Source organism: Solanum lycopersicum, chromosome 9, assembly GCF_036512215.1.
Source record: "Solanum lycopersicum chromosome 9, SLM_r2.1".
NCBI classification, from domain to species: Eukaryota; Viridiplantae; Streptophyta; class Magnoliopsida; order Solanales; family Solanaceae; genus Solanum; species Solanum lycopersicum.
In genome coordinates this window covers 9,766,617-9,838,705 of record NC_090808.1, presented here as the reverse complement: position 1 = coordinate 9,838,705, position 72,089 = coordinate 9,766,617, and the positions used below count along the sequence as shown (strand labels likewise).

Sequence of the window (72,089 nt, the reverse complement as noted above, 5' to 3'; positions counted from 1 at the left end):
TTGAGCGTGGATAGTGTTATGGGACACTATCTAAACATTGTACAGGTGTTATTAGAGGGTACTTGGAAAAGTCAAGAAGTGCAATAAAAAAAGGTTCACTTTAAAGAAAAAAGAAAATAGCTCACTCTAAATAGAAACTATTTCACTGTAAATCGAAAAATAGCTAACTGTAAAATGTGTCAAAAATTCCTTAAATGCATTGTTTGATTTTATATGATTGATGAGCATTGGATATTCCTAAATAAAGTATGTGAATTGTATTAATGCTATTGTATCAAAGTTTTATGAATATTTCTCAAAAAGACATGAAGCATGATTTCAAGTAAAATGTCTCTTTTAAATGCATGTTTTTGCATGGTTGTCATACTTAGTGCATTCTTGTACTAAATCATTTTTTCTGTACCTTTTTACACAAAGTGTAGGTTATGGATTGCTTAAAGGATGTCTTTAAATGGTGAGGTGCTTGATATGTGATTCCCAAGCTTAAGGAAAGGAATCCTTAAGTTTAAGGAGTTCCTGAGTTGTGTCTTTACTATAATGTCTTTTAATATTGTACTTATAAATTTTGGTATAAGGGTGGTGTCTCTAATGTATTCTAATGATGTTGAGTCTAGAATGATAAAAAAGAGACTAGATTTTTTAACTATGTATTATGATATTTTCTATATAATGAAAGTGTTGTTGTAGGATATGATGTGCCAAGAAAGTTTTAAATTCTCCGCTAAATTTACCTATGACAATGCAATGAATGATACATATGGGCTTGTATAAGACGTCCGAGAGGTCAAGTACGCCATGTTACTTCTAGGGAGTGCTCCCCGATTGTGACAGTAGGTACTGCTCCACCAAATCCCTATGGAGGGTTCCGAAAAGATTTCAAAAAAATATCATTCAGAAGCCGTATCACAAAACTAGTTTTGGGCTAACACATGAAAAACTAAAGAAAATCTCCTAATATATGTAAACTGGACCCTTAATATGCAAGATGAACTCCAAAAATAGTGAGATTGCACGCATGCTCTCCCAAATCCCTATGGAGTGTTACATAATGTTTTTACTAAGAAATAATTCAACATCCATATCACAAAAATATTCATTGGGTAACACATAAAAAATATTTAAAAAATCACCTAATTCTTCTAAACTTGCCCTTTAATACCCAAAATGGAATCTATGAATTGTGAGACTATACGTACTGCTCCCAAAACATCATGCGAAGAGTTCCATAATGTTTTTAAAAGTCCATCATTCAGAAGACATATCACCAAAATATTCATGGCTATCACACACAAAAGATTGAGAAAATCACCTAATATCTATGAATTGGTATCTAAAGGCCAAAACGAACTCTAAAACTTGATATACGGTACGTTCTGCTCCCCTAACACCCTAAAAAGGATTTTGTAAAGTTTTCATAAAGAAATAATTTATAAGTCTTATCACCAAAATATTCATTTCCTAACAAATACGAAAAATTGATAAAAAAAATTTATGATTGGACCCCAAATGCCCAAAAGTGGACTCTAAAAACTATACTACTCTACTTATTACTTTTTTAACTCCCTACAGAGGATTCTCTAAAGAATATTTACCTTGAAGTTGATATTCTTACTTCAATTTCTAATAAATTTTCAATATTAGTGTTTCATTAATGTGTAATTTTAAAATATGTACTGGTATTAGGGTGATTATTTGGATATGTGGTGTAAGACTTTGTTTAGTAAGATGCTTCTTTCATTGCTCTAGTAATGATATAGAGGTTCTTTTTTTATGAATGCATAATGAACTTGTTAAACTTGTCAAAATATTCCATTAAGAAGTTCAATCGAAGTCATGTTCCAATTAAACATGCCTAATTTGATTATTTCGGCTTAATGCATAATTAACTTGTTAAGCATGTCAAAATATTCCATTAAGAAGTTCAATCTAAGTCATGTTCCAATTAAACATGCCTAATTTGATTATTTAATTAGAATATTCTGCCTTGTTTAAACTGTTGGTATCAAGCCTTTTATTAACAAAAATTATGTTATGCTAACGCACACCAAAAACTGAGAAAAACGTTTAATTTCCTGTTAATTACCCCGCTAAATGTCAAAAATAGACTCTAAAATTTGTGAGACCATATGTATTGCTCTATCAAAAAAATTATAAAGAGTTGCATAAAGGTTTCACAAAGAAATGACATGTAAGCAATATTACTAAATTATTTATTGTTTAAAATATACGGAAAAAATGAGAAAATACCCCATTTCTTTTTAATTAACCCCTAAATGCCCAAAATAGATTCTAAATTTTGAGGTTGTATGTACTACTTCCCAACACTCTAGAGACGATTATGTTAAGTTATCACAAAGACATCGTCGAGAAGCCATATCTCCAAAACATTTATTGGCTTACACACACGAAATGCTAAAAAATCATTCGATTCCTATGATTGGCCTCCAAAACGAATTTAAAAATATGAGATTGTACTTACTGCTCTCCCAAATCTCCATGGAGAGTTCCATAAAAGTTTTGAAAAGTACTTGTCTAAAAGTCATATCACCAAAGTATTGATGGCCTAACACATGTGAAAAACAAAGCAATTTGCTTAATTCCTCTAAATTGGTCCTTAAATTCCAAAAATTGACTGTAAAAGTTATTACCAACTCTCTAAGGATGGTATCGTACAGAAATCCTCCTGAAGAAATACTACCAAAATATTCATGGGCTAACACAAAAAACTAAGAAAATTGCCAAATTTCTGTAATGTGTTTCCTAAATAATTTAAACAGATTTAAGTATATAGGACTATATGTACTGCTTCGCAACTCCCTACGGAGAGTTTCTTAAATGTTTTGCAAGGAAATTGTCTGGAATCCATATCACAAAAATATTCATGGTCTATCAGAAACAAAAATATTGAGCAAATCGCTTAATTTCTTTAAATTAGCCTTAAATACCAAAAATGGACTCTCAAATTTATGAGACTGTATGTATTGTTGTTATAACTCCCCACAAGGGGTTGCTTAAAGGAATCTTCTAAAAACCATAACATAAAATATTCATGGCTAATACACGAAACCAAAGAAAAATTGCCCAATTCTTGTAAGTATCCTCTAAATGCATAAAATGGACTGTAAAAATTTTGAGACTATATGTACTGCTTCCAAAACTCCCTACAGAGATTTCCATAATGATTTTCTTAAAATTATCGTCTTAAAGTCATATCACCGGAACATTCATTGGCCAACACACACAAAATACTTCAAAAAAAATGCCAATTTCCTATAAATTTTCTTCTAAATTCTATAAATGGTCTGAAAAATTGTGAGACACAATGTACTACTCCCCAACTCCTTAGTGAAGGTTCCATAAAGTTTTCGCAATGCTGCCATATTATTAAAATATTTTGGCCTAAGACATGAAAAACTAAGAAAATCGCTTGATTAATGTAATATTGACTATTAATGCCCAAAATGCTCTTTAAAAACATAAAGCATATGTGTTTCTTCCCCAACTCCCTAAGGAGTGTTCCTTAAAGGTTTGCAAAGAAATTTTCTGAAAGCTATATGAAGAAAAAGCTCATGGGCTAAAAGGGACCCAATTAATGTAAATTTGCACCTGAATGATGAATGCCGAAATTTGACTTTAAATATTAATTATTTGAACCTTATTTCTTGGGTACTATTTTTTTTCTAACCCACCTATTATAAAATCATATCACATATCATATATATTTTCTAATGAAAACCTTAGGTCTGCCTACGTAGCGCTCCCACAAATAAGAATTTCCTTTTAAATTTATTTATTTCCAAAACTAGCCTTCCCCTTTCATGAAAAATTGTGATTTTTATGAAGAGTTGAGATTTTTATGTAATGTTGTGACTTTTATATAGAGTTTTGATTTTTACGAAAATTTATGACTTGTATGAAGAGTTATGACTTTAATGAAGAGTTGCAACTTCCATGAAAAGTTGCGACTTTTATGAAGAGCTGCAACTTTTATGAAAAGTTGTGACTTTTCTGAAAGGTTGGTACCTTTACGAGGGGTTGCAACTTTTCCAAATAGTTGTTACCTTTCTCATAAGGCATAGTAAACATTTGTGCAGGCCACCCTTTGTAGTCTATAAATAGAGGGATTTCCTCTCATGTTAAATAACAAAAATCCTAGACCTTTCTTCTTCTCCTTCACAAATAAATATTTGTGTACTTTGTTCTTGTTGAGTGGCTCACTAACGTCATTGCTTGTGTTATTGATCTTGATATGTATCATATAGTCATTAATTTCTTCTGTCTACATATGTTATTAAGGATAAATGATAAGATAAATTACCTTTATCAACTAAATATTTGTCCACTTGGTTCATGTTGAATGGCTCATTGACACCATTGCTTAGGTTACAAATCTTGGTATGTATTTTTGAAGACAATAATTTATACTTATATATTAAGGGTAAATGATAAGATATGTTACCCTTATCTTAAAAATAGATAAGACGTAATAAGTTTCGTTTTCCTTTACATTATTAATGTTGGCTATTGTGTAATCTTTTATATAAGATAATATAGTATTTTAGTTTTAATGACTGATAGGTTTAAATTAATATTTAATAAATAAATTTTTTGATATAAAACTCTTGCGTAAAGCGTAAGTATATTTTCTAGTATTAATATAAAACAGAATCCTAGGCCTACCTACGTGGCACCACCACAAGAAAGAATTTCCCTTTAAATTTTTTTATTTTCAAAAATACCCTTTTCCTTTCATAAAAAGATGTGACTTTTATAAACAGTTTCGGCTTTTATGGAGAGTTCCACTTTTATAAAAAATATGTGACTTTTATGAAAGGTTGTGACCTTTCTTAAGAGTTATAACTTTTCCGAAGAGTTGTGACATTTCCAATAAGGTACAATAAGTTTTTGTTCACACCTCTTTGTCTATAAATAGAAGAATTTCCTCTCATTTTAAAACAACAAAAATCCAAAATTTCTTTTTCTTCTTTTACACAATTAAATATATGTGTACTTTTCTCCTGTCGACTGACTTATTGACACCACATTTTTGTATCAATACACTTGTGAATAGAATCGTTCCATCTTGTGAGGATCTATTCCTTTAAACCTCATGTACTAGAGGGGAATACTTTCCTTAAGGGTACATTGTGCATTTCGTGGACTCAACTTTTTCCTTTGTGCTTCTTTGTATTATTATAGATCGTAGTATATGTTAACAGTCATCAATTTATGCTTATGATATTAATTGTTGCTTATATTTAGGTAAAGTTAATTGTTACAGGTATTTGGTAGTACAAATAAAGATTATTTATTTATTAGAAAATTAAATATCACATGTTGATGTTCACCGTATATCCCTAATATCAAATAGTAACACTTCCTGGAGGCAAAATCATATTTGGAATTTCCTCTCTTTTAAAATAACGAAAAATTTGAAATTCTTCTTCTTCTAGACAATTTAATATTTGTAAACTTTGCTACTATTAATTGACTAACTGACACAATTTTTATATTTTTTCGTTCTGTTTCATTCTATTGTTACAAATCCTGGTATGTTCATTTACAAGTCATTAATTTAAGCTTATATTATGAATTTGTATTGTTGAGTACATGCTTTAAACATTGTTGTTTGTGCTTCTGCCAAATTATTGTTATAATTGATTGTTAATACAAATTAAATAACGAGCGTTAATTAAATATTCAGGAAAAAATTTTCTACTGGAATTGTTGATGGTACAGAAAAAAATACCCTTACAAATTCCAAATTTCTTCTTTAAAAACATCATTCCTTCACATAAAAGAATGAGATTTTGTGTCCTTCAGAAAATCCTATGAGAATTTATAACTTGGCTTGCTTATTTTTGTTTTTTATGTAGTTGTTATATATTATTACAAAATTTAATTAGTGGATAGTATTGATACATTAAGGATTGAAAGTTGATTTATGTGTTAGTCAATTTTTTGATGTATGTTATTTCAAAACATAGAAACTTTTCTAGTTAGATTGATTTGTTATCATTAGATAGCTCATAATTTATCACCTTTATTTATGTTTTTCTTGTTGTTTTGTGGTTTGCTGAAAATTGCATTGATTATTTTTATTTGGTATGCATATGATCTCACTTGGACAAAGCTTTCGTTCTTTAAATGTTTGCTTTTTTCCTTCTCTCTCAGCTCTTCTAAATGTTTTTAATGTTAAATATGACTATTTTTAACAATCTTAATTTGAAGAATATGAAACAAAATGAGCTATGAATTAAAGTAATATCTTAAGCTACAAAAGATATGTCTTTATACATAGATTTGTTGTCCCTTATTTCCCAAGTCATTGCTTATCGTTTATTTAGTAGCATCCAAAAGGGTCTTCAAAGCAGCATTTTAATAAAGAATGAATTTCTAAAAGGGTCAACAATATTATTTTGTTGTTGTACCAAATTTATTTTTTTCTCCTTCTATAAATTTTATTAGACTAACAAAGTAACAATAACAAAAAGTGATGAATGTTTGACCTCAGACAAGTAGGTTGTCTCTAAAAAAATTATTTTTGCTGTTGTGGTTTAATATTGTTTTAAGAGTCTTGACTTATTAAAAAAAAATATTGATTATAAAAAACTTCACATAATAATTTTTTTACAAGAAATTGTTTTTTCACAAGAATTTGTTTTAACTATAAAATTATCAAATTATATATTTTTCATGTACAAAAAAATAGAAAAAGTGATGATTAATCATTACATAAACGCATCACGCGATTTAAACAAGACAATCATATCATACACCATATATCATGATAAATTATGTAATATATATATATATATATATATATATATATATATATATATATATATATATATATATATATATATATATATATAAAATATTTATTTAATTATTTATTTATTTATAATTCTTGAGATATGCGATGATGTCAAATAACTTTATTTATATTGAAATGTTCTTAATACTAACTAAAATTTACTCTCTTTTTTTTGTTATAAAAATCTATTATTCAAAAGGTTTTTCAAAAGCTTAGAAAGATGATGTATGCCCGCGTGAAGCGCAGATTTAATATCATATTTTAATTAAAAATAAAAAAGACAATCAGCTCCTACATAATAAGTCGTGATATAACCTATGTTCCTAACCAATAGGTACGCCAACGCAATAAGTTAACCAATAAACTTTAAACATGTAAAAGTATATGAAAAGAAAATTATGTACTATGTATTTTAATTAAAAATGCGAAAAAACAGAAATACCAGCACAAGATTTTTTTCGTAAGTCTTAACGTCAAACAAAACATTGTTTGAAAACTAAGAGAAAAAAATTGATGAAAAGATATGATGGTGTGGGTTGTAGAGTATCCAAAAAGCTCACCACAACTTTAAAATGATCCAAACTTGAACTCCTAGCACTGTGCTCCTACTAGCAGCCTATTCAGCACTACAAAAGAATGCATCAAGTATAGTATGATTATGAAACCATCTTTATTAAATATATCTCATACACCGACAATGAAGAAGTAGTGACAAGAATATATAAGAAAATAACCCATTAATTTTACATGTTCAGATTATACTTATCAATCAAGTTTTTTTCAATGTGGATAATCAAATGTCACGTAATGTCCAACATTAATAAACAACATACTCAACAAGAGTGAATGATGTAATAAGATGCAATTCAATGCACCAGTGTGTAATGATATATCACAAATTTCAAGTTTAGTGTTAACCGTATATATATATGATACTCCTCAAAAATAAATCGAGCGTTCATGACTGTTGGACAACTCGCGGGGTTTATATTAATACACTGATAATCTCCAATTATATGTTCAGACAATCTCAATGAACTATCATGAAATGAACAATTCCAGCATGGATGATCTCCAAGTTCCCAACATATAATCTAAAAAAATCTCCAATTACAGTAAGAACGATTTCCACGTGTCCAACTTATACTCAATAGCATGTAAGTGTATGTGAAAATTATAATTTTAATAAAAGAGGATGATACAAATCTTAATCAATCAAAATCACATGTACTATCACAAATATATGAATTCAATAAAGTGACACAATCACATAAAATAAATCACCTAAATAATACATCACCTAATAGCCATATGCTTTGGCATTCTAAGATTACAATATGTCATTATTTAGTAATAAATGATCTTAAGCATATTTATATGCCTAAGTAGTCAATTATTTCCCATGTCTTGATGATGTTAAATAGCGATCTTTCTTTTATTAGCTCAATTTGATGAATTCTTGCGAAATTTATGCATTCACACACATGATTAGTGATTTCAGTAACCCATGGAAAGTCGAGATGGAACGAAGGAAACGAAGGAAAACAAAAGAACGTGAAAAATTGCCAAGTTTGGAAGCAACCAGGCAGGGACTCTACAAAGCACGACGCGCCCGGGCCTTACACGCAGAGCCAATGTTAAGGCGCTTTGCAAGGCACACCGCGCCAAGGCTATACGCTCAAGGGATGTTCTAAGGCGCGTTGGAGGCACGCCGCCGCAAGCGAAATCTTACTTTACAATGTTTTAGACATTAACTAGGAGTTCTAATTCGAATAGAATTGGTTTTTGAATTTATCTAATACTATAAACAGATCCTAGGGTTCCCATTGTAGCGGTTCGACATTTTGTTTAGTGTGCAAGGGCAAGAATCAAATTTGTAGTCATCCATACTATTCTATTTTACGAATTTGTTTATGAAAAATTATATTTTATTGAGAATTATAAGCATGAGTAGCTAAACGCCCTAGTTCTGGGGCTGTAGGTATGAATTTATTGTTGAGTATTTCTAGCTTTATGAATTAATCTTTGGTTGTCTATTCAAATTACTTTTATATTCTAGTTTTACTATTTCTTGACTAGCCATCTAGAGATAAATTTCATATCTAATCTTTAATTGACCTAATAATATATTAGATAGACCAGAGAATATAGAGTTTTCGGTACGCCCATTATATTGAGGATATTTGTGTTCAGGATGACGCCCAGAAGACGATGGTTACAAAATAGGATGAAATATAAATGTTCGCCAGTTAGTCTATTTATCCCGCTTAAAGATGCAGTTAGATAGCTATTTAGGGTAGGCGATAAGAGGTGGTTAACTCGGATCATAATATTAATTCTATAAACGAGTAATTTGATAACTGAAGTTAGTTCTAAGACAATTCTATGATGCATAACATTCATTATATTCTAAATCTCTAGAATTCTTTTAAATCTTGCCTGAAACATTACTTCAATGTTGTTCATCATTGTTTACTTTAAATTTAGTCCATAGTAGTTGTAGTTGACTACAAAATAGTAAACCTGTGAAGTAGTTACTTTTCTCTATAATTGTTTAATTAAGTGTGAATAAGAATTGATCATAATTCCCTTGGGAAGGATAAATCATTTATGAAAGAAACTATATTACTTACGTGACCACGTACACTTGCGTGTATACTGGGGAATAAGAAGTTTTTGGTGCAACTGCCGAGGACTTAGAAATTCCTTTAAATTCAATGTTCTTAAGTCATCATTTAAAATACTCAAGTACTAATTAATTTATTTGATCTTGTTTATTATATGCATTTGAATTTCATATTTGGCTCGAAAAGAAGATCTAGTTGATCCTTACAATGAACCTGAAAGAGTTTCTAAATCACCAAAGAAAAATGAATCGAGGAGAATAAGGGTTAGGACATCATGAAAATCATGGTAATGATCATCAAGACAATCCGAAATATGTGAATAACCCCAAGGATACAAATAATCTCGAGAATGTTGATAACCAACAAATACACCTTAATGTCCCTATTATTCTAGCAAGACCAGTGCGTGTTGTTGAAATCCCACTCACAACTAACTGACCGAGTATTGACCTCCACCAGGGGAGACATCAATTGAAGAGGAATATGGTGCAAATTCTCCATGTTAATGAGTAATTTAGTGGTCTCCCTCATGAAGATCATCAACTTCACATTAGGAACTTCATAGATTTCACTAATACCTACATTCAACTTGATGTCTTATCAAACTATGTGATACTAACATTGATCCCATACTCATTGCTTGGAGTCTCAAGGTGATGTATATTTTAAACCACCAAACTTCATTACTACTTTTGATGGTCTAACAAAGATGTTCTTGAGTCGATTCTACCCATCCAAGAAAATCGCCAAGCTGAGAGGTAAGATAAGTAACTTTTCTCAAAAGCATGGCGAAGACATGTACCAAGCGTGGGCATGACTCAAATAGATGCTAAATGCTTTCCCACATCACATGCAGACTAATGAGTTACTAGCTAATGCTTTTATTGAGGGTTTAGAATACAACGCTCATGCTCTTCTTAATAGTGCAGCAGGTGGCCAAACACTATCCATCACAAGTGAAGCATTCTTTAATTTATTTGATAAAATGTCAGAAGGGAACAAACATTATGAGGGAGACATTCATAGAACCACAACCCAAAAGGCCGCCGGGATATTAGATGTAGACCAAGCTACTGAATTTAATGCCAAAATAGATTCAATACAACATAGCATGACCATACAATTTAAGCGTTTGGCTCTAAATAAAGCACAAGTAAATGTGGTACAACAAGAAGAAAATTGGTATAGGGTATATGGTAGTGGAACACATCATACTGTGCATTGTGAGGAAAACCCGAATTCTATGAAATATGTGGGTAATGTGCAAAGGGGAAAAGGCCAACAAAATTATGGTAATAGTTACAACCCTAGTTGCAGAAACCATCAAAAAATTTCTTGGGGTGGGAACCAAAACCAATATGAGGCACAAGGATCAAATCAATACCGTACCCAAGGGGTTGGGCAACGATACAAAAATCCCAACCAAAGCATAAACCAAAGTATATACAAAGGAGGGATGAACAATGAAAAGCTATTCAAAAAGATCATGTCTAAAATGGGGACCAAATTAAATGCTACAATAGATAAGCAGGTTGAAAACATCAGGATCATCCATATATCACAATTGAGTTTAGAGAAACAAGTTGTACAAGTGGAAAATTCTTTGAACTTACGTCCTCAAGGTGGGTTGCCTGGTGATATTGAGCCCAACCCAAAGCAACTTCATGCGGTAAGCACTAGAAGTGAGCTGCAATGAGAGGAGCTAAATCAAAAGTAGAGAGACACTGAAGAAAGAACCACTGAAAAAGGAAGTGGAAAAGGTGGTAGATAGTAAAAATGTTGAGGTACCCACACCTTAAAAGAAGTTATCACCTCCATTTCCACAAAGTCTAAAGAAGTAGAACGAAAATAACTGATTGTGTTAGTTTCTCTCTCTTCTTACATATGTTCACGTCAACCTTACTTTTGTTGAAATTTTGCAGGGTATCCCAAAGCATGCTAAATATGTGAAAGACATTGTAGAAAGAAAGAGAAAGCTCATAGAGTATAAAATTGTAATACTTATTGAGGAGTGCAACTCAAGGATCCGAAATAGGCTGCCTAAAAGTTAAAGGATCAAGGTAGTTTCACTATGAAAATCACTACTGGGCAATGTTTTTATGCTAGGGGATTATGTGATTTAGTGGCAAGTATAAATCTAATACCCTTCTATTTATATCAAAATCTTGGATTGGGTAGCTTTAAAAGAACAACTAGTATTCTCCAACTCCCGGATAGATCAATTGCTAGGCCGGATGGGGTGGTAGAAGATGTATAGTGCAAGTAAGTTCATTGATTTTAAATGTAGATTTTTTTGTGTTAGACTTTGAACCCGATTTCGAGGTCCCATTCATGTTGGGATGACCTTTAATGGCTAGAGGTAGGGCATTGACGTAGCAAATAACCAACTAACAATGAGAGCACATGATAAGGTGGAAGTATTTGATGTCTATGACGCTTTAATGTTGCCTTTTCTCTATGAAGAGTTGTCGTCTATTATTGTAGTTGATCACATAGTAGAATCAAATGTTCTTATGCATGAAGATCCTTTGGAGAAAGTGTTAGGGGGTCATGAGTTAGAGGGAGATACTAAAGCTTAAGAGATTGAGTCATGCTTAAATCTAGCTTTAGGAACCACACGTAGGATTCAAATTGAGTCATTAGATTGCGACTTAGGCCCTCCAGTTAATTAAAAATTCTGCCGACACACCTAATCTATGCCTATTTGTGTACTAATTAAACTTTGTCTGTCATAATTTCTGCAGAATTGTCTGATTTAGATGTTGAAGCGACATTGAGGATATTGAAGGGAAGAAAGAAAGAAATTGGGTAGAAGATTATTGATATTCATGGGATTATTATGGCGTTGTGTATGCATACAATTTACATGGAAGAGGACCACAAATATAAAGCACAACAACAACATTGCGTAAAGACTGTGATGAAAGAAGTGGTCAAGAAGGAGGTTATAAAGTGGATTGATGTTGAAATCATATACATATACCAAGTGAGTGAGTCCGGTATAATGTGTTCCTAAGAAGGGTTGTATGATTGTTGTAGGGAATAAGAAAAATTAATTGAACCCCACTAGGACATTGACCGGGTGGTGTATTTTGTATGGATTACCATATATTAAATGATGCTACCCGGAAATATCAATGCCATGTCCTATTCATTGATCGGATGCTTGAACGACTAGAAGGCAACAATATTATTGCTTCTTAGATGGGTATTCAGGGTACAACCATATCTTGATTGCACCCGAGGACCAATAAAAAAACAAAATTCACTTATCCTTATTGAACATATGCTTTCAAACGCATGCCCTTCGGACTTTGCAAGGCACCAGTGACTTCAAACGTGTATGACGACCATTTTTTATGATTTGGTAGAAGATTTTGTGGAGTTATTCATGAGGATTTTTGAATCTTTGGGAATCCTTTGAGGTATGTCTCCAGAATCTTGACAATGTACTTGCAAGATGTGAAGACACCAACTTAGTGTTAAACTGGAAGAAGTGTCATTTTCTGGTTAGAGAGGGTATAATATTAGGAAACAAGGGGTCTGAATCTTGTTTGGATGTGGATAAGTCCAAAGTAAAAGTCACTGATAAATTGCCCACTTCTATATATGTAAAAGGGGTGCATAGTTTTATTGGCCATGCTGGTTTGTACTTGCAATTTATCAACAATTTTTCCCAGATTTTGCGATCCATGTGCAGCCTTTTGGATAAGGAGGTGATGTTTGAGTTTGATTCATTGTGTTTGAGAGCATTTGAGCTATTGAAACGGAGCTTAATTAAGTCTTCTATTCTAATTGCTCCATATTGGAAGTACCATTTCAACTCATGTGTGATGCTAGTGATGTAGCAGGGGGTGCAGTATTGGAACACATAAAGAATAGGGTGTTCTACTCTATTTATTATGAAAGCAAGACCCTTGACTCCACCCAAATAAACTACATAGTGACTGAGAAGGAGATGCTAGCTCAAGTGTTCGCCTTCGACACGTTCAGATCGTATTTGGTAGGCACCAAAGTAATTGTTTTCACTGACCGTGCAACCATTAGGAACCTAATAATAAGAAGGATGCTAAACCATGGTTGATTTGTTGGATATTACTTATTCAAGAATTTTACCTTGAGATAAAAGATAGAAAAGGTTTAGAAAATCAGATACCTAACCACTTATCTAGGTTGGAGGACTTCTCACATGTAAATAAGGGTGAGTGAATCCGAAAAGATTTTTCCGACGAGGAATTGATGGCTCTGGATATTTCTCAAGTGTCATGGTATGCGGAAATTGTGAACTTAATAGTGAGTGGAAGTTATCTACCAAGTCCTGCCACCCAACAAAAGAAAAAGCTAAAGCATGAGGCAAAGTTCTACATCTGGGATGACCTATTCTTGTTCAAGAAAGGCGTAAACAAGGTAATGAGAAAGTGCTTTTCTCAAACAGAGGCTTGCAAAATGCTTGAGAGTTTTCATTCAACCCTTTATAGAGGTCACTATTGAGAAAAATGTACTTCTCATAAGATATTACAATCTTGTTTATTTTGTCCCTCTCTTTTCAAAGATTCTATGGCAGTTGTGAAGGGCTATGATAGGTGTAAAAGATTGGGTACCATCTCAAGAAGACATGAGATGTCTCTCAACAATATTTTAGAGGTGAAAATTTTTTATGTCTGGGGTATTGACTTTATGGGTCCGTTCCCACTATTAAATTGAAACCTCTATATACTGGTGGCGGTTGATTATGTGAGAAAATGGGTTGAGGCAGTCGCTCTACCTTCTAATGACTCAAGGGTGATGATCAAATTCATCATGAAACACATTTTCATGCGTTTTAGCACTCCTAGAGACTTTATAAGTGATGGAGGTAAGAATTTCATTAACAATCTTACTATGAACCTCCTTGCTTAATATGGTATTCTCCATAAGGTTGCTACAACTTATCACCCTCAAACTAGTGGCCAAGTGGAGGTGTCAAATCGAGAACTCAAGCAGATTTTGCAGAAAACGGTGAATGCACAGAGGAAAGATTAGTCTGAAAAAGTTTGATGATGTTTTGTGAGCATATAGGACTACATACAAGACATTTATAGGGACTTATCCTTACCACATCATAGTTGGAAATCCTATCACCTTCCGACAGAATTAAGGCATCAAGCTTATTGGGATATAAAGAATTTAAAATTAGACCTAGAACAAACCGGTAAAAAAAGAGTAAATGAACTGCATGAACTTGAAGAGTCTAGGATTCATGCCTATTAAACTGTCAAGATTTATAAAAAGAAGACAAAGAAGAGGCATGACAAGCACATAGTGGCTCGTACCTTCAATCCAGGAGATAAGTTATTACTCTTCAACTCGCGACTAAGGTTGTTCCCTAGAAAAAGTAAGTCAAAATTGTATGGTCCATATGACGTTGTGAGAATGAGTTGATGATTCAGATCTTGACAGGGAGTCACTTGAGCTAAATGATGAATAATCCAAGTTGTGTCGTGTCGCGACGTTATATCAAGCGCTATATAGGAGGCAACCCATGATTACTATGTAATATATATGTAGTTTGTTTAGCTTTTTTTAATAATTTGGTGTTTTTATCTTAGGAAAGATTCTTAGCTTTTAGATTAGCTTTAGTAACTCATAAAATTTTCATTATTCGCCACTTAGTTTGTCATAGAAAAAAAATTTAGTTGGGTGCACTAACAGGTGCTCTGAGCAAAGCTCAGGAGGATTGCAGCACTCCTCAGGCGCATTCGCAAGCGCGCTGCGCAAAGCCTAGAAGGACTGAATCTCTTTCCTCGCGTGATACGAGCGTGCTACGCCTCCATCATTCCAAGACTTGTGCACTGGATGGCACACCGCGCCGAAGTAAGGAGGATTGAGGTAACCCAGGTACGATACGGGCGCTTTGCACCTCAATCACCCCAACGCCTAGTTTTTTCTAAATTTCGAGTTTAACCCGGATTTACCCGACCTACCCTAAATAAATACCCCCATCTACCTGATTCAACTCTTATTCTCAGGAATTCAACTCCCCATAAATCCCCATTCTTATTCTTCTTTATCTTTCCAAATCTTCCCCTTCCCCCATTAAGCACCATTAGACACCCATTAACTTCCAACCACCCCTCTCTCTCCCCCATTCACTATAAATCAACTTTCTCACTACTTTATTTTGTCCTTCCTTCCAAATCTACTTTGTTCTCTTCTCCACTACTCCATCCGACCGCCACCCCGAACTTCACGCTTTTTCTCTTCTTTTTTTCCTTTTTTTCACAGGTTGAGATGGCCCATAAATTGAAAAATGTGACTAGATCGATAGAAAAGTAGGAAGGGTGAAACTTTCGGGTTCGCTACTGGCCAGGAACCAACAGAAAAATTTTGTTAATAGGAAATTTAGAGGTGTGGTTGGGAATGGTCTGAAGGAAGCAGGAAGCAAAATACATTGGAGGTGAAAAAGTGAATGACTTAAGATAACAGTATCAATTTCTAGCAAGATATCAAACTGTGAATGAATTAGGCTTAACTTTTATGTTTGAAAATCTCGGACATTGTAGTTGGACTTTGGTGCGTGAATTTTATGCAAATTCGTTAACTGAAATTAAGTATAGGTCTATCCCTATGAGGTGGAAAGATGTGAGATTTTATGCCTAAATTTTGAATGAGGTGTTGGGGACCCCAAATTGAAATCCTTACATGCTTAACGAATTCAAAAATAAACCTCCGTATAGGGATATTTGGCACACTTTGTGTGGGGTGGAATCCAATGATAGGTGGGAGAGAAGTAAGGATATGGGGTGTAATAACACCGTCAACTTTGCTAATGTTATAAGGTGGCTATGGTGTTGTTGAAGATAGAGTGTAGTGTATTGCTTCCCACTAAGAATTTGACTAATGTGACTCGAGATAGAGTGGTGTTGGTTTATATGCTGATTAGGGGATACCCATTAATGTGGGGGCTATTGTGAGGAATAATATGATGAAATTAAGGAATAACTTGAGGTGGAGATTTTGGTTGGGGGGTTAATTACCCATTTTTTGACAATTGATTAGATTGAGGAAGAAGAGGTAGACATGAATGTTTCTAGGCACCAAAAGCTGACGGGTAAGGTGGTGGTGTAACGTGCACTAAGGCGCTAGACACATCCCATGGGCCTATTTTGTCAGCCCCGAATCGGAAAGCCTAGGATGATAGCATTATGTCACACATGTTTGGGATGGCTAAGTTGCTGTTGCGAATATGTGGCCGCCCAGTCATTAGTGATAAGATAGAGGCTTTGGCAGATCACTATCGCTTGGTAGATAGTGCAACCTCTATGTGCAAGACTGGTCTGGCATTTTCTGAGCATATGGATGATGATGAGCCCACTACTGATGAGGCAATGGAGGATGTGGAGGATGATGACCTTGTGGATGAGTTAAATGCCTTAATGGTATTCGATTGCGGTGACAACGAGGCATAAAGACCCTAAGAAGTATTCCTACCATTTTACATTGTTTTTTTTGTACACTGAGGACAATTCTTATCTTTGTAAGTGTGGGGTAGGGGTATTCACAATGTATATAGTACTTTATTGCTTTATTGAGTCTAGTTTTAGTCTTTGGTTTTTTTGTTTTTTTTTGGCTTTTGGGTTCCTTAAAGTTTGTTTTCTATACTTTTACTGAGGATACCCTTTGAATCGTACATGATTAGTTATTGATTTATCGAGTCTTAGAGTTATTATAGGATTAACAGTTCCTAATGATAGATATCGGACGACTGTCCTAAGGGAAAATTAGTCACATAGAGAAGTAGGATAGACATAACCAGCCTTGTCTTTTGAAGCTATGCCTGAATAAGTTTGTCAAACTTCATATGTGGAAAACTGCAAAGATATGTTGACTTTGTTATTATCATGTGTTCTTAAGTTTGACTCAAATATTGAAATATGAGCTTAATTTTATAGTAATACCATAATACAGGTTGTATGAGCATGTTAGTTATATATCTGTATATGTGTCATAATTCAATGTCTGTTAGAATTGATTAATTCTTTCTTGACTTGATATCAAAAACTTGCCTTGTGTGTGTTGAATGAGTAACTAGTATTACTTATGGAGTATGATTGAGGCATTTAATTGAAATAGGCAATTCTTCTCTTTACTTGTATGCCTACCATGAAATTAACCCTTGTGGATCCCCATTGAGAATTTAGCCTTATTCATTTGATAAGCCATATGATAAGACAAAACCTATTGTTTGATACCAAATCTTTTGATCCTTGTAAGATCCTTAATGCACTATGTTAAGAAGAAGGGTGAAAAAGTGAGGTTAAATAAGCAGAGGGTGAATTTCTACATTGTGTGGGAACAAAAAAAGTTCATAATTTGGCCCTTGTCCTTAGTGACAATGTGCACCTCGACTGAAATTGAGGGTGCCTAATTCAAGACTGTGCTCAAAACATTGGCCCTGGAACTATGAAGGATAATGTTTACCTTACTCGGATGAAAAATCTGGAGTATGGGTGGCTAATACAAAAGAATATAAAAAACAAATGGAAATAAAAAGACAAATATGGAGCAATAAATGGTACTTAGTCATGAAAGGTATACTAGAAGAAATGAATAGTTCAAGGATAGTGTAAATGATAACATGTGCATTAGGGAGGAGCAGTCACTATAATGAATTTTACATGTTCCCTCCATTACCTAAATTTGATATTACAACTGCAAGAAAGTCCTCTTGATTCCTTGAGAAGTACAATGTGAAAGTTGAATACACTAGGGGCAAGCATACCACATGTTCAGGAAAGTAAAAACATCACTTTTGAGTGTGAGTTGATTATTTTAAAGAAAATAGTCCTTGTTATTGTGATATTGTTCGAGTGAAAGGCTTTACTAAAAGAATAAACAAGTGAGGTCATCTATGATATGTAGAGAATCATCTAGTTAATGTGTTTGTATGAGCTTGGATTAGCTCGACAGGAGTCATTCTATGAGCATGTGTTCTACTTGGCATATTTGTGGAGAAGTATTCCATCCAATGTATAAAACTACACGATCATTATTGAAAATGATAGGTTGATTTTGAGGTAAGTTGATAAAGTCAAGTGTTGTGAAATAAAGTTGATCGTCTAAATATTGTTTGAGGACAAACTAAATTCTAAGTGTGGGGTGGTGATCTTTGGCATATTTATATGCCTAACTAGTCAATAATTGCCTAGGTCTTGATGATATTAAATAGTTGTCTTTAGTTTATTAGATTGATTTTATGAATTCTTGCGATGATTGTGCACTTACACACAGGATTAGTGATTTTAGGAACTCTTGGAAAAGTGGAGATGGAACAAAGAAAGGAAGGAAAAGAGACAAACGTGAAAATGGTCAAATTTGGAGCTAATGTTGTGGAGCTCTACAAGGCCCTCCTCGCCAATGCTATACTGTAATAGGATATTCTATGTCGCGATGGAGTCTGATACGCTTAATCTTACTTCTCAAGTAAGAAGTAAAGCGGTCGTGTCATGTACATAACCCAACTAGTGAGGTTGGGATCGTTCCCACGAGGAAAATAGTCTAGACTTAACTTCAACCTGTTATTACTATTGTTTGGACAATGACTTCCTTGGAAAGTAAAAATAATAAAGGGGGGTTTCTATCTCTAAATAAGTGAAAATAAATAACGAACTTGAAAGAGACAGTAGACAGCTTTTAATGTTGAGTTTTAATCAATTAATCAAAGTAACTAGGGTTTACGTGTTCCCCACAGGTTCATAACTTGATAACTCTAACTATAACAATTCTTTCCTAGAATCTTGCATGCAAAGTGATAAGTTATGAATTTCCAAATCCTTGGTCCGGCATCTAGAAAATCTCACTCCGCACCTTGGTCCGGCTACGTGTGTTGCTATCCTAACCCTTATCCTTACCTCATATTAAGCATCGTATTCGATATTTGACTAAATTATTACCTCGTACCAATCAATACTAGCCTATTAGATAGTATACACTAAATCTATGTTAATAATTCTTTTCCTATTATCTACCTCCTTGGTCTTGCAAGTAACATTAAGGCGAGTTCTAACGTTAGCCATCCGTTAAAAAGACTTCTAAACGAAAGAATTATTAATACATGCAAAACACTATTCTAGAATTGTTATTTTAGTTATGGTTTATCTCATTATTTGCCCATGGTTCGCACAACCATAGTTATGGAGTTTAGTTACTCATATCCATAAACACAATATTCAAATATATTAAATACGAATTCATGTACTTACTTTAATGAGAAAGAATGAAATCCAAAGTTTGCTTGATTAATCTCCAAAAATCACTTGCAAGAATCTCAAAATCTAACAATAATACACAAAGTCTAATAATACGGAGTCTAACTATCTGGTGTCTCACAATACGGAGTCTAACAATACCGAGTCTAACCTCACAAATGAGGTTTTTTTGAACAATTTATAAAAAAATAAAAACCTAATTAAACAAGGATTCTAATTGCTGGAAATCTGCCAAAACGTGGCTGGGTGGACAGACCTCGCGACGGACCGTCGTGGTCACGACGGACCATCATGGACTCTGTTGTCCCATACTTGTGCAATTTCTTCTGCTGCGATCTTCATTCCCCTCGACGGCAAGTATGACGGACTGTCATAGGCACAACGGTCCATCGAGGGTCTCGTTCCAAAACACTTCATTTCTTGGAATCTGGGTACTGGTAACACTTCTCTGATCTTCACGACGAACTTGCAGGACAGACCGTCATAGCCACGACGGACCATCACAAGCTTCGTAATCCCACACTTGGTCAGACTTCCCCATCTTCCTTCAGCAGCTGCACTACGCTGCCACCCATGGACCGTCACAAGCACGACGGACCGTCATAAGCTCCGTAGGTGGTCTCTTCTGCAATTCTTCACTCAAAATCTCCGCATTCAGCTTTCGACAGATTTCCTACAAAACAAAGAAAAACTTATATAAAAATTAGCACAAAAAGGCTTTTGGACACACTAAACTTAAGGAAAAAGTATTATTAATACCGTAAAAACAACGGTATATCAACACCCTCAACTTAAATTCATTGTTTGTCCTCAAGCGACGCACTATGACTCACTACACAATCTTTGTACAATAGTATCCATGTTTTATCCTTTGCAGTCAGTTGGCTATCAATCCCGATTAATCTCATCAAATTGATGCATGCTATCACTATTAGGCTTGAATTTTGTGGGATCAGAACATGACACAGACTCACCATGCACTAACACCTATCCTCTTCAATTTCTCACAGAGGTGCTAACCATTCTTGTATTGAACCTAGTGTCCTCACTTTCAAACAAAATCCTCCTTTTTCACACAATGATTTCAGTTTGAGTATAAAGATAACTTTTCAACACTCACTCTAAGAACAAAGTCACACTCATTCATACCTTTTGCCATAAGCTTGCCCTTATTTTCACTGCCTTAAGTTCACTACACAGCCCTTAGGATCACGATAGGACTTTCTTGGCTTGTAACATAGGCTCAGTGTCAGGTAAGGTATATTTGGTATACTTTAGTGACTTTTTGCCCTCCTTGACATATCGGCTAAACCTTCCAGAGTCTCTCATTTTATCTCGCCTAGTTTCTCATATTCTTTCACCTTGCTATTTTCTCTTCTTTCTTCATTTGTGTAAGTGACTCTCTTCTTTTCTTGCTTGTATTTGTTGTGTATTTTTCTTTTTCTTTACTTTTCTTTTCATCTAATTCTTGAGTCACTTTACTTTTGTTCTTTCTCTCTCTTTGTTCTTTCAACCCCACTTTCCAGAGCATTTCTCATAGTAGCCACCCTCAACTCATGGCATTGACATGAGTCAAGGTACATAATACCCAAAGTTGGGTCAGGGCCATAACGAAGGTTGTTTATGCATTAGCCACCCTCAACTTATGCTTTTGGCATAAACTGAGGTGCACATGTCCAAGGAGGGACCAGGGCCAACATATTGTTCCCAGAAAAGATCGGTTGGGGTGACAAAGAAAGGTCTAATTTTAAGCTCAGATTATTTGGATCAAAGAAGGATAACTTTCATTTGGTTTCTTTCATTTAGGCTAGAAATGGGCTATCTTGAATAAGGGCCTATGATCCTTTCCTAATTGTCTGTTACAACTTACTTTTAGCAGGACTAACCAGGCAAGTTCTAGCTCACTACCAATAGTGGACTATTCAGATTTCCTCACACTCACTTGACATCTCATCACTATACCACATTATCAGACACCTAGTTTGAATTGAAGACTTAGGGTAATGCAATGGTGTAACTCTATTTCATGCTTAGAGCCACACAATTATCAGTTACTATGCCTAGTCATGCAACATTTTCCAGTTTTATCAGGATATCATTTTAGCCATCAAGCATCAGAGTTAATCTATGTACAAAAGATATAAACATGCCGGTTCAACAGAAAAAGTAATTATTCTTTTGGGGGACAAGAACAAAGGCAAGAAAACCCCAAAAGAGGATAGTTAGTTGGGCTACTAAGACTTCTCCCTTACATTCACTTTCCATTTACCCCACCCCCAACAAAAAAGCATGCAATTGTCGCCAATGCATAAAAAAATCTAGATATTTGAGTGGTAGGTGAAGAAAACCTGTGGCGCAAAGCGCCGTCGATCAGCAAGCTGGTGGGTCCTGTTCCTTGAACCCACGTCCTCTGCAATCTGGAAACCCTCAATGGTGTCCTCAACAACATCCGCACCATCAGTAGTGACTCCTGCTATCTCGGCAGTGCGGGAGCTAGATGCCCCAACCGCTAACTGTGATGCTCTAATCTGGTGTGCCTCCGCCTCAGCAAGTGAGGCTCTTTTCGCAGCCTCCATCTCTCGGTGCTCCTTATTCCTTGGTCACGCCGCATCTTCTGCTCGACCCCTACGCCTCTTGGCACTCTCTCGAAGGGGGGGTGAAATTTTTAAAGTAGCAAACAGAGCCGCCAATAAAGTGTCCTCAGCAGGATCGACAGACTCCGGCACTCTCGCCTCTAGGATCGTGATGATGTCTACACGAAGACTGTCGACTTCAGCCCGAAGAGTCGACACATCCACCGGAAAGGCGGGTCGGGCTAACACTCTCAACTCAAAGGCATCCAGGCACTGGTTTACATCAGCAATCTTTCGCTATGCAAACTACTACATTTTCCACTCTAGATGCTCTTCAGACTCAGTGATCGACTTCTGCATCCACGGCAGGATATGATGCAGAAGAGCGGCCATTTGTGCCTCTAGTTTTTGGACCCTAGAAAGCGGGACCAGTGCCGGTGGAGGGGCTGTGCGAGAGGAGCTCGGGGCTGTGTTACTACCCTGGATAGACTCGACCGGGGTAGTGTCAGTGGACGCCTGTGTAGCTGTGTGGGCCTGGGCTACCGTATCCGCAAAATCATCAGCAAGTGGGGGCAGCTCTGGACGGGGCCCTCTGCGTGGAGCTAACTCATTGGCCTCGTCTCTGATGAGGCCGACGTTTACAGTGCACTGCGGGGTCTTAAGCTTATCTACGTGCCATATGGGAACGCCTGTGGACCTGCAAAGGGCAAAGATCATACACGGGAAGGGGTAGGTAGTAGTGACCTTGAATGCCCTCCCGTGCATGACTTCCTGGAAAAGCCATGCGAAGTCCACCTCGAATCCGGCTATCATCGCCGCCATCAACACTGCTCGATCCCACGTCACGATGTTATCAGCAACTGTGGGGGAAAGGCAGTGACTGACGAGCAGCCACAAGAACTTTGCTATGAACGTGCGGTTGGCCTTCTTGATGGCCCCTTTCGGCTCAGTGACCCAATTGGCACCGTCTCTATCTACTGACAGGTGCAGGGCCATCCACCTCTTGGTGGTCTCTCTCAGTGTTGGCTCGCGCAAGAACTGTCCATCCTTTACTATCTGCCAGCGGTAGTCAAACTCGGTAGTGATGGGGGTCCGAGTAGCATCTACACTCTCGCCATATAGAAACCGGCGGATGGCTGGCAAGGAAATGTCAAACTGCACGCCCCGGACTCGAACCTGCACCAGTGGGGAATGTTTAGCAGGAGCATCCCCCCTATCGATCTGTGATCGAAGAGTCGCTACGTAGGATGCATAGAACTCTTAGACCATTTCCTCGCTGTATCGTCCAAACGGACGTGCTGTCCACTCTAAGTGATGCCTGGTGAAGAGGTTGTGGATCTCCGGCATTGTTGGGAGACTCCCTGTAAGTACCCGTCACTCCAAGGTTTGTGTTCGATTCATTACTCTTTTATCAGTCAGGAACTTGGCGTCGGAGTAAACTTGAAACTGGCCATCGACACACCACCAGTTTGGCTTTTCAGAGGCTGAGGTGGGGACCTGAGCTTGTGTGCCGGATGTAGAGTTTGAACTGTCAGCCTCATCATACGAGGCCGACGCTGTAGCAGTGGTGGGTGCTGGAACCTCAGCAGAGCCAGAAGCTTCCTCGGACCATGATACTCCTAAGGAGCCAGACACACCTTCCTCATTTGTGACTGACCCAGTGGGTGTGCCGGTCATTGTGCGCTCCTCATCAGACTGGAAGGTAGTGACTACGCCGGATGCCACCGTCTTGGGTGTGGCTCTGGGAACACGTGCAGCACGGGAAGGTGTGGAAGTGCCTGGGGGCACATACTCAGGGTCCCGCTAATCATCAGAGCCGATGATCAAGCGTGCAGACGGGGCAACAAACTCTGATCGCCCGCGTGCGTAGGTTCAGTCTTGCTTGGGTGCTATAGTAGATAGTACCTGCATAGGATCACTATTAGTACGAGTAGTGGCAAACAAGACAAGTGACACCATACGAAATAAAACAGTGAAAATAATAAGCAATTGCTGTAGAAACAGAGATACAGGACGGGCCGGGTGACGGATCGTCGTGACTATGACGAACCGTCGTGAGGTCCGTCGTGTTGTACTTGGACTCTGTATAAATAGAGAACCCTGAAGAAGAGTCTCTGAGTAGCATGACGGTGTGTGCAGGACGGACCGTCACAGTTACGACGGTCTGTTGTAGATGCCCGTCCTAGGACACTTGGAAAAAAATATGGAGACCCTTAGGAGAGGGGTCTCTTACCCGTATGACGGTCATGCAAAACGGACCGTCATGGGTACGACGGTCCGTCACATGTGTCCGTTGAAGGACACTTGGAAAAAAATGAAAGACCCTTAGAAACAGGGTCTCTGACAACCAGAACGGTTGTGCAGGACGGACCACTGTGAAGGCAACGGTCCGTTGCATGTGTCCGTAGGGGAACACTTGGGAGAAAAATGAGAGACCCTTAGAAACAGAGTCTCTGTCTATCATGACGGTTGTGCAGGATGGACCGTTGCGAGGACGATGATCCGTCACATGTGTCCTATAGGACAGGGGTGCTAGGGCTTGTGCAATGGACCCTACGACGGTCCATCGTGGCTATGATGGTCCATCATCGGGGTCTCGTTTCTAATGACAGTGACAGAACTAAAGGTACCCTAAGCAACCCCGATGAACCCATATCAATCTTGTAGTGTGTTGGACCTACGTGTGTCTAACCCAACTACCTAGGAAACTAGCAATGCCACGATGGACCGTCGTAGGGGTCTCGTTCTGAATGATAGTGACAGAACTAAAGGTACCCTAAGTAACCCCGATGAACCCACATCAATCTTGTAGTGTGTTGGACCTACGTGTGTCTAACCCAACTACCTAGGAAACTAACAATGCAAATGCACGTATGTCTAAGGTTGTAAACATGGCAATTTCAAACATTTGTAACCTAGGTTAGGCAGAGTCATCTGAAGTAAACAAAATACAATGAGGAACGAAGCTTAATACTAACTAGTAAACACGAACGCAAGATAAATGAGTATAAATTAGAGACCCATACCTTATAAATGGAGAAAAACAAAGGCACAAGTACGTGGTGGCAAGGTCGACACCCACAACAGCGGTTTTCACTAGTAGATGAACACTTTAGGGCTTAGGAGAATTGTGAGGGGGGCAATAATCGATGGGAGGGAATGTCAAAGTTGAAAAGAAAGAGTAATGGGAGAAATAATGAAGTAATGGGGTGAAATATGAAGGGGTGGGGAGTTTAAACGGTCTAATTTTGGAAAAGGGTCCAGACGGGTCGGGTCGGGTGTACCTCATTAATCACGCGATGGTTCCCCGACGACGGTCCGTCACAGTTTTGACGACCCGTCATTGGTTCCGTCGTGTGTGCTCTAACTTCATAATGACACAAAAATGTACCTGGTACGACGGATGCATACGACGGTCCGTCGCAGGCGCAACGGTCCGTCGATGTATCTGTTAGTGACTGTTGTAGAGTAATTTTCTGCAGAATTTCCTTGTGATGTGCCTGCAAATTTAAAACCCATTAATAGAGAATGCTACCATTACTAAGAAGACTATAAATATTGGGTTGCCTCCCAACAAGCGCCTGATTTAATGTCGCGGCACGACTAGGGACACTTGATTACTCAGACTTCATCAAGATGGTATGCCTCTATCAATTTATTCCCCGATGCTTTATGCCCAACATAGAGTTTTATTCTATCTCTATTCCTCTTAAACCGCACTCCCTCCTTGGCCTTTAACTCTATTGCTCCATGAGGGAATACTTGAATAATCAAGTAAGGGCCAGTCCATTTAGACTTGAGCTTGCCCGGAAGACAAGGCACCCCAGAACTGTCTACAAAAACCAAATCCCAAACCATAAACTCTTGTTTTGCATTTTTCTATTCAGTCTCCTTCTTCATCTTTTCTTTGTGGGCTACGGCAGATACCGATTGGAGCTCACCACTCTGCCTCATGGTCCTACAAATATTGAAGGTCGCTTCTTAATTATTCAACCGAAATGTCATCTGTCCCTTCTCCATATAAACTAATGATCTACCTGTAGCAAGGAATGGCCTCCCAAGAATAATAGGCACATCAAAATCGACCTCACAATCAAGAATAACAAAATCAGCCGGAAAGATGAATGACTCCACTTTTACTAGCACATCATGGAGTATCCCTATGGGCCTTTTCACTGTCCGATCGGCCATCAGTAGCCGCATTGCAGTGAGTTTTGGATCCCCCAAACCCAACTTCTTGTAAATTGAGAGGGGCATGAGATTTATGCTTGCCCCCAGATCACATAATGCTTTCGCAAAATGTAATGACCTAATTGTACAAGCGATAGTGAACGCACTCGGATCCTCTTTCTTTTGTACTAGGGATCTTGTAGCAATAGCACTACAATGCTGCAATCTATCATCGTCCTCAAAAGTGACCGATCTTTTCTTGGTGACCAGTTCTTTTATAAATTTTGCATACCCAGGCATTTGTTCTACAGCTTCTACCAAAGGGACATTGATAGAGAGCTGCTTCAACATTGTTATGAAGCGCCGGTATTTACCATCCTCAGTCTTTTTCACTAATCTCTGAGGGAAAGGTGGTGGTAGCCGAGGCATGGGAATTACCTTGATAGGTACTTCTGCATCTTTTCCATTACTTTCCTCTGCTTCACCACTACCTTTTACCACATTCTCATTATCCTTTCTCACATTTTCCTCAGTAGATGGCATAGGTGGGTCAATGGTTTGCCTACCACCCCGAGTAGTGATGGACTTGCAGTGCACATCATTCTTTGTATTTAGGACAGTGTTGCTAGGAAGAGTGCCCGGTTGCCGTGTGTTCACTCTCGCAGATAATTGGGCCATTTGCAACTCGTTCTGCTTGATCGAAATTGTATAACTGTATCAACTTTTTGCCGAATACTAGCTAAATTACACCTCAACTCTTTAATGTGCTCATCACTAGCATCGAACCTCATCATTTTGTGACACATGTCCTCAACCCGCGCCATATTGTCTCCACCATCCCTAGGAGTAACTTCACGATTTTGAGGAGGGACATAGGGCCCATTCCTGTCGTTTCTATTAGCATAGTTACCCCTATTGAAGTTGTTGTTGCGATTGTAGTTTGCATCTTTGACATAATGACCCTAGCGAATGTAGTTACCATAGTTCCGACCTAGGTTCCCTTGACCTTGGCGCCAATTATCCGGATTTGAGCCTTGGGCGCTTGGTTGGAAACCCCCTATCTAATCATTTAATGCATAAGTGTCCTCCTCATAATAGCACTCATCATTAGGAGGTGGTGGTTTAGCCAAGTAGTTGACTGCATTTATCTTTTCGGCACCCCCTGTGACATGTTTTAGTACCAACCCAAGCTCAGTTCTCATCTGAGCCATTTCTTCCCGAATCTCATCTGTTGCTGGGTTGTGAGTGGACTGCATTGTGAAGGTGTTTCTCCTTGTATCAGACTTCCTATTACTCAAAGCTTTGTTATTTCGGGAGATTTTCTCTAATTTTTCAACAATCTCAGCATAAGGATATTCTCCATAAGATCCACCTGTTATAGTGTCCAACACCGCTTTGTTGTTGTCATCCTGTCCCCGATAGAAGTATTCCTTAAGTGACTCATCATCTATACGGTGATTTGCAATAATTCTCATGAATGGGGTGAATCTATCCAAAGAACTACTAAGTGACTCTCCTGGTAGTGCCACAAAGTTGTTCACTCTGTCTTTATGGTTTAGTTTCTTAGAGACCGGATAGTAGTGTGCTAAGAAGACATCTCTTAATTGGTTCCAAGTGAAGATTGAGTTGTATGGGAGCTCAGTGAACCATATAGCAGCCTCTCCCGTCAGTGAGAGAGGAAACACTCTGAGATCTATTAAATCTAGATCCAAATAAGGCCTTCCCACACAACTTTTAGACACAACCCTTACCTTAGCTATATGGGCATGTGGATCCTCAGAAGGTAGCCCTGAAAACAAACCTCTGGCAGTGAGCATTTGCATCAGGCTACTAGTTACCACAAAAGTGTGGCTTGTTGGTAGAGGGGGCAAGACAAGAGGCCCATCCGAGTTTGCTATGTTATCATACCCTCTGTAGCATGCTTGGGGCCGTGGAACAGGATTTTGTCCCCTCTGTTGATGTTCACCCGGAGCATCGGGTAACATCTGACCATGAAAATCAACCGGAGCTGGGATGTTCTGGTTCGGATCCTCATCATTTATTCCCAAGTTTTGATTCATATTGTGCAGTGTAGGCTCTAGCTCGTGATCGTAGGGAAACAAGGGTTCTCTTCCTCTCCGTGTATTTGGCATACAAGGAGGATAGTTCTGAAAAGAAATCAAAAACAATCAAATGAAGTAAAATCAAGAAAATATCAACTAAACTAAGTAATAAGTTCAAGTTAATCTAAAAGCTATATTCCCCGGCAGCGGTGCCAAAATTTGATACGCTCAAACTTACTTCTCAAATAAGAAGTAAAGCGGTCGTGTCAAGTAAATAACCCAACTAGTGAGGTTATGATCGTTCCCACGAGGAAAATAGTCTAGACTTAACTTCAACCTGTTATTACTATTGTTTGGTCAATGACTTCCTTGGAAAGTAAAAACAATAAGGGGGGGTTTCTATCTCTAAATAAGTGAAAATAAATATCGAACTTGAAAGAGACTCTTGACAGCTTTTAATGTTGGGTTTTAATCAATTAATTAAAGTAATTAGGGCTTACGTGTTCCCCACATGTTCATAACTTGATAACTCTAATTATAACAATTCTTTCCTAGTATCTTGCATGCAAAGTGATAAGTTATGTATATCAAAATCCTTGGTCCAGCATCTAGAAAATCTCACTCCGCACCTTGGTCCGGCTACGTGTGTTTCTATCCTAACCCTTATCCTTACCTCATATAAAGCATCGTATTCGATATTTGACTAAGTTATTACCTCGTACCAATCAATACTAGCCTATTAGATAGTATACACTAAATCTATGTTAATAATTCTTTTCCTATTATCTACCTCCTTGGTCTGGCAAGTAGCATTAAGGCGAGTTCTAACGTTAACTATCCGTTAGAAAGACTTCTAAACGAAAGAATTATTAATACTTGCAAGACACTATTCTAGAATTTTTGTTTTAGTTATGGTTTATCTCATTATTTGCCCATGGTTCCCACAACCCTAGTTATAGAGTTTAGTTACTCATAGCCATAAACACAATATTCAAATATAATAAATACGGATTCATGTACTTACTTCAATGAGAAACAATAAAATCCAAAGTTTGCTTGGTTAATCTCCAAAAATCACTTGCAAGAATCTCAAAATCTAACAATTATACACAAAGTCTAATAAAATGGAGTCTAACTATCTTGTGTCTCACAATATGGAGTCTACCGAGTCTAACCTCAAAAACGAGGTTTTTCAAACTATTCATAAAAAAATAAAAACCTAAATAAACAAGGATTCTAATTGCTGGAAATCTGCCAAAACGCGGCTGGGTCGACGGACCTCGCGACGGACCGTCATGGACTCCGTTGACCCATACTTGTGCAATTTCTTCTACTGCTATCTTCATTCCCCTCGATGGCAAGTATGATGGACCGTCATAGGCACAACGGTCCGTCGAGGGTCTCGTTGAAAAACACTTCAACTCTTGGAATCAGGGTACTGGGATCACTTCTCTTATCTTCACGACGAACCTGCAGGACGGACCGTCATAGCCACGACGGACCATCATAAGCTTCGTAATCCCACACTTGGTCAGACTTCCCCATCTTCCTTCATCAGCTACACTACGCTGCCACCCACGGACCGTAACAAGCATGACGGACCGTCATAAGCTCCGTTGGTGGTCTCTTCTGCAATTCTTCGCTCGAAATCTCCGCAATTCAGCATTGGACAGATTTCTTGCAAAACAAAGAGAAACTTATACAAAAATTAGCACAAAAAGGCTTTTGGACACACTAAACTTTAGGAAAAAGTATTAATAATACCGTAAAACCACGGTATATCAACACCCTCAACTTAAATTCGTTGTTTGTCCTCAGCGACGCACTACGACTCACTAGAAAATCTTTTTACAATAGTATCCATGTTTTACCTTTGCAATCATTTGGCTATCAAACCCGATTTATCTCATCAAATCTATGAATGCTATCACTATTAGGCTTGAATTTTGTGGGATCAGAACATGAAACAGACTCACCATGCACTAACACCTATCCTCTTCAATTTCTCACCGAGGTGCTAACAATTCTGGTATTGCAACTAGTGTCCTCACTTTAAAACAAAATCCTCATTTTTCACACAATGATTTAAGTTTGAGTATAAGGATTAATTTTCAACACTCACTTTCAGAACAAAGTCACACTCATTCATACCTTTTGCCATAAGCTTGACCTTATTTTCACAGCCTTAAGTTCGATATACAACCCTTAGGATCACGATAGGACTTTCTAAGCTTATAACATAAGCTCGGTGTCAGGTAAGGTATATTTTGTTATACTTTAGTGACTTTTTGCCCTCCTTGACATATCGGCTAAACCTTCCACAGTCTCTCATTTTATCTCGCCCAGTTTTCTCCTATTCTTTCACCTTCTTATTTTCTCTTCTTTTTTCATTTGTGTAAGTGACTCTCTTCTTTTCTTGCTTGTATTTCTTGTGTATTTTTCTTTTTCTTTACTTTTCTTTTCATCTAATTCTTGAGTCACTTTACTCTTGTTCTTTCTCTCTCTTTGTTCTATCAACCCCAGTTTCTAGAGCATTCCTCCTCGTAGCCACCCTCAACTCATGGCTTTGCCATGAGTCAAGATACACAATACCCAAACTTGGGTCAGTGCCATAACGAATGTTGTTTATGCATTAGCCACCCTCAACTTATATCTTGGCATAAGCTGAGGTGCACATGTCCAAGGAGGGACCAGGGCCAACACATTGTTCCCAGAAAAGATCGGTTGTGGGTGAAAAAGAAAGGTCTAATTTTAAGCTCAGATTATTTGGATCAAAGAAGGATAACTTTCATTTGGTTTCTTTCATTTAGGCTAGAAATGGGCTATCTTGAATAAGGGCCTGTGATCCTTTCCTAATTGTTTGTTACAGCTTACCTTTAGCAGGACTAACCAGGCAAGTTCTAGCTCAGTACCAATAGTGGACTATTCATATTTCCTCACACTCACTTGACATCTCATCACTATACCAAATTATCAGACACCTAGTTCGAATTGAAGACTTAGGGTAATGCAATAATGTAACTCTATTTCATGCTTAGAGCCACACAATTATCAGTTACTATGCCTAGTCATGCAACATTTTCAAGTTTTATCAGGATATCATTTTAGCCATCAAGCTTCAGAGTTAAACTATGTACAAAAGATATAAACATGCCGGTTCAACAGAAAAAGTAATTAGTCTTTTGGGAAAAAGAACACAGGAAGAAAACCCCAAAAGAGGATAGTGAGTTGGTCTACTTAGACTTCACCCTAAAACTCACTTTACTTTTACCCCACCCCCAACAAAAAAGCATGAAATCCTCTCTAATGCATAAAAAAATCTAGATATTAGAGTGGTAGGAGAAGCAAACCTGTGGCGCAAAGCACCGTCGATCAGCAAGTTGGTGGGTCCGGTTCCCCGGAACCCACGTCCTCTGCAATCTGGACACCCTTAGTGGTGTCCTCAGCAACATCTGCACCATCAGTAGTGACTCCTGCTATCTCGGCATTGCGGGAGCTAGACGCCCCAGCCGCTAACTGTGATGTTCTGATCTTGTATGCCTCCTCCTCAACAAGTGAGGCTCTCCTCGCAGCCTCCATCTCTCGGTGCTCCTTCTTCCTTGCTCGCGCCTCATCCTCTGCTCGACCCCTACGCCTCTAGGCACTCTCTCGAGGGGGAGGTGGTGGAATTTCAGAAGTAGCAAATAGAGCCTCCAATACAGTGTCCTCAGCAGGCTCGACAGACTCCGGTACCCTCGCCTCTAGGATCATGCCGATGTTTGCACGAAGACTGTTGACTGCAGCCTAAAGAGTCGACACATCTATCGAAGGGGCTAGTCAGGCTAACACTCTCAACTCAAAGGCGTCCAGGCGCTAGTTAACCTCAGCAATCTTCCGCTCTATAAACTACTGCATTTTCCTCTCTAGACGTTCTTCAGACTCAGTGATCGACTTCTACATCCACGCCTGGATATGATGCAGAAGAGTGGCCATTTGTGCCTCTAGTTTTTGGACCCTAGCAAGCGGGACCAGTGCCGATGGAGGGGCTATGCGAGAGGAGCTCGAGGCTGTGCTACTACCCGGGATAGACTCGACCGGGGTAGTGTTAGTGGACGCCTGTGTAGCTGTGCGGGCCTGGGCTACCGTATCCGCAAGATCATCAGCAAGTGGGGGCAGCTCTGGATGGGGCCCTCTACGTAGAGCCAACTCATTGGCCTCGTCTCTGATGAGGCTGATGTCTACAGTGCCGTGCGGGGTCTTAAGCTGATCTACATGCCATATGGGAACACCTGCGGACCTGCAAAGAGCAAAGATCATACATGGGAAGGGGTAGGTAGTAGTGACCTTGAATGCCCTCTCGTGCATGATTGCCTGGAGAAGGCATGCGAATTCCACCTCGAATCCGGCTATCATCGCCGCTATCAACACTGCTCGATCCCTGGTCACGATGTTTTCAGCAGTTGTGGGGGAAAGGCAGTGACGGACGAGCAGCCACAAGAACTTTTCTATGAACGTGAGGTTGGCCTTATTGATTGCCCCCTTCGGCTCAGTGACCCAATCGGCACCCTCTCCATCTACTGACATGTGCAGGGCCATCAACCTCTTGGTGGTCTCTCTCAATGCTGGCTCGCGCAAGAACTGCCCATCCTTTACTATCTGCCAGCGGTAGTCAAACTCGGCAGTGATGGGGGTCCGAGTAGCATCTGCACTCTCGCCGTATAGAAACCGGCGGATGGCTGGCAGGGAAATGTCAACCTGCACGCCCCGAAATCGAACCTGCACCAGTGGGGCCTGTTTAGCGGGAGCATCCCGCCTATCAATCTATGATCGGAGAGTCGCTACGTAGGATGCGTAGAACTCTCAGACCATTTCCTTGCTGTATCGCCCCAACGGACGTACTGTCCACTCTAAGCGATGCCTGGTGAAGAGGTTGTGGATCTCCAGCATCGTTGGGAGACTCCCTGTAAGTACCCGCCGCTCCAAGGTGAGTGTTAGAGTCATTACTCCTTTATTAGTCAGGAACTTGGCGTCGGAGTAAACTTGAAACTGGCCGTCGACACACCACTGGTTTGGTTGGTCAGAGGCTGGGGTGGGGACCTGAGCTGGTGTGCCGGATGTAGAGTCTGAACTGTCAGCCTCATCAGACGAGGCCGACACTGCAATAGTGGCGGGTGCGGGAACCTCAGCAGAGCCAGAAGCTTCCTCGGACCATGATACTCCACAGGAGCCAAACGCTCCTTCCTCATTTGTGGCTGACCAGAGGGTGTGTCGGTCAATGTGCGCTCCTCATCAGACTGGGAGGCAGTGACTACGCCGGAAGCCACCGTCTTGGGTGTGGCTCTGGGAGCACGTGCAGCACAGGAAGGTGTGGAAGTTCCAGGGGGCACATACTCAGGGTCCCGCTCATCATCAGAGTCGATGATCAAGCGTGCAGACGGGGCAACAGACTTTGATCGCCCGCGTGCGTAGGTTCGGTCTTGCTTGGGTGCCATAGTAGATAGTACCTGCAAAGGATCACTATTAGTACGAGTAGTGGCAAACAAGAGAAGCGACACCATACGAAATAAAACAGTGAAAATAATAAGCAATTGCTGTAGAAACAGAGACACAGGACGGGCCTGGTGACGGATCGTCGTGACTATGACAGACCGTCGTGAGGTCCGTCGTGTTGTACTTGGACTCTGTATAAATAGAGAACCCTAAAGGAGAGTCTCTGACTAGCATGACGGTGTGTGCACGACGGACCGTCACAATTACGACGGTCCGTTGTAGATGTCCATTGTAAAACACTTGGAAAAAAATATGGAGACCCTTAGGAGTGGGGTCTCTGACCCGTATGACGGTCATGCAGAGCGGACCGTCGTGGGTACAACGGTCCGTCACATATGTCCGTTGAAGGACACTTGGAAAAAATGAGAGACCCTTAGAAATAGAGTCTCTGTCTATCATGACGGTTGTGCAGGACGGACCGTCGCGAGGACGACGATCCGTCATATGTGTCCTGTAAGACAGGGGTGCTAGGGCTTGTACAACAGACCCTACGATGGTCCATCGTGGCTACGACGGTCCGTCATGGCTACGACGGTCTATCATCGGGGTCTTGTTCTGACTGACAGTGATAGAACTAAAGGTACCCTAAGCAACCCCGATGAACCTACATCAACCTTGTAGAATGTTGGACCTACGTGTGTCTAACCCAACTACCTAGGAAACTAGCAATGCAAAAGCGAGGAACTAAGCTTAATACTAACTAGTAAACACGAATGCAAGATAAATGAGTATAAATTAGAGACACATACCTTAGAAATGGAGAAAAACAAATGCACAAGTACGCGGTGGCATGGTAGACACCCACAGCAGCGGTTTTCACTAGTAGAAAAACACTATAGGGCTTGGGAGAATTGTGAGGGGGGAAATGATCGGAGGGAGGGAATGTGGAAGTTGAAAAGAGATACTAATGGGAGAAATAATGAAGTAATGGGGTGAAATAAGAAGGGGTGGGGAGTTTAAACGGTCTGACTTTGGAAAAGGGTCCAGCCGTGTCGGGTCGGGTGTACCTCATTAATCACGCGACTTTTCCTCGACGACGGTCCGTAACAATTGTGATGACCCGTGGTTGGTTCCGTCGTGTGTGCCCTTAATTCATAATGACACAAAAATGTACCTGGTACAACGGATGCATACGACGGTCTGTCGCAGGCGCAACGGTCCGTCGATGTATCCGTCAGTGACTGCTGCAGAGTAATTTTCTGCAGAATTTCCTTGTGATGTGCCTGCAAATTTAAAACTCATTAATAGAGAATGCTACCATTACTAAGACGATTACAAGTATTGGGTTGCCTACCAACAAGCGCCTGATTTAATGTCGCAATACGACTGAGGACACTTGATTACTAAGACTTCTTCAAGATGGTATGCCTCTATCAATTTATTCCACGATGCTCTATGCCCAAAATAGAGTTTTATTCTATCTCTATTCCTCTTAAACCGCACTCCCTCCTTGGCCTTTAACTCTATTGCTCCATGAGGGAATACTTGGGTAATCAACTAAGGGACAGTCCATTTAGACTTGAGCTTGCCCGGAAAACAAGGCACCCCAGAACTGTCTACAAGAACCATATCCCCAACCATAAACTCTTATTTTGCATTTTTCTGTTCATTCTCCTTCTTCATCTTTTCTCTGTGGGCTACGGCAGATACCGATTGGAGCTCACCACTCTGCCTCATGGTCCTACAAATGTTGAAGGTCGCTTCTTCATTATTCAACCAAAATGTCATCTGTCCCTTCTCCATATCAACTAATGCTCTACCGTTAGCAAAGAATGGCCTCCCAAGAATAATAGGCACATCAAAATCGACCTCACAATCAAGAATAACAAAATCAGCCGGAAAGATGAATGACTCCACTTTTACTAGCACATCATGGAGTATCCCTATGGGCCTTTTCACTGTACGATCGGCCATCTGTAGCCGCATTGCAATGGTTTTGGATCCCCCAAAACCCAACTTCTTGTAAATTGAGAGGGGCATGAGATTTATGCTTGCCCCCAGATCACATAATGCTTTCGCAAAATGTAATGACCCAATTGTACAAGGGATAGTGAACGCACCCGGATCCTCTTTGTTTTGTACTAGGGATCTTGTAGCAATAGCACTACAATGCTGCAATCTATCATCGTCCTCAAAAGTGACCGATCTTTTCTTGGTGGCTAGATCTTTCATAAATTTTGCATGACCGGGCATTTGTTCTAGAGCTTCTACCAAAGGGACATTAATAGAAAGCTGCTTCAACATTTATATAAAGCGCAGGTATTTACCATCCTCAGTCTTTTTCACTAATCTCTGAGGGAAAGGTGGGGGTGGCCTAGGCATGGGAATTATCTTGATAGGTACTTCTGCATCTTTTCCATTACTTTCCTCTGCTTCACCACTACCCTTTACCATATTCTCATTATACTTTCTCACATTTTCCTCAGTAGATGGCATAGGTGGGTCAATGGTTTGCCTACCACCCCGAGTAGTGATGGCCATGTAGTGCGCATCATTCTTTTGATTTTGGACAGTGTTGCTAGGAAGAGTGCCCGGTTGCCGTGTGTTCACTGTCACAGATAATTGGTCCATTTGCAACTCGATCTGCTTAATCGAAATTGCATGTGTATCAAATTTTTGCCCAATACTAGCTAAATGACACCTCAACTCTTTAATGTTCTCATCACTAGCATCGAACCTCCTCATCATTTTGTGCAACATGTCCTCAACTCGCGCCATACTGTCTCCACCATCCCTAGGAGTAACTTCAGGATTTGGAGGAGGAACATAGGGCTCATTCCTGTCGTTTCTATTAGCATAGTTACCCCTATTGAAGTTGTTGTCGCGATTGTAGTTTCCATCTCGGACATAATGACCCTCACAATTGTAGTTACCATAGTTCCAACCTTGGTTCCCTTGACCTTGGCGCAAATTATCCATATTTGAGCCTTGGGCGCTTGGTCGGAAACCCCACATCTGTTCATTTACTGCATAAGTGTCCTCCGAATAATAGCACTCATCATTAGGAGGTGGTGGTTTAGCCAAGTAGTTGACTGCATTTATTTTTTCGGCACCCCCTGTGACATATTTTAGTACCAACCCAAGCTCAGTTCTCATCTGAGCCATTTCTTCCCAAATCTCATCTGTGGCTGGGTTGTGAGTGGACTGCATTGCGAAGGTGTTTCTCCCTGTATTAGACTTCCTAGTACTCCAGGCTTTGTTATTTTGGGAGATTTTCACTAATTTTTCAGCAATCTCAGCATAAGAGCATTCTCCATAAGATCCACCTGCTATAGTGTCCAACACAGCTTTGTTGTTGTCATCCTGTCCCCAATAGAAGTATTTATTCATTTACTCATCATCTATACGGTGATTTGGAACACTTTTCAAGAATGAGGTGAATCTCTCCGTGTATATTGCATACAAGGAGGATAGTTCTGAAAAGAAATCAAAAACAATAAAACGAAGTAAAATCAAGAAAATATCAACTAAACAATAGTAATAAGTTCAAGTTAATCTAAAAGCTATATTACCCGGCAGCGGCGCCAAAATTTGATACGCTCAAACTTACTTCTCAAATAAGAAGTAAAGCGGTCGTGTCAAGTATATAACCCAACTAGTGAGGTTGGGCTCGTTCCCACGAGGAAAATAGTCTAGACTTAACTTCAACCTTTTATTACTATTGTTTGGTCAATGACTTCCTTGGAAAGTAAAAACAATAAAGGGGGGTTTCTATCTCTAAATAAGTGAAAATAAATACCGAACTTGAAAGAGACACTTGACATTTTTTAATATTTGGTTTTAATCAATTAATCAAAGTAACTAGGGTTTACGTGTTCCCCAAAGGTTCATAACTTGATAACTCTAACTATAACAATTCTTTCCTAGTATGTTGCATGCAAAGTGATAAGTTATGTATTTTCAAATCCTTGGTCCGGCATCTAGAAAATCTCACTCCGCACCTTGTTCTGGCTACGTGTGTTGCTATTCAAACCCTTATCCTCACCTCATATTAAGCATCGTATTCGATATTTGACTGAGTTATTATCTCGTACCAATCAATACTAGCCTATTAGATAGTATACACAAAATCTAAGTTAATAATTCTTTTCCTATTATCTACCTCCTTGGTCTGGGAAAGTAGCATTAAGGCGAGTTCTAACGTTGGCCATTCGATAAAAAGACTTCTAAATGAAAGAATTATTAATACTTGCAAGACACTATTCTAGAATTGTTATTTTAGTTATGGTTCATTATTTTCCCATGGTTCCCACAACCCTAGTTATGGAGTTTAGTTACTAATAGCCATAAACACAATATTCAAATATATTAAATATGAATTCATGTACTTACTTCAATGAGAAAGAATAAAATCCAAAGTTTGCTTGATTAATCTCCAAAAATCACTTGCAAGAATCTCAAAATCTAACAATAATATACAAAGTCTAATAATACGGAGTCTAACTATCTGGTGTCTCACAATACGGAGTCTAAAAATACCGAGTCTAACCTCAAAAACTAGGTTTTTCAAAATATTTATAAAAATATAAAAACCTAATTAAATAAGGATTCTAATTGTTGGAAATCTGCCAAAACGCAGCTGGGTCGACAGACCTCGCGACGGACCTTCGTGGTCACGAGAAACCGTCATAGACTCCGTTGTCCTATACTTGTGCAATTTCTTCTGCTGCTATCTTCATTTCCCTCGACGGCAAGTATGACGGACCGTTATAGGCACGACGGTCCGTCAAGGGTCTCGTTCCAAAACACTTCAACTCTTGGAATCTGGGTACTGGGATCAGTTCTCTGATCTTCACGACGAACCTGCAGGACGGACCATCATAGCCACGACGGACCATCACAAGCTTCGTAATCCCACACTTGGTCAGACTTCCCCATCTTCATTCAGCAGCTGCACTACGCTGCCACCCACGGAACGTCACAAGCACGACGGACCGTCATAAGCTCCGTAGGTGGTCTCTTCTGCAATTCTTCGCTCAAAATCTCTGCATTCAGCTTTTTGACAGATTTCCTGCAATACAAAAAGAAACTTATATAAAAATTAGTACAAAAAGGATTTTGGACACACTAAACTTAAGGAAAAAGTATTAATAATACCACGAAACCACGGTATATCAGAGTCGTCCCACCCCAAGCTTAATCCGACTTTTCCAAGGATTAAACATTAACTAGGAGTTCTAATTTGAATAGGATTGGCTTTGAACTTTATCTAATATTATAGATAAATCGTAGGTTGCCAATGTAAGGGTTTGACATTTTTTTAGTGTGCAACGACAAGAATCAAGTTTGTAGTTATCCTAAGTCTTCTATTCTACATTTGTTTATGAAAAATTATATTTTTTGAGAATTATGAGCATTACTAGGTAAACGCCCTAGTATCATGTTGCAGTTATGAATTGATTGTTTAGTATTTGAGGCTTTATGAATTAATCTTTGGTTGTCAATTAAAATTATTTTTATATTCTTGTTTTACTATTGCTTGACTTTCCATCTAGAGATAGATTTTGTGTTTAATATGTTTTATACCCGGCAAAAGTATAACACCTGAACTGCCTAATTCATCCACTAGCATACTGTTAAAAGAGTTCATCTAAGAAGTATGACTCTTTCCTACCTATGGTGTCTACATGATTTATAGGGGCTTTGGGTTCTATGAACGTTCCCTCATATGGGTGCTCAATACTGCTCCAAAAATATGATACTAGCTCTTTATGTTTTGAAAATATACTTCTTTCTCTAAATTGATATTAGCGCTAAAAACGTAACTCAAAGTCGATCTTGGAAATGTCAGTTTCCTCTCTTGGTTCATTTAGAAACCGATTGATCTTTTCTAATAACTAGCCCAGAGTCTCTATGGAAGTCTCAGTTTCCTTCTTATTTAAAGGTGAACACATTTTTAATCTCTTTTGAAATACATAGTCCCCATATACTTCTTTGAAAAAAAGACTTCAAATATAAACTATTTGCTTAACTTTGAAATGACGTCTTAAAAAAAGTTGAAATGTTTTCGAAAGACTTTTGAAATACTTTAAGAACTTATCTTGATTAAACCCTTGACTTTTCTTTGATTTTTATCTTAACTTCTCTTCACTTGACTATTAATTGATCTTAACTTACCTCACAATTGATCCTTTAGTTGAAATAAAGATTAAAGGATTATGATTTGTGTTTGAAATTATCTTATGATGTTTAGGAATGATTCTAGATTGCTAAACAACATAAAAGACTAAAATAAAGATTCGGTAATGGATACGCGAGGCGGAGGCATATATAAATTCTTTTTTGGAAAACGTCTTTTGAGGTTTAAAACATGAGCTCCACGACACAGAGTAGAATTTTTACTTCTGGGAACAGGTCGCTCGACGCACTTCCATGTCCAAATTCCGCCTGTCAAAATTTCCTCTTCGTTATTTTTCCTCATGTCACCCAAACTCAGTTCTTTTTCTAAAATCTATTGTACATACATATACCCAGCAAATGTACATAAGAACCTAACTCGAAACTATCCTATAATGTGACGTAACAAATTAAAAAAATTCTCAACTCTAAGATCATCAATAGTCAAATACTTTTAGGAAGAATTCAAACATAAATAAAATGCTTGACACTTGGAGAACAATCCCAATGTTATGTGAGACTCATATACCTTGTAGGGATCACCCCCGACGAAATCTACAAGTAATATTTGACGAACTCAACGATTTTGGCTCCTTTTTCCTTTCTTCTTCTCTTGCGTTCTTTCTCCAAAACCCTAACTTCTATCCAGAAGTGTAATAGTGACCAAGTTCAGTTTAGACCCTTAATAATATTACAAAAAATGAACTAAAATAAAAAGGTAAGAAAAAGACCGAAATACCGTTTAAAATTTTGGATTGGACTTTCATCATTCCAACAACCCAACTTCCATAGGGCATAACTCACTCATAAGAAGTTGGAGTCCCATAACCTCAACGGCTTGGGAATATAATTTCAAGGGCTTTCCAGCCATATATGAAACTATACTAACTCATCCTGAGCTATAAGTTACGACAGTTTAAAGTTGTCCAAAAACACATTTTTTCCAACTTAAGTAAATTTTGAGATTTTAATTCTTTCCAAAAATGAAAATTTCCATTTATAAGATATTTCCTAGTTATTTAAAATTGATAGATGTTGCATTAGAGTAGACAAAAGAAGTATACAAATCATAAGATAGAGACGTGGAGTTTGAGACTGGTCAAAACGTTCATATGAAAGTATCACCCAAGAGGGGGGTGATGAGATTCGATGAGAAGGGTAAATTAAGTCTGTGATATATTGGTCCCTTTAAGGTTCTTGAATGTGTAGTACTGGTGGCGTACAGATTGGCACTACCCCCTAATTTATCCGGTGTTCATCTGGTATTCCATGTTTCTATGTTGAAGAGATATTGTGATGACAACTATTATATCATTAAGTGAGAATCAATGGTGCTAGATAGACCTATAATATGAGAAGGAACCAATTGTTATCCTTAATCATAATGTACATAAGTTAAGGACTAAGGAGATTAATGTCATAAAAGTTCAATGGAAGCATCGTCCAGTCGAGGCAACTACTTGGGAAACTGAGAAAGACATGCGAGACAAGTATCTTCAATTGTTTATCGATTCAGGTAATACTTCATTCTTTTCATAGCCTAATTTTCCTAAGTTTTGTTACTTGGGGACAAGTTATAGGCAAATTAGTATCTATTGTAAAACCCGGGTTCCTTCGTTACAGATTTGCAAATGATGGAAAAATCCGGACCGGAAAACTTTTTCCTAGTATTAGGATTATCCTAGCCTTGGTAAAATTTGAAAGAAATTAGAGTGACAAAGGTGTAGGGTAGTCTGGTAACAAACTATTGGAGTAATCATGAAGTTGATTAAATGAGATGTTGGATAACTCGTTAAGGAACCGGTACGACTTTACCAAATTGAATTTGAATGAGAAGATATCCGGGAGTTGGTTATACCGTGAAGGGTATTTTCTAAAAGTAGTTGGTAAAGAGTGTTTTGTAAAAATAGGGAATTGAATTTCTTTAAAAAATGGTTTTGTATCACTTTTGCAAAGTGTAGTTGGCTTCTATTGAGCGGTGGTGGACGCTATGGTAGACAATAATGTACTTAAAATCGCAGGTTCATTGTTGGAGCTCACTGTTAACTTTGTGCTGCTGTAGCACCACCGCATAGCGGGATTGGTCCCATTATAGTGTCGCCTCTACACCAGGATGAGTTCCACTGTAGTGGGAAGGCATGAATTAAGCCGTTAATTAAACCCCTAAATGACCTTATTTGACACTTTTTGACTTTTAGAGCAAAAGAACGACCACTGGGCGATTTCAACCTGTTTTTCACCATTCTAGAGGCTAAAGGTATGATTTTTACTCCATGAATTTGTTATTTCATCCATAGAACATAATAGAATTTTTTTTATGGGGAAGTGTTTCTTGATATATTCTATGGTGGAACAACCCTATTTTTTTATTTGTTGAGATCATAGGTTTTATCTAGGGTTCATAGAATTCTTAGCAATTCGGGTAATTAGCGATTGTATATTGACTCCATGTTATTCTGATTTATTGTAGATCAAGAACAGGCGGAATGAATCCGTAAAGCGAAGGATCAATTTTCTTAGAGTTTCAAATTTGTTTTAAGGTACTTGATGTTTGTGATTCTATGTTTATGTGGTGTATACTTGTTCTTGCTTCATTATGATACTTTCTTATGTATGAAGTTTGCAATGTTGATTACACATGTCGGAAATGAGATATACAAACTATCATTACCGTGAACTCATGACTTAAATGTATGATCTTGATTATGTGTTTCTAATTTTGATTGTGATTATGGTATGATATTGTGGATTGGGTTTCCACGTTCTAGCACAAATATTGTGTCGGGTTTCCAGGCTCCGACACAACTATTAGATCGGGTTTCCACGTTCCATTACAACTATGAGATCAAATTGCCACGTACCGATAAGCTAAATTTTTGGGTTTGGGTTCCCTTAGAGGACCAATGATGTGATGATAAAATATGAAATGTGTTGTTGATTCTTCTATTAATAATGTTGTATATGTTGATATATATGCATGTGATTATAATGTTGTTTACTTGGCTATGTTACACTAATGGAATAGTCGCGTGATCCTATCTGTACACAGTGGTTGTCTACTTATTGTACACTTTCTCTTATTTTTGTTGAGTACAGGTCTTCTTCAAACAGCTATTAACAGACCTCACTCAGGAGATTAGTGATTGTTGTTTGAATTCAAGGGTGAACCACTTCGTTCGGGCTTCTATGAGATTATCTTTAATCTATGTTTATCATTTCCGGACATAGATATTTGTTTTAGTTAGTGTAATAGTTTATTAGTATTATCTTGTTTAGACTTGTATCAATTGATTAGATGTTTTCGAACATTGACTTTCACATTTTAGATTTTCTTCTGCTTTGTTAGTTATTAGATCAAATTTTTGAAGTTTATGAGACTCTGATTCCTATGTTAAACATGTTAGCTTTTAAATTAGTTGTTTGGTTTGGGTTATAGTACTGCTTTTCCCACCTGAGTGTTAGTGTGGGTGTTAATCACGACGGTCTGGTCTGTGTCATCAACTTGTTGTGTATGGATTTCTAGATCATTATATATATATGTGTGTGTGTGTCTATATATATATATATATATATATATATATATATATATATATATATCCTCACCGATGAAAAAATATTTAGAGTTGTTAGTACCTTTGTAATAGACTTAGTCATATAGTCAACTCTTGAAACCAAAATCTGACCCTTAATTTTCAAAATACCCTTTGAATCTAACATATTTTCCTTATATTCCCCCTTAAACACCTTATGTTGAATTATATTCAACTTCCTATCTTTGAACTTTCTAGTCTAGATATGACTCACTAGAAGAGAGTGTACCTCAATATGGACAAAAATTATATAAGGCTTCAATATATTAAGCATCATAAATCTATAAGCCTCCTTGAAGATCTATTCCACTCGCAATATAATCTATCTATACTGAATGACTCTCATCTCAACACATTTGCTATTACACATACTTGTTCCAAGTGATATAAAATAGTGATTTCATAATCCTTAAGCTACTTTAACTATCTCATGTGCCTCAAATTTAGATCTGGCTTACTAGAATATATTAAATACTGCAATAATTCATGAACATCTCATATTACTCTCCAAGTAAATAATGCTTCCAAGTTATTAAGGTACAAAAAGAGATCATTGTTAACTCTAAGTAATGAGTAGGGTAGTTATTCTCCTACACCTTAAATTGGCTCAAAGTATACTTTATTGCCTTACCTTTGTGCATCAAAACATTCCGAACATCAAACCGCAAAGCATTTTAATAGTCTGTATACTTCTTATCTTTAATTGGCAAGATCAAAATTGAGTATGAAGTCAATAGATACTTAAGTCTTTAAAGTTGGCCTCATACTTTTTATATCATTAGAAAATTAAAATCTTCTGAGTTAGTTTTGTCAATAGAGACACACTAAAAGAAAAGTCATTCAAGTTTCTTTTCTAGTAACTGGTCAAACTCATAAAACTCTAAATTATTATAGGTGAAGTATACCGAGCCCAAACTATAACTGTATCAATACTCTACAAATCTACTATATTGGCATCCTTAGTCACGACATGCCCATAAACTCCACAAAATTGAAATAGAACTCACACTTAGAAAACTTTATACAAGTAACTCATTTTTCAAATGTTGAAGCTCAATTCTTTAATATTGCTCACATTTCTCTTTACTATAAGAGGATATCATAATATCATCAACTGAATATCCTATTCATCAACTTCATAAATATTGTTCAGAGTTAGTCAGCACTAAAGACATAACGAAGAGCTCATCGTGGAAATAATGTGTATCAAAAGTTATCTTATACATATCCTTTGCACTTACCCTCAGTCTATAGAAACCAACCCACAGATCCATCTTAGAGAATATCAAATGCCTTAAAGTAGATCAAATAGGTTATCAGTGTACGAAGTCTGATACTTTTTCTTATTCATTACTTGGTTCAATTGTATGTAGTCGATGCACATCCTTGAGTGACATTTTTTTTTCACAAATAGGACTGGAGTATCCAAAGAAAAAATACTAGGCCTAATAAAGTCTTTACTCAATAAATCATGAAAGTGCTCTTTCGGCTCATTCAAATATGCCAGAGCCATTTGATATGTAAATATAAAAATGGTTTTAGTGTCTGGCTCTAAGTCAATACTGAAATAAAAAAAACGATCAGCTGGAACACCTTCAGAAACTCTTTCATCACTATTTATGATTGTAAAGGAGTATCACTACTCATATCATGAACATAAGTCAAATAGGTTTGACATTTCTGCTCAATCATATACTGAGTTTTTGAAAATGATATTTCATTCCTTGGATATATACTAATAGTGACCAATCACTTCAGTTTAACAATACCGAACATATCAAATTAATTTTCTCTCTGTAACATTCTAGAATTACATAATACCTAAAAAGTAAATATGCACTCAATGTGATGTGAACACCACGCATATCAAGAATAGTGAAGTCTATCCACATATTTTATTCTACAAACTCAACAATTTAAGAATGATGTTATCGATCAACCACTAAGAATCATCTAAGGTTGTCTAAATATGAATAAACATAGAAGGAGTGTCACAAAAAATATCTCAAACCAAAATAAGGTACATAGCTAAAAGTAGATCCATAGTCGAAATACAACTACAAAAATCGAGAGTATACTGCATAATATATGGGACAACCTTGATTAACTTATTCAAACTGTATTGATCTATGATTTGTATAGTCATTCGTAACTACTATGCAAAGTCTCTATGAATGTTCCCGTACAACTTAATACAAGTAAACCTACACAATCTCTTAACTAAAGAATCTGCTTTCCCTCTTAGATTCAATTTAAACTATTAATCCTTAGTTCAATATCTGAAAGCATCCTCACAATATGAATTTATCAATATCTACCTATAATTCCACATTAACTGTCCTTACTAAATACTAACTGGTATCTAATCCTTTGATGTATTAGACTGACCCCACCTCGTGGCTTCTATCAAACGAATATCAACATGAACATCATGTCATCCAACTCAAACTATTGAAATTATATTTATTATACCCCACTCTACAGGATAATAAGAAAATGCGCTACACAAATCTTATAATAAGTCTTATCCACTAAAGCATCATTACACTACGACAAATGTGATATTTAGCTACAAAATTATTAGGTTCAACAAAAAAAATCGTCACAAATTATTCACCTTTTGTGACAAAAAATTCGTTACGTGCTTAAATGCATGAGAAACATACTTTTCGTGAAGAAACTATGATTTGTAGCTAAATTTTGTCCACTAAAACTTCTCAAAATAAAATAATTTGTGTTGTTTATTATGTCATTAGAGATTAATTTTAAGTTATTAGTGACACATAATATTGTCGCTAATAATGCCTTCAATTTATAACAAATTATTATATGTATTAAAATTTAGTTACGTTTTCGCAAAAAATGAGTAGTTACAAAATTGAAAAATTATATTTTGTAATAAAGATTCTAAGCTTTAATCACAAAATTTTATACTTATTTCTGAATTTTGTATTAGTCACTAATAATATATGTAACAAACGATAACTTAGTTTTTGTTGCTAGTAATATAAGCAAATAATGACAATCATTTTCTTGTCTCTAATTAACTTGCTATTTAGTGACAATATACTTTGGTCACAAAATACGCAATGTCTATCTATTTTCAAATTTGTAGTCGGGCGATTTAAATATTTTCTACCAAGAAAATCTTAGCTAAAAACAAAATTTTATTTGTCTATGCCTGTTTATGATTACAAGTGATGTTGTCCCAGTTTCAACCAACTCAACCTATTTGATATTTTTTTAATTGAGTACTAGTTTTGGGTCAAAATCTTATAAATGAACTACTAACGGACTGGGTTTGAGGTACCAAAGATGTTGTTCGGCCTATTCCATTACTCGCCTAAATCTAGGAGTCAGGTTACTAAAACAAGAAGAGATTTAGTCATGAGCTTCAAATGAGACTTGTTCATGGACTCGTCATGGTGTGTCACTAACTTTTTTCAAAAGTTAACTTCTCCGACTTGAATTAAATTTTAAATTTAAAAATTGAGCTCTAATCATGTAATTTAGTATTATCAATTAAACATTGAAATAAAAATTAATTTTTTTTTTTAAAAAAAAGTATCTTCATGTTATTCTTTTCAGATTGACTTTTACAATAACATAATGTATTCATATGTATAAAATTTAAACTACGCATATAATATTTGTAGCTATTACTTAGTAATAGTAAGGAAAATCAAATTGACAAAATATATTTTTCATTTTTGTTTACAATTAATAATAATCACGACAATAATTTTCAAAATAAATACATCTTTATTCCTATAAAAATTTGAAGGTGATCATATGTTTTTGCCACACGATAAAATTGTTGCAGAAATCACGTGACAATAAACTATTTGAAAAAAATATAATAGCTTAATAAATATTTTTCTAGAAATTATAAATAGTTTGATAATAGTTTAGTGATACAGCCACAAGTTTTCTTCTATAATAAAATTTCACGAATATTTTTCGCAAGAAATTCAACTTAGCGTAGAACATAATTATAACACCTCATATCCTAAAATAGACTGAACCAACAAATTTCCAGAACTTGCAGGTGCAACTCAGGATTGCCACCCACATACCATAGGCTGGCTCACAGACCATCCTAATGGTTCGTGGATTTCCACCTGTAGCCCTCCCCCAGAACTTATCCTCTGAAGTTGATCAACAACAAACTGACATGAAAAACTGAGGACCAGTATACAAACTATCGATAAGTCTATAGGTCAAGACCCTCACGACCCCTCACAACCCATCCTTTAAAGTTGATCGACGGACTTAGAGGACAGATCGTGGATCAATTTAAGGAACAGTCCATCAGTCAATTAGTTGAGACCCTTAGGACCCCCCCCCCACCCAGAACCCATCCTCTGAAATTAATCGACTGACTGACAAGACGGATCGTGGATCGGTCCATGGACCGTAGATCAGTCCTGTTGATGGCTTTAGCAGATTTTAAGTCAGTGATCATTTGTTCCTTTCCTCATGTGTTTGACCCCTAAACTATATCGTTTAACCCCTAAATTACGTAATTTTGATTAGTTTTAGCCTAGTAAACTAATTACAAACTATCATAATAAATTATTCATCCAAAATCATCAAGCATAGAGAAAAATAAAGGAGAAAGTCGAGCAGCCATAGTTCAAGAACGCATCGAGATCTTATCAGTTCCAGCCTCAAAGTCGAAAGATTTCTCCGTAAATTTCTTTACTATGTATGTGTTATTTCACGAGTGGGTTCCTTTCACCCATTTAATCCATAGATTTCAGTCAGAATCTGGATTCCTTTAATATTATCTAGAACTTGAGTTTCTTGAATGTTATGAATTGTTGGGGTTTTATCTATTAGAATTATCCAAATTAGATAGTCATATATGTTGCTTAGTTTCTTGTAGGATATTCAGAACCTTAGCTATGTATTTATTTTAGTTCATGAATTATACATTCTAGGTCATTTATTTCACACACAAACACACACGTGCGTGTGTGCGCGCGTGTGCGCTTCAATCACGAATGTCACATTATTCCTTATAATTGTTGCATTATCAGGTTTTGCATGTCATTAGTTGAGTTATCCAATATTTTAGTATTTCAATCATAGATTACTAATTACACAATCAATTGGAAGTAGCTTAATACTGAGTGAACTAGAGTCACTCACCCTCAAGTACCAAAACTAAGGACCCTGTAGGTTAAGCCTCATCTGCTGGGCATTGCATTTTAGTGATCACGCCACTCATGTCTCTATGCCTATGGCATGTTATATTGATTCCTCTTGAAGGGGCCTATACATCAAACACCAAATTTAACTCATTTTGTATTATGTCGGTTATTAGTATCTCCTACAGTCCAATGAGATTTTTTTTGCTACATCTTCCAATGATGTAGGTTTCAAGTTATGATCTTCCCTTTCATGAATAGATCGATTTCCAATCTTAAGCTCAGCAGCATTAGTGGTGAGTTATCATTCAGCGAGGACAACAAACATGTTTCTTTTGCTTTTATTCTTATTTTTAGTTTTGTCTGGATTTAGTTGGAGTATTTGCAGCACTTCTAGTAAGTTAGAGTCTATTTTGAGACATATTTAGTTTCAACTTGAGCATTTGAGTTTGACTTTTTAGTTGTTGTTAAACTCTCAGTTTTCATATATTCTGATAGTTTATGGGTATTCCCCATCATTTCATTTGATTTATTTTCCTCACTGTATTTCTTTACTTTAGTTTATTTAGTACGCTAATGATATTTTAGCAGGATTAGCTTGGGGTCACTCGTGAATCTATGTCCCGTGTTCGCATCGTAGGTGTAGCTTCAGAGCGTGACAATAATAGTTTGGCAACGATAAATTAATTCAAAAAAAATGAGTTTGGTGATTATATCTAGTGTAATAATAATTTTATAGTGTAACTAGGGTTTGAACCATTCAATTCGATTCAATTTTATTTGCCTACTTATACATTATCTAATTTTAATAAATAGGTTATTATACATAATTATTTGAATTATGTAATTTTATCGAACATGATCTATTGAATTTATATTTTTTTAATCAATTTGGTGTAGTAAGAAGTGTTTACTACTATTATTTAACTTAATTTACGAGGATTATCCATTCAAATATAATCTAAATAAAGAAAAAATGTTAAAGAATTACGTTTGATTAAGTAATTATATCGAATAGAGAAAAATAATTATGAAGTCTCACCCCGGCATCAATGCATGATGAAATGTTTTGGCCAATCATGTTATTTGACTCGAACATGATCTATTGGAATGATTGTTTTTATCCACTTGGTGTAATTACAGATGTTCATCATTTGAGTCAACTCAATTTAATAGCATTTCGCTATGTCTCATTCAAATATTAACCTAATTATATGTTTTAAGAATTATTATTATACTCGAAACATAATTAATTCAAATAATATTTTTTCGGATCTTCTATTATTAATCATTATAATTAGTTGAGCTAAGGATTAATAATAAATATAGAAATGTATCGATACCATTCTTTATACATGATACATATTGACTTTAAAACATTTAGAGTGTATTTGGTATGAAGGAAAACATTTTCTGAAAAATATTTTCCAATTTTCTAATGTTTGGTTGGGGCAAAAATTTTGGAAAATATTTTTCCAAATTAACTCATTTTCCTCAAAATTAAGGAAAATGGCTTCCCTTCAAAAATTAAGGAAAACATTTTCCAAATCTTCTCCAATTTCAAATTAATTTTTTTTTGGAAAAACATCAATTTTCTAAAAAATAGAAATATTTTCAATTTTAAAATTTTATTTTTTCACCTGATCTCTCACCACCCTCACCCCCGCCCCCCGCCCCCACCCCCACCCCCACCCCCTCCCTACAAAATTATTTTTGCTTTTTAATAATTTTTTCAACTTCAAATTTTTATTTTTAAACTCCTATCTCCCCCCCGGCCAGCCCCCCTACCAGCCCCCCACCCCCACCCCCAACCCCCCAAAAAATTAATTTTGCTTTTTATAAATACTATCAATTTCAAATTTTTATTTTTTCACTCCTACCCCCTCCTCCTGCCTCCCCTCACTACCCCTACCCCCACCACCCCACCCCAAAAAAAATTATTTTTAAAAAATATTTTTACTTTCATAAATTATTTTCTACTCTAGTAAAAATAAAAGATGTTCCTCAAAAATAAATTTTATTCATAAATCAAACACTAAAAATCATTTTCGAAAAATATTTTCTACTCACCAACCAAACATGAGAAAATAAGTCCAATATCTACTTGTTTTCCGGGAAAACATTTTCTAGGAAAACATTTTCCTTCATACCAAACACACCCTTAATGATTAATCAGTTATAGAGAAATAAATACCTTTCATTAATATATATATATATTACTACTATTATAGAAAAGGCTTGTTTCAACATGTGTGGTTAATGTCTTTTATTTCAAATCTGAGGGTTTATTTGTCTTTTCACATAGCTTAGTGTTTGTGTGGAGGTGTCTTGAATGGACACATCATTGTTTAGGTGTCCCTTCATCTTCACTTGTTCCATTGTTGTTGTCTGTGCATCAATTCCTCTTGTTAGTGAACAATTGTTCCTCTTCTTTAACTAGGAAGTTTCTTCCATCGTCTACTCAAAAATCTCAATATTCGTTCAGGTAATGAACAATTAAAATTTATTTTTGGCTCAGTTTGATAATCTTGAGAAAAAAATAGATTTAAGTCTGTTGTGGTGTTTTGATTTTTCCACTTTTTTATATTAACAAATATCAGTTTTTGATTTTTCCCATCTCTTTCTGGCTGGTGTGTTGTTATTTTCACATTGTTTTGTTCATTAATTCGATCTGGGTCTCTTCATACTTGTAATTTTTTTTAATTTGAGTTTGTAGTTGATGTTCTATTTTTGCTTTTGCTTAGGAGAAGTTTTGTTGTTTCTTTTTGTCATTCGCCAATGTTGCGTTTCAATGTTTTTTTGTCACATGCAGTAATTAATTATGCCTTCTTTCTGTTCATATGGATTTTTGGTGCAATTAAAGGGGAAAAAATTCAGAACAAATTCGATTCCTAGCGAATCAACTTTTTGGTTAGCTTGGCATTATCAATTAAAGAGTGGTTGGAGTAGGGATGGGCATAAAATCGGAAAGACTGGACCGGGAAGTGATATTAGGTAGTGAGTATCAAAGCCATATCATTATACTCTTTTAGTATATTGAGTAACAAGGTAGATAGCTGATTCTTGGATTGGTAAATGTTATTGGATAGGGAGTAAACTAATGAGTACCTAAGTTTTTACTACTTGAGTGAAGTGTATTCATGTTGCAACTTAATTAGCTGACAATGTCCGTGGCTTGAGTTCCTTTATTAGATTGCTGGTTCCTATTCTTCGTCTTGGACCTGAATGTTTTTTCTAAAACATTTCTATTATAGGTTCCGCCTGATGTCAAAGAAGTCTTGGACACCTTCAAAGTAGAAGCTGAATTAGGAAGCGATTCACTTGGAGCTTATGTTATTTCCATGGCTTCAAATGTATGATCAATATCAATATTCACATAGTGTACTCATAGGTCTACCTTTGGAAGTGGTGGAATGGTTTAGCTAAATCTGCCCAAAGGATATCTGATATCAAGTTTTAGGCTACTTGTTTCCGTTTTCTATTATATACTTACATTTTGATGCATGTTCATTTGGCAGGCCAGTGACTCCTAGCCGTAGAGCTTTTACAGAAGGATGCAGGCCTTGCTGTTGCTGGGGAACTAGGCAGGCCTTGTCCTGGTGGAACGTAAGACTGATATCTCTTTGGTTGCCGATGCAATAATAAAACTTTCTTCATGAACTTGTGCAAAAACTTATGTGCATTTGGATGTCTGGCTGTGCACTAAATTTTCAGAATTAATATGATCTATATTCATGCAGTAGGGCTAATGTTAAGCCAATGAATTGTCTTTTCAGTTTTCATCTTATGCTGGTACTTGTAAAATTTCCATCTCACGGAAGGTGGTAATTTTTCAGTTCTTATTATTTATCTGCATTCAGACAAGTTCACATGCCTACAGGGCAATCTCTTTTCCCCTTTAGATGATTGGATATAATCTTTATGTTCTTCCTTTCTTTCTTACATTGTAGGATTAATCTTTAATGCTATATATTTATGTATACAGATGTGGTTGAGGGATCCCAGATAATGTAATCGACGACACTATCTTAGTGCTTGCTATGTTTCAAATCTATACTTATCATTGGTGGCCCTTATGGGATTTTCCCGGTGATGTGAATTAACTATCTGGTTCTAAGTTTGACAGGGTGTTTGGTAATCTGTTATTTGATGGAAAACTTGATTGATTTTTGGTTGTAAAAATCTTTTATATATGTGAGATTTTAAATCTTATTACAGGATTGAGGTGGTGGTTGTTTTGTTTTTAAATCAATGTAGAAATTTTCTTCTTGAAGAAACTAGAAAGTAGCTTGTTGACGGATGTCTATAGCTCTCTAGTGTTTTGAAATATGCTACTGGCAGGCTTTTATTATTTATAATGAGTCCTCATCTCAAAGAATCTGGCTCAGTGATTAGAAGATTACTATCAATTGATTAGTATAGGGACCACGTTATAACGAACCACAATGGGCATCAGGAGGTATTTATGACATGATGCATTAGGCTATCTAAAAAAGTTTCACTTTTGGGCTTAGCTCATGGTTGGTGTGCACAGGTTATGGTTGGTTATTTTGATTCTGGAAAAGATGCTGGCCGTTTCACTGCTGCATGGGAGCTTTACAAAGCTCAAGAAGATGTTGTAGTTGCATGTAATGAATATGGAATAAAAATAACTCTATTCCATGGACGCGGTGGAAGCATTGGCCGTGGTGGTGGTCCTACATACCTTGCAATTCAATCCTAGCCACCTAGATCTGTTATGGTTAGTTTCCAGTTAAAATGTCTTGAAGTTCCTAATACATGCTATGTACCTGAAGAATTGTTTTAATTATATCATGGGTGTGTTGATTAAGATCAGGTTGTTCATAACCATATTATTCCAGTCACTGCGAGTTATTTTTTTGGTGTTTGTTATCGATAACTTCATGTTGAAGTATTTAGTTATTAACTTTTGTTTAGTTTGAAGAAAAAAATGGACATGTTTACGTTTTTTATTAGCCAAGTGTCTGGTATTGTGGATGAATTGTGAAAAAGTTCATTTGATGATGATGGGGTCCACCTGTTTGATAAAATCAAAGTTATTTGTTGTTGGCATTTTATAATTGTATAGAATCTGGTTGTAAGGCTGTGTAAACGTCATACTCCACTGGTGAGAATAGGTTATATTAGAATTGGGTTGTAACGCTGCGTATAGACTAGACTCTACTTGTGAGCTTACGCCGTTTATGTTTGATAGAAAAAAGACATTCTTGAGATGGTATCAGGCGCAAAGCTAGCAGTTGCAGAATTTGGTAGATTTGTACTATAGGCAGTTGATAAAAATGAAGCATTCTGAAAGGATATGCTAATTTGTTTAACTGGTGTACTTATGCTATTCATATTTCAACATTCTAATTAGGTCGGTTGGTTGTTGATTAGAGTATAGCAGATATTAGTTACGCAGAGATTTGTTATTCGAGGTTTAGATATTCCATCTTCTATACAGCATAAAGTAGTGAATAGATTTCCTTTTAACTTATACGCGTATTAGTTATAATTGAATCTAACTTGCTAACCAAAAGTTGTATTTAGTGTGTTGAATTTTATATATTAGCAAAAAATTACTGCCCCAAATATGGTACAAATATTGCGGTGATTTAATACATGATTGAATCACATTCTAACCAGCAACCAAACATACATATTTTAGTGTTGGTTTTGGTTCTGTTCATTCTTTTAATGAGTGCAGTTGTGCCGGAGAATTTTCACCTCATTTTTTCGTATGTTCTACAAATGAAGAATTGCAATCTTATAGTTACTGTAAACGTCTCAGTTATTTAAGTTGGTCTTCACTATTCTTTCTCCTCCCCCCCCCCCCCCCCCCCCTCACCCTCTTTATTTTCTTGTAGTTAAATTATTCTATATCAGTATCCTAAGAGACTTGTTACCTTTGCTTGATGTTAGATATCGATTACTACAAGTACTTCCGCTGGCTTAGAGCAGATCCTGCCATGGATGTTTTATATAAGGTAAAGATATTATATATTTCCATAATTATCAGGGAGCGAAAGTCAAACGTGTATATGTTCATCACCCTATTTTAGAATTCATTGAATTGCCACAAATTTTCTTCCTACCTTTGTTGCTTCCTCTTTGTCTAAGTCTTTTTAATTTCCTATCTGACCACTCACAATATGCTCTCTAATTTATCATGCATAACAAAATTTGACTAGATAATAAAAAATATGGCACAACCTGTGGACATAAGTTTGCTGATTCTTAAACTAAGTTTTTGCTCTTCTTTGCTATCAGAAAAGCCTTAACATCACCTCCCTGCAATGCACTAAGAAGTTTTTTTAATTTATTGCTGAAATTATCAGGGTTCTCTTAGATCTACGGAACAAGGAGAAGTGGTGCAGGCGACATTCAGATTACCCCAAATTGCTGTTCGGCAGCTAGAGATATACACTACAGCTGTTCTACTTGCTACTTTACGTCCCCCACAGCCTCCAAGGGAACAAAAATGTCGTAATCTGATGATGACATATCAAATTTGAGCTGCAGGAGTTATAGAAGCACAGTATATGAAAACCCTGAGTTCCTTACTTACTTCCACGAAGCAACACCTCAGGCTAAGCTAGGATATCTCAACATTGGTAGCCGTCCAACAAGGAGAAAGAGTTCAGGTGGAATCGGTCAACTCTGTGCAATCCCATGGATATTTGCATGGACAAGACAAGTACATCGAAAGAAAAGGGCAAGGTGACACAGGCCTATGGAGATTGTTGAAAAAATTAATGTATGAAAGTTAAATCAAATAACAACACCGTAGGCTAATTGGTGAGTATTTATTACATATAAATTAGAACAAAATATTTACTCATTATATATGGTGACAAGTAAAACATTAGAGATTCGTGTAATGTACAAAGGGGATGCTTTTGCTTTCTGACATATATGTAAAATATGATCCGCTTCTTTATTGCAATGATACCACTTATAATTCAACTAATGTGAAAATCAGATCTTTTATATAATGCACTAATTTTTTTGAAATAATAATCCTTTAATGTTGGGTCGTGCTTTGCACGGCCATGCTCTATCTAGTATATATATATATATAACGGCCATGCTCTATCTAGTATATATATATATAACATGGGTGTGGCGGATTTTGTTGATTACCCAAAATTAGATGACCCATCAGTTAAAAAAAAGTAAATGAATAAAAAATACAAGAAAACCTAAAAGAAGCAGATGTATCTAGAAGGAGATCAAAATTCTCTCTCTTTTAGAATCTAAACTTAAAAGTGAGCTTCTCTTTCGGTCGTCACCGGCCAGATCCTTTATCGTAGCTGGTCATAGACTCCATGGTCGATAGCCATATCCTTTATCTTTTCAGGCATACCTGGTCATTCTCTGAGTTGTAGCCATGGTTGTAAGTTCTTCCCCTTTCATTCTGTTTACTTATTCGAGCTATATATCTCAAGTGAATTCTCTCTGTATGTGTGTTGTTGTGAAGTGTCATGGGTTGATGACTTCTCTTCTTGGATCTCATCACCATAACTCCGATTTTTGTTCATTTATCTTTTACTAATTTTTTCTAATAAATGTTGAAGTAAATTTTTAATTTTAATTTGAGGCATTAGATCATGAAGGAACTTGTTTAAAAGCAGCAACACAATGTCCAACTTATAGAAGATTAATAATTAAAAATTCAAGTTAAAGACCCCACTTGTGGTATGTCATTGTTGTTTCTTTATTTGCTTAGTTCGTTAATGTCTAAGACATGTCACTGTCGAGCTGCGACTAGATATTATTTTTTGAGTAAATTATATATGTCCATTATGAGGAGTAGAAGAAGTATTGTATATTAAACTTGAGAAATTGTTAATAGGATCTTTTAGATTAGAGTGGCAAGGGTTATCCTAGTTTGTTGAAGAGGTAAGTTGTGTAACGCCTTAGCTAATTTTAATGAACAACTTGTTACAGCCCATAAGATATTTAGTGCCAAGTAATCCTGTCCAACATGGTTGTAGTACATAATATTATATAGAGTATTGTACTGTGGATCATAACCTGGGGCTACATTTAGTTATTCTTAGGACACATTTGGCATGTGAGATTGGATAGAAGAGGATATATCATGAATTACCTATTCCATTTTCTATATGGAACAATTTATTCCATATTTTTAGTACATCTCATATGATTGAAATCTCTTATCTCACCAACCTAATGCACACTAAAAAACCCCCCAACATTATATCCCATGAATTTTCTATTCCATAATGCATACTAAATGAGTCTTTATACCTCAGTTACTCAGACATATCTTTTGTTCTCCTCAAAAGCATGTCATTTTTTTGTGATTTTAATGTTCTTATTTAGAGAGGGAAATACAATGAAGTAGATAACCTTGTAAAAATGATTTTTCCAAGGTTCTTTTTTTTTTAGTTTCAGTTAGTATTAGTGTCTAAAACATTAGTGAATCCAATTGTAGAACTTATGGTTGGTTTGCTAGGATTGGTTCTGATCAACTATTTTGTTTCTTCTAGGTGAAAAACACATTGGATGTTGTGATTAGTCACCTCCTATATCTTTTAATCTTGATTCTTTAGTTAGTTACTTTGCATATGCCTTATACATAGCTACAGAGTACATATGGACTTATTAAAAGACACAATAGGCTGAACATTGCTATCAAAATAATAATGAAACATCTTGATATGTCTTTGAAATGAAATGTTATGTGAGATTGATTCATAAGCGTTTCATAGAAAAGATTGACTCATTGAATCATTTTTGTTCTTTTCACCTAAATTAGACAACAATTGTTTCCCTTGTCTATTTTTTTCTAGAGATTTCTGGAAACGAGATAGGGTATACTATTTATACTAAGGTATGTTTTCAAGCATGTATTGACAAAGCAAATTTTACACTCAATCCTCCCATTTTCCTGTCCCTCATAAGCTTCTCCTATTTAACAACATGAAACTTTCTATGTTTGACATTCCCCTCCAGGAGAAATAATTCCTTAGATGCATGTCATGTTAGATTTTAATATAATCTCATTGTTTTGTGGATATTATGTGGATCATTGCAGTATTTCTATTTTTTTAATTTTAATTTGTTCTAGAATAATGTCCATTCATGTTAACTAACAGGATGGGTCAAAGTTGGCATTGTTGAGGCTTATGCACTCTAAAGTAGAAATATTTTTCATAAGTTTGAGCATGCTTTACATTTAATTCTTTAGAGAATAGTTCTTGTTTTATTCAACTTTATTTTCTTGTGGTTCTCACCTTTTCTTTGAAATCGTCTTCGGGTTCACTTGATGTTTTGCTACCTTTGCAGTAATACCAAAACTTTGTGTTAACATAGACAGTGCACATTTATTATTTTAAATTTGAACAATGTTTATTATAAAATAAAACACTACATTCTGGAAATTTGAAGATATCTATGTATCATTTAATAACTGTAATTTTAATAAAATATTAAATTAGTGAAACCTATTTAAATGAAAATGTAAATAGGGTTGCAACTAATTTAATTATCAATAAATGCTTGTGATTAGTGACAATATCTCATCCATAAACGTTTAATTTTTAGAGACGACCTCATTAAAACAATTGTATGTTTGTCATAAATATATGCCCTTTAGTGACAACTGTGATTGTTGTTAATTATTATATTAGATAGTGATAATTTTATTTTTTTGGTAAAATAGATATATTTTTAGTGACGATATGATTCTTATCAACTCCAAAATTGTAAAAAACATAGTTGTCTGTAATTTATACATTTAGGGATAAAAGAATTTGTATGTAAGACACAACTTTTAGTGATGAAATAATGTTTTCTTTTTACGAAATACATATAATATTAGAGACAAATGATGCCGTCACGAATTAAACTAAATATTCAGTGATAAATCAATTTTTCGGCTTTGATGGCTTCTTTAGTGATGAAAACACACAATTACCTACAAAATTTTATAATTTCTTTGACGAACAAGATCGTCATAAATACTTTGCATTTGCGGACAAAAAATATTTCCATAGTTAATAAAATACTATTTGGTGATGAAACACGTAGTTGTCTTTGTATACATTTAGTGACCCATTCATTGAGGAAGAAAGGCAGACAAACGATTTTTGTCATGATGAAATATCAGTTCTAGGCTTGGTTTTCACCCGTAGAGGGTGCTACCCTTCTTCATCCTCTTCTCCTTCATCCTCTACACTTGCATCAGTCGCATCCTCTAGTTACGAGCTCCTTTGCTGGTCATTGATAGAAACTATGTGCTTGGCATCGTTGTTTCACATTTTGGACATTTGTGGATCTAAAAGTTGAAGATATTAGATACCAATTTGGATAATCATATTCCAATCAGAATCAAGTAATAACACGTAGAGATAAAATGATTGAGAGATTCTGCTCAAGATTTGTAACATCTCGAAGAAAAGTATAAACATCTCTCTTTTGTTTTGCAAAACTGTATTGGAATTATTTTGTTACAAAAAGATTAACATACCTAGGGCTCTGATACCAACTTTTTCATGACCCAAACCATCGTGATTGACACCCACATTAAACCGTCCGGTGGGCGAACAATTACTACAACCCAACTAAAATGATACTAACCAAAAGATAAGACTAAAAGATGTCGAAAAGTATTTCAATAATCAATTAAATTCCTAGTTCCCATAAATTCAGTAATTCACTAAAAACAAACATAACCAAGCGAAAATGATGTAGAGAGTTTATAAGGTTTACGTTTACGTCCGAATGAAATGGACTAAGATCCAGATGAGTCCATAGTAGCCTGAACGAACTAGCTCAACCTTGAACTCGACAAGTCAGAGATCTCCCAAAAAACCGTCAGAATATTCCTTAAAGGTAAATGCATATAATTTTGAGTAAATATTGGGTCTTTGATCCCTTTCTCTAAAATAAGAGCTTTAAATCCCAAATTTTTACCATTAAAGTCATTTTAAAAGGACTCAAAAATCCACTCGAGAAGAAATTATTTTAAATAAGTCATATAGGAATTAAGATTCTTTACTCAATAAGCAAAAAACTTCAAATCTAAAACTAACCAAAACACACATTAATAGTACTAATGAGAAATAATTAACAAAAGAAATCTTTGAGAAATGAATACAAAAAATACACTTAGAAAAATAAAATCCGTGTTTAGCCTTATATATGTATGCCATGATCTATTTTTTAAAAATATATGTACTTATAAACTTATGGTTAAGATTGCAAAAAATTTTAACTTCTAAAAAATAATGATTTAGGTATTGTAACAACTTAAAGTCCTAAAAACACTAACAAATCAAAACGAACATGAAAAAATTATATGTACTAATAATATTAGGCTTTAGGCTTAAAAATATATAATTATACAATATAATTTAGATCCTCTTACTTCAATACCAAAGAAAACCAATAAAGTGAACTTACGTATATTAAATATATTGTCATATAATATCAAATTTGAACTTTGGTTTTAATTCTGAATCTATATCAGATTAAACATATTGAATGCTTCAAGTTTTTGAAATAGCTTGAGGAAACAATTGTCATTCAACACTTTATTCAAAATGTCTTTTGGAATTAAAACATTTCTAATTCTAGTCTGACATATAAATACTTTGTTTCCCAAAATTCCCGTATACCATATTTTCCCTCTCTCTCTCTCTATATATATATCATAGGTAGGAGAAATCCATTGATCCTTTGTTTGTTTCTTTAAGATGTTATCTATTCACAGCAATGGCTTCTTCACTCTATCGTATTCTCCTTCTCAAATTCGGTAATTTAGTTTTCTTCTTTCGAACTATCTTATGGAGATCTTGATGTTTTCGTTTTTATTAGATACTTTGATATGTTTTACTTTAGGCTTGGGTGAACACCACCCTTTTCAGACTTCTTTGGATATGTTGTTGTTGTTAAAACAGTTAAATTTTGCGAAAGTTAATATTTTTCTATAACCATGTAGTGCATAATCTTTTTTTGAATTGAGAGTTTTTCAGAATTAGTCTTTATATCTCAAAGTAGGAGAATTAATATTTTTTTGATCCAGAGACGCTTTTGTCAAAAATCTTTTACAAAAAGTAATTTTGTGGAAAAATAATTTGTGGTGTATGTTATTTCTGGTCAAACATGACAAATGTAAAAAGTAGCGCCTTTTCGGTGCTAGCTTATAGCCTCCAATAATCGACGTATATTTTAATACTTTTTTTGTTTCATTTTAAGTTGAAGTGCATATTGCGTTTCTTTATTCTAGATGACAAACGTTAGAAGCTTCCATTTTCGTGCTTAATTCAGTAACTTTTAGTGATCTTCCATGTTTTGTTGTTTTGGTGACACTAAAGTTTTTCTTATTTTGCAAGACGGATTTTGAGCATATGTGTATCAGCACAATCACAACCTCTCTGATGAGTGAAATCTAGTTATGATGTAACGACTTTGGAAGGACATACATCTAAGGTTTGACCGCATCATTATAAATTTCTCCTAATCTGACAAAATTTCTTTATAGCAAAAATGATAAATATCATACCTTTTTTGTATTCTATATTAACATTACATTTTTTTTGTTTTTCCGGGTTTTTGATTGTGCTTGGAGTCCAAAAGGGTCTTTTCTTGCAATTGGGTAAGCATTACTCCCAGTTTTTCATTTTATTGATCTCGACTATGTGTACTCATGTTCATATCCCTACTTTTGTTTCTAATTATCTTGTAATTTATTAACCTTGGAAATGACAATCTTTATAACCGCTATTTTATAGATGTTGTCTGTAGATTTAGACTCGTCTATGAAATCTTATCTCTTATAGCTAATCATGTGTTATATCGATTTAGGTCTGAATATTCTACTACTAGAACTTTGTCTATTAGAGATGGTCCATGTAACTCTACTATGCAAAGTTGAAAATTGTGAAAAACAAAAATGTTACGACACTTAATTGAAATCTAAGTTTTCTACTGCCTTATTTTGGCTGACTTTCGTTGATATTTACTTTTATGTGGGGAGGTATGGCGAATGGATGCAACAATTTGAATTTCATTCAAGTGTTTTGTTTCTCTTGTTTTGTCTTAATTTCATAGGTTGGTATACATTGTCACCACTAGTAAATGGTCTTGCGCTGCAAGCGGGTAGAACATTCTTCTTTAAATTTATTAGAATAAAACTTTTCTTGTATTTTGATGTGATAGTATTTTAATATGAATTTATTTTTTAAAGAATAGAGGCTATTAAATTGTACTTCACAATTTATTTTATTTAAAGAAACGGAAAAATAACAAATCATAACACTATTTTCTCATAGTTTACATGATTTCAATCTAGACATTCATTAATTTGCTTTTGAAATTTTAGAACGGTTAGTTTATTTTTATCATCTATATGCATGGTTACATAGTATCTTTAATAAGAAAGTCAAATAAATATTTTTTCAATTTTCTTCTTTACCAATTTCGTTAGTATCATCTATATGCATGGTTACATATTTTTTTTCAATTTTCTTATTTAATAATTTCTCGTGTGTGTGTGTGTGTTTGTGTATGTGTAACTAATTGAAACAATTTTACTCATAGGTGTAATGATACAAAAACAATAAATTTACCGAGCCACTCAACAAGAGCAAAATACACAAATATATAACTATGTAAAAGAAAAACAAAGAGTTCAGAATTTTTATTGTTTTAAATTAGAGAAAACTCCTCTTTGGAACAAATGCTTACAGTGCCTTAACACAAAGGTCACAACTCTTTAAAAAGGTCACAACCTTTGATAAATGCTACAACATTTCATAAAAGTCGCAACTCTTCATAAAAGTTACAACGTTCATGAATGGTCACAAATGCTTATTGTGCCTTACCGGAAAGGTCACAACTCTTGATAAAGGTCCCAACCTTTCATAAATATTACATAATTTCATAAAATCCACAACTCTTCATTAAAGTCACTTTTCATAAAAGGTGTAATTTTTCTTGAAATGTCACAAATGCTTATTGTGCTTTACTGGAAAGGCCATAACTTTTTGGAAAAGTCACAACACTTTAAAAATGTCACAACCTTTCATAAATGTTACAGCAATTCATAAAAGTCACAACTTTCCATTAAAGGTAAAGACTAAATTCTGAAATAAATAAATTAAAAGGAAATCCTTGTTTGTGGTGGCTCCACATAAACGGGCCTAGGGTTCTCTTTTGTATATACAACCCCATCAGGTCCATTACATGATGTTGATCAGCGAAACAATAATGCCTTTTCTACCAGCTCCAGTGATGGCATAATCTGCATTTGTGATGTTGGTGAGCGTACACAAGTCAAAACATTTAGGACATCATGTGTGCTCCACTGATGGTATTATATACATTTTCTCTTCATCTCTTTGATGTATTACACATTAACCAGATGATGTTCTAAATAATTCATTGGTTGCGCAAAGTTCAAATACTAGTTCAACATTGAATATGTGCTTGATTGTAACACTTAAGAGTCGTTGTCTTTGCCATTCCAGAATGAAATCAATGCTCGTGAGTGGTACCCCTCAGATTCCCTGTCGGCTTCATGCTTTGAAGATAACATAGTTCAGGTAATTCTATCCTAACCTTCTAAAGCAAGAAGGTAGAGGAGACTCTTGCCACTTGTTTCAGATAACTTCTTATGGTCTTTTAAATATGATTAAATATCTATTTACATTCTGAAGTTAAGTATTTGTTGTGTTATTGCATCTTAGCTTCACCTTTTTGTGTGCTATGACTTTGAATATCTATTGTGCTGTTTAAAATAAACTGGTCAATAATTCATTGTTTCAGTCCAGATATGGAGCATGAAGTAAGATGCCTGCTTGCATGATTTCGTAGAACACCACAAAGTATCTATTTTGTTTCTTTATTTTTCTTTGTTGATTAATTTAATCAAATAGGACATTATCTGTTGAGTATTATGTTTTTAGGAGATATCTATAATCCAATGGAGTCCAACTTCATTTGTTGAGTATTATGTTTTTAGGAGATATCTATAATCCAATGGAGTCCAACTGGTGCTGGTACAAGCAATACAAATCAACAATTGTTTCTGGCAAGGTATTCTATCTATTGGTACAAATCATATTTATAGTATTCTTTCTATCATAATTTTATTTCACATGTGGTGGTAGCACTAGATTTTAAGTTACATGTATATTATACATTAGTATCTAGATTAGGGTTGTATCATTGATCACATCTAAGCAATAAAGTTTCTATATTTTTCCAGACACCCCCTTCGTTCTTCATCATAATCTCCATGGTTCCACGATACCCCCCTTCCACGGCCCACAACTTCCTCCCCTTCATATAACTCACCAGCTTTCCCTCCCCTATCTCATATTTCGCAATACATTCCTTCCACACCTTACTTATTTCCCTTCCACTTCTTCAAAATATTTACTATGTCTATCAAGGTCTAGGTAGATTGGAAGAAATTACTAAATTTTTTTTTCCTTTTTAGGATATAAACTCTAGTCTCAATGACATTCATTGACTTTATTGCTCGCTAGTTCACAACCTTGGGCTTGTTAGGCTTGACTTACCTCTATTGTTTTTTTATAATACACTATTGTCAAAGGCGCACTTAAATCCCCAATGTATTTAAATTCTCATGATTTGAGTTTCAAGTATTTTTCTCAAGTTTATCAAAGAATTCTTGATGTTGAAAATGGAAGGTATGAACTTCAGCAAACGCTTCATGCTTTTATAGAGCGTGTGGCTGCTGTTTTCCCGGAGTAGGTGGAACAACACATTCAACAACTCTTTAACCAAATTTAAGCCCTCGAAGAAAAGGGTAGGACCCTTTCCCGAAGAAAAACCTTATTGTTAGGATGACCTATTGCATCAGCGGTGGAAACAAGAATCAGTGGACACTTTGAAGTTTTAAGAAGGTTTAAATAAGTGTATGTTGACACAATGTACTTTATTTAGTGGATATCTACTTAAATATGTTTCTTCATTTTATAAAATTACACTAAGTCAATTTTTCTTTTGGCTTATTGGTTATTATTTGGTTATGAACACCCTAAGAGCAAGGAAGGAAAGTATGATACCAAATAAATTCTTACATCACATGTCCAAATAAGTGAATAAATTCAAATATTATAATTCCAACACAATAATGAAAAATTGATATTGCTAATTTTAGAGATACCTAAGGTAGAATAAAAACTTGTAGGTAGAAACTTGTAATTTTCAAAAGGAGATTGGTTATATGCATGTAGACGCTTTAGAAAAAAATGATGAAAAGATATGCATGCAACTAATATTAAAAAACAAAAAGAAACTCAAGTAAAATATCTCAACTATTTATATTATAATTTCCATATAATAATCAAGTATGACTTGTTTGCAAACCAAATTATCACTTAGATGTTTTTGCTACATTTCAAGCAAGGAATTGACAATGTGGGCAAATCGAACACCGGTAACAAATTTTAGAAAAGCTCATCTACAATCTGCATTTCTACAAGGTAGAGTTTCTCGAATTATGAATTCTTGCCTCTATGTTACCAAGACCTTTTAAAGTTATTATTCAACCTCTTTAATCGACTATCAATCACACAAATATTTTTGCTTGCAAAACAAGTTACAACCCTACTACATTCCTTGTTGCAACAAACTTCAAAAATACTGTCATTGCCATTCTAAGAATTTACATTTTTTTCCTTCTTCACTGACCATATATTCATGTATCTATCAAATAAACCACTTTCCATGTCTTCACCATTCAGAGTAAATGCAACAGAGTAAACAATTTTCCTAGTTTAAAAATTGAAGAGAAGGTACTTAGTAAAAAATAAAACAATCACCAAGAGCAATAAAATTAATTTATTCTTAGTCCCCTCCCCTCAGATACCCACCCAATTAAAAGGAATATATATAGGTTATCGATAAGTCAATTGAATATGAGTAAACAAACCACATAATACTTGAGCCTGTATTTGATAGTTAAAAAGTATAATTTTATTAAGAGTCCCTATTTTTTCCTGTGTACAAAGTAGACATAATGAGATCACATCGCTTACCTATGTCCATTCAAGCTGTGAAGAAGACACCCCTGTTCAACATCTCATAACTTCATCATAGAGTCAAATGAAAAACTACAAAGTTAGGCAATAGAACAAAACAAATAACCTAAATGAAATAAAAGGTTAGGTGTAATACATAAAATTGGCACACAAAAAAAATTAATTTCCTAGATGGCTAAAGTGAAGTTGTATCTCTCCGGATCATATTACTCGTAGGGGGATTACGGGTGAGATTGAAATAATTTGATATACATAACATAGTAAACAATGGAAGCATTGAAGACTATTAGTGAAACATGTAAACATAACAAAGATAATTTGCATAAACCTTTGCATCTAAAATAACACAAAAGTTCGTAAATGAAAAGTTTACTAACTAAGACAATTGACATAAACAGTGCTCAGAGTATTTCTTATGCTGTTGTGTCCTCAAAGAATGATAGTAAAAGAAAAGTATTGAACCATTGTATGAAATGAATGACTTAAGGAAACCATTGAACAAATTTGTAACAAAAGCTCACACAGTAGACTATTCCAAAGTTCATTAGTAGTTCTCCACTTATCAATCTAATGAATATGAAAATTAGGATGATGATGATAGTGAAGAAGAAGATCATAAGAATGTTACTTTGCCAATATTTAAGGAACACAAAGTTAGCAAACAAAATGTTTTAGAAAAAATTAGATCTTGTTCAAGTTATGGAAGTGCCATCAAGTAGTAGTTAAAATAATACTGATAAAGAAAAATGAAAAAGGGGATAACGTGGAAGAAAGAAAAGAGAAACAAATAGTCATCTTCCTCCTCCTCCTCTTGTTGTCTCGGGTGGTGATAGTGATAGTGGTAGTGGTGGAACAAATATTAATGCAGCACAAGTTAAACTTACTCTTGTACTACTGCTGCTTATACCACTTGCTAACTCAGTAAGAATTTGAACTTCTTCCACATCAATATTTCTTCCTCAACCACCACCATCACTATCACCACTACAGACAACAAGAAGAGATGAAGTCAATGTTAGTCATCTCCCACTTCCATTCCGGAAGTTCAATTTTGAGATCCAAACCTCCAGGCCTTTGGTGTTCTACTTTCAATTTCTGGCAATTTGGGAACTTTGATACAAACTCAACAATGCCCTTCTTCATGCCTACCCACCAATATACCTCTCTCAAATCGCGGTACATCTTTTTGGAACCCGGATGAATGGAATATATGGAGTAATGAGCTTCCTCCATGATCCTCTCTTGGAGTCCATCCACGCAGATCCACACAACCTACCTTGATGTTTCAGCACACCATCTCTCCCTCAATCAAAAGACATTTTTCTTATGAACATTTGCCTTCACGTTAAGAAAAATTGGGTCTTGGACTTGCTTCTCTTTCACTTTTAACACTAGTGATGATTCAGGCCAATTATTTCCATTATTCATCCTTTTGTAGAATCCATAAACTCCCAGACATGCAAGTTTGTGCACAAATTTGTCTAACTCCCTCTTCTCTTCTTCAACATGGGTGGTACTCCCCATGGATAACCTGCTTAAAGAATCATCAAGACCTACTTGGGTGGTAAACAATGCTCATGTCATAATCCTTGAGTAAATCTAACCACTTTCTCTATTGAGATTGAGCTCTTTTTGGGTGAACACATATTGTAACCTCTTATTGTAAGTCAATATGTAAACATAAACGCAATAAAAGTACGAATGCCATAATTTTAAGGCAAAAACTACAACAACCAACTCTAAGTCATGGGTTGAAAACTTCTTCTCATGAACCTTCAATATTCTGGAGGTGTAACCTATAACCATGCCATTCTGCATTAGACACAATCCAAACTAACTCTTGATGCATTAAAGTACACCACCAAAGCTCGAGTCCCTCTTGTAAGGTCAAAATCAGAGCAGTAGTCAACCTCTTTTTCAACTCCTGAAAGCTTTTCTCACAAAGTTCATACCATTGAAACTTAACTGTTTACTGAGTCAGCTTGGTCAAAGGAGAGGATATAGATGAAAAACGCTCAACAAATCTTTTGTAGTATCCAACCATACCCAAGAAACTCCTTATATATTTTGAAGATGTGGGTCTAGGAAAACTCTGAACTGCTTCTATCTTTTGGGTATCAACTCTAATCCTATCACCAGAAATTATGTGGTCCAAGAAAGTCAGATACTTAAGCCAAAACTAACTATTGGAGAATTTGGCATATAATTCGTTATCTTTAAAAGTCTTAAGAATAATCCTGAGGTGACTAGCATGATCTTTTTCATTTCTTTGAATAGATTAGTTTGTCATCATGAAGATAATAACAAACATATCTAAATAAGGTTTGCAGACTACATTAATAAGATATATGAATGTTGCAGGCGCATTGGTGAAACCAAATTACATGACCAAAAACTCATAATGCCCATATGTAGTTCTGAAGTTGTCTTTGTAATATCATATTACTTAACTTTTAACTGATGGTAGCATGATCTAAGATAAATTTTTGAGGAGTAGGAAGCACCCTAAAGCTGGTCAAAAAGGTCATCTATAGTTGAAAGAGGATACTTATTATAGATAGTAACCTTAATTGGCGGTAGTCTATACACATGCTAAGGGGACCATCCTTCTATCTGACGAATAACACTGGTGTGCCCTAAGGTAAGACACATGGTCAGAGATAACACTTATCTAACAAATCTTTCAATTGTTCTTTCAACTCTTTTAAATCCACTGGTTCCATTCTATATGGCGGAATAGAGATAGGATGAATATGTGGAAGACGATCTATACCTAAATTTATCTCTCTCAAGAACGAATTTGGGAAGATCTTCTAGAAAGACTTGTGGAAATTCTTTCAATACTAGAACTGACTGAATAGGGGGTATCTCAACACTAGAGTCATTAACTCAGACAAAGTGATAGACACAACCCTTGGAAACTAACTTCATCGCCTTAATATACAAAATGAATCAACCCTTAGGCACTGCTGAACTGCTTTTCCACTCTGACACTAGATCATTTGGAAACATAAACTTGACTACTCAAGTTCTACAATCAACTGAGCCATAACAGGCATGAATCTAGTCTATACCATGAATGATATTGAAATCTATGATATATAACTCAACTAAATCAGCCATGGTGTTCTTGTAATTGATGGAAATAGGACATTTACGTTATACCATTTCCGCTAGAATAGATTCTCAAACAGGGGTAGAAACACTTAATGGTTCACTAAGTTGCTTGGGAATAATATCAAAGTTCATGGCAACATATGGAGTTATAAAAATAAACTCACTCTTGGGTCTAGCAATGCATAAATATTAAAGTCAAAGACTTGAATCATACTAGTGACAATGTCTTGTGAATTCTCATGTTCTTTACAATTGTTAAGAGCATAGAAACGGTTTGTTCCTCCACCATCACCAAAATTAGCTCCCATAGGTGCGACCCTCTTTGTGGAGAAATTGATGAAGACTTAGCTATATTGCCCCTATTACTACCGACTTGCTTGTTCTTTGGACACTCCCTCATGAAAGTCTGATCTGACCACACTTGAAGCAACCCATGGAGCCCTCACGACAACCACCAAAGTGATTTCTACCACACTTTGAGTAGGCAGGAGGGTTACTACCTCCATGTGCCACACAACCCTATGAATATGCACGCTTAGCTCAGGAGTGTTGACCATGATGTTCAACTCTCTCTGTCTCTCTAGGCGCAGTACACTAGCTGATGAGGTGCATGCCTCTTTTGTTTCTGAAACGATGGCCGATCTGAACAACTTTCTACGGCCCAAACTTATTCCATGTCTTGGCTTTCTTGTTCCTACACTTCTCTCGATCCCTCAGCTTTCCTCCTCTACCTGTTGTACATAGATCATCAACCTTTAAATGTCCATGTATCCGATAAGCATTGCAATCTTACCCTCTTTGTTTAAAGAGTGGCCCAATTTGGAAACGACCAAACACATCATACTCCTAATGTCCTTAACCATATCTAGAGCATAATTAGATAGTTGGAAGAATTTAAACCCATACTCATGTACACTTAGCAAATCCTGCTTAAGGGTGAGGAACTCACGTGCCTTGGCCTCTTTCAGTTCTCGGGAAAAAAAAGCCCCAAGAAGTTATCTTTAAAACAAGCCCAGCTCATAGGTGGTGCATTATCATGTCTACTTTCTTTTCACTAATCTAACCAAGTTCTATTAATGCCCTTGCGTTGAAAAGCAGCTAGCTCAAAAGTTTTAGTTTCAGGAACATGCATCACATTGAAAACCTTTTTCAGTTTCGTAGTGAAGTTCTCTGGGTCATCAATAGTGCTCAAACCAGTGAAGCTTGGGGGATTAATTATCAAGAATTCCCGATTCCTGGAAGTGTCATCCCTTTTTTGTTGAGATCCTCTTTATTGACCAACCTGGTTAGTTACAGGTTGACTCATCATCGTAAAGCCTCACGGAACTCAGCGTTGGTAACCTCCCCTAGAGGTTGCACTTTAGTTGCATTGGGAAATTATTATTCTTGAAGTTCAACGTTACTCCTAGTTTGACTACCACTTTCTGCTATTCGTGGATACATGATTACTTTAAACATGAACAAACACGAATTAGAGAGACTTTTAGAGATAAAATCTTACGCACGAAAAGGAATATATGGAAGTGAGAAATTCCTAAATGTTGTAGCCTCGTATTCACAGATGTAGCACGCTTTACACAGATGAATAAGACTGTATAGACACAGCTTCATAGACTCCCTAAGACTCTTAAACTCTGTTCTTTCATACCAAATTAGTCAAACCTTGAGCCTACACCCTAGACGTGGTTGGCACCCAATGATATTTGATGACCTTGAGCGCACCCTTTGTTTGGCTTACTTAACTCAGCGGAAGACTTTAACATAAGATCTAAATCATGAAAAAGCTTTAAATATAATTATTAGCAATAGTGGCAAGCCAAGTCTTAGTCAATTACAAGTAAAAAGAAAAGACTAAGGAACTAAAATCATCTGCCTATGAAGCCTCTAAAATAAAGAGGGATGTTGGGACAGGACCCCATATCATCCTAACAACTGAAAACTAGAATAATAACTAAATGATAATGATGTCGTCCAGAATGAAGGGAGTTTCACCAACTTATTCTAAGTTGCTCACTGGATGAACGGTACGCCAAATGTTGATCCTAGTTACCTGCGTCTGCATCATGATATGATGCAGAACAACAGTATCAGTACATTGATCGTACCAGTGTGCGAGTTAGAATGTTAAACAACAACAACTTAAACTTTAAAGGAGTAAGACAAAACACTGATCTTGGATCAGCTCAACTCATGAATAACTAACTCATTTCAATATAATCCAATTAAAAGTAAGTGTAATATACATAAAAACTATCTCGAAACATGTTGTAAACTATAAATGTATACAATAATATATTTTAACTCTCAAATGTATATAAAATACAAGTAAAATTGATGTACTCATGTGGGAGTTTCTCTAACTGATAACCATCATTTAAGAGCTATAGTGATGATACATCGGTGTGCCCACGCTTCTAGCATATCTTATACCCAACCAAAGAATTAAAACCTGAACTTCCAAATGGATCCACTAGTCTAATATGAAAAGGGTTCATCTACAAAGTATGACCCTTTTGTACCCATGGTGGCTACATGGTTTATGGGGGCTGTGAGTTGTCTGAACTCTCCCCCATATCGGTGCAAAATACTATTCCCTACTATATAATGTCTCTAATGATTTAAAAACATATTGATTCTTTGGTTTAAGATTAGTGCTCAAAATATTTAGTTCAAAGGCTATCTTGGAAATCTTAGTTTCCCTGCTTGCTTGTTATAGAAAGCTTCTTTTCTGAAAACTCACCCTAAGGCTCCTTGGAAATCAAAGTTTCCTTGCTTTTTTAATTGTTAAGAAAATTTGAAGAATCTTTGGGAATACATAGTCCCCATATACCTTTGAAGAAAACAACTTCAACTTAACTCTTTACTTAGATTGAAACTTGAGTATTAAAACAAAGTTAAAATGTTTGAATATTACTCTTCAAAACCATTAAGAACTTCACTTTAACTTACTTCTTAACTTTAGACCTTACTCTTAACTTCCTTGACTTTGATCTTAACTTTTCTTGAATTGAATTGTGGATTCAAGGTTATAGTTTGATTTCTTTAATGTTTTCGAGGTGTTT

At 36.1% G+C, this 72,089-nt stretch overlaps 1 protein-coding gene and 1 long non-coding RNA gene across 14 annotated transcripts; both read left to right on the top strand.

Annotated features, from left to right (window-relative positions):
* Window positions 1–41,601: 41,601 nt before the first annotated feature.
* On the top strand, window positions 41,602–55,811 carry LOC138337106 (uncharacterized). Its single transcript, XM_069289314.1, has 8 exons — window positions 41,602–41,638; window positions 42,185–42,258; window positions 43,219–43,284; window positions 51,097–51,350; window positions 52,384–52,471; window positions 53,400–53,606; window positions 54,788–54,852; window positions 55,204–55,811. Exons 1-6 carry the CDS (start codon window positions 41,602–41,604, stop codon window positions 53,586–53,588), a joined length of 708 nt encoding a protein of 235 aa, XP_069145415.1. The 3' UTR covers window positions 53,589–53,606; window positions 54,788–54,852; window positions 55,204–55,811.
* A 157-nt stretch (window positions 55,812–55,968) lies between these two features.
* LOC101252809 (uncharacterized) lies at window positions 55,969–64,885 on the top strand. 13 transcript variants are annotated; one of them, XR_011211501.1, is made up of 7 exons: window positions 55,993–56,261; window positions 61,231–61,493; window positions 63,123–63,209; window positions 63,367–63,441; window positions 63,665–63,723; window positions 63,861–63,934; window positions 64,590–64,885. It is a non-coding gene; the product is annotated as an uncharacterized lncRNA (long non-coding RNA). The 13 variants fall into 13 exon arrangements; XR_011211499.1 differs by having other exon boundaries at window positions 55,994–56,261; window positions 63,670–63,723; window positions 64,555–64,885; XR_011211497.1 differs by having other exon boundaries at window positions 55,994–56,261; window positions 64,555–64,885.
* Window positions 64,886–72,089: the final 7,204 nt, after the last annotated feature.

Coding starts and splice junctions, on each gene's coding strand:
- LOC138337106 (XM_069289314.1), top strand. CDS start 41,602: ATGCGAGACAAGTATCTTCAATTGTTTATCGATTCAG. Junction 41,639..42,184: donor TCAATTGTTTATCGATTCAG/GTAATACTTCAT, acceptor GTGCTGCTGTAG/CACCACCGCATAGCGGGATT. Junction 43,285..51,096: donor ATTGTTGTTTGAATTCAAGG/GTGAACCACTTC, acceptor CTACTATTATAG/AAAAGGCTTGTTTCAACATG.